Source organism: Sorex fumeus, unplaced genomic scaffold, assembly GCF_029834395.1.
Source record: "Sorex fumeus unplaced genomic scaffold, SorFum_2.1 ptg000236l, whole genome shotgun sequence".
NCBI classification, from domain to species: domain Eukaryota; kingdom Metazoa; phylum Chordata; class Mammalia; order Eulipotyphla; family Soricidae; genus Sorex; species Sorex fumeus.
The window spans coordinates 598,848-656,684 of NW_026606293.1; the positions used below are offsets into that span (position 1 = coordinate 598,848).

Here is a 57,837-nt window from a genome sequence, read left to right on the forward strand (position 1 = left end):
GCTACCTGCTTTAAATTTAGAAGGTTGCAGTAGCCGATCTGTTTGATCCCCAGCATCCCAGTACTCTGTCTCAGCATTTGATGTTTGGTATTTTCCTGATAGATACCAAGTGATATGTGTTTGTTACTGGGTCACTTGCAGGCAGATACCAGGTGATAAGCCTCTTGAAGTTTTGACTTGCATTGCCCTGATCTTTCACTTGCCTGGAATATACTATTTTCCCAATATATGTGTCTGCCATATTCTAGCAAGAGAACAACTCGGAAGTTAAGATGTTAGCTTCTTCTGGAGAGGCTTGATGTGATTGGGCAAGCCCACCAGAATTTTGAGGTTACTCACTTATACAAGGGTAATTCTAGGGCTGGAGCAAATGTGCATGAGGTATGATGCTTCCCCTGTCTATGGTCAACCGGTTTTGGTCCGTGACATCCGTATAGTTGCCTGAGTGCAGAGTCAAGAGTAAGCCCCGAGCAGATGGTGCACTCGACCCGGCTGGGATTGTTCCGAAATCCAGAAGAGGAAATTCATGGGGTTTCTTACGTCTACCCATTTAGTGTTGATGACTTACACGTGACTTTCGTGAGAAAGATTTCTCACCTGTCCAAATTTGATATTATTGAGTTACATATTATTTCAGTGGGAAAGACTACATGCTTTAGACCCCTCCTATTTCTTACTGTATGAATTTGATATTGTTGAATTCTTCATGACTTTCGTGAGAAAGTTTTAGTACCTGCATTACATTGATAAGGTTTTTCGTCAGAGTGACTTCCATATTGTTGAATTAGATATTCTAGTGGGAGGCTTTTCCTACGTGATTTACACCCAGAGAATATTGTACTACATGAATTTGATATTGCTGAATTCTGCATGACTTTCCTGGGAATGTTTTGCTACCTGTTTCACATTTTAAATGTTTATCTTCTGAGTGTCTTCGATATTGTTGAATTAGATGCGATTTCATTGGGAAGATTTCCTACATGCTTGCTTGCTTTGCATGCAACCCATCAGTTTGATCCCTGGCATCCTTGTACTCTGTCTCAGCATTTGATGTTTGGTATTTTGCTGAGAGTTACCAGGTGATTAGTGTTTGATATTTTCTTAATATCTTGCAGACAGATACCAACTGATAATCCTTTTGCGATTTTGACTTGAATTTTCCTGATCTTTCACTTGCCTGGAATACACTATTTTCCCGATATATGTGTCTGTCAGATTCTAGCAAGAGAACAACTCGGAAGTTAAGATGTGAGATTCTTCTGGAGAGGCTTGATCTGATTGGGTAAAAGCCACTAGAATTTTGAGGATACTCACTTATGCATGAGTATTTCTAGGGCTAGAGCGATTATGCATCCGGTAAGATTCTTCCCCTGTATGTGATCAACCGGGTTTGGTCCAAGACATCCGTATAGTTGCCTGAGTGCATAGCCAAGAGTAAGCCCTGAGCTCTGTGTGGGCTGGACTGGGGTGGGATTGGTCCAAATGCAGAGAGAAAATGCTGTACCTTCCATGTGATTGGATGGAGTTCTGCTAAGTGAAGAGAATCATAGAAAAAGGGGTTCATCAGGGACTCTAACCTATTTGAGGTGTAAGGAAACAAGGTACCACCCAAGGACAGTGGGAAGAAGACCAGCAGGATTGGTCCATGTTTGGAAGCCTGCCAATTGTACTGGAGGATTCCATAATTTCCCACTTTTTTTTTTAATTGAAATATATAGGATTTTTTGGGTACATTTTCCTGCCTACTCCTTTAAAATTCATGGAGTTTCTTACCTGTAACAATTTAATATTGTTGACTTAGTTGTGACTTTCGTGAGGTTCCTCACCTGTTTAAATTTGATATTGTTGAGTTAGATATAATTTTACTGGGAAAGATTTCCTACATACTTTACACCCCTCAGATTTCTTACTGTATGAATTTGATATTGTTGAATTCTACATAACTCTAGTAAGAAATTTTTAGTACTTACTTTACATTGATAAGGTTTTTCGTCAGAGTGACTTCCATATTGTTGAATTAGGTAAGATTACAGTGGGAATGATTTCCTACATGCTTTACACCCCTAGAATTTCATACTGTATGAATTTGATATTGCTGAATTCTGCATGACTTTCGTGGGAAAGTTTTGCTACCTGCTTTGCATTTGAAAGGTTTGTCTTCAGAGTGACTTCGATCTTGTTGAAATAGATGCGATTTCAGTGGGAAAGATTTCCTACATGCTTGCTTGCCTTGCATGCAGCCCATCAGTTTGATCCCTGGCATCCCAGGACTCTGTCTCAGCATTTGATGTCTGGTATTTTGCTGACAGATACCAAGTGATGAAGTGTTTGATATTTTCTAGATACCTCCCTGGCAGATACCAAGTGATAGTTCTCTTGTGGGTTTGACTTGCAGTTTCCTGATCTTTTCCTTGCCTGGGACATACTATTTTCCCGATATGTTTTTCTGCCAGATTCTAGCAAGAAAACACCACAGAAGACAAGAAATTAGCTTCATCTGGTGAGCTTGATCTGATTGGGTAAGATCCACCAGACTTTAGTGAGTAGTCACTTATACTTAAAAATTTATATGGCTGGAGCAATAGTACAGCAGATTAGATGCTTTCCTTCCTTGGGGCCCACGTGATTTGATCCCCTGCACAGCAGATCATTTCCTGAGTACAGAGCAGTTGGGATCAGAATAGGGACCATATTGACAATGATGGTTGGAAGGGATTTCTCTGGATGGAGATGTGTTTTGAAATTGGGTAACTGACCAAACATGATGGCCTCTCCGTATCGGTATTGGAAGCCATAAGCCCAAAAGGAGACAGAGAGACAAGATGAAATATGCCTGTCTACAGGCACACTTGGTGGCTCAGAGTGTGTGGAGCTGGTAGAAGGGAAACTCAGGACATTGGTGGTGGAAGTGTATTTGGTGAAATGATGGATGTTGGAACATCGTATGTCAAAAACCTGATCACGAAAAGTTTATAACTATCTCAAATATTCAGGTAAATTAAAATGAATTAAATAATATTGGTCACTGTCACTGTCCTCCATTGTTCATCGATTTGCTCGAGCGGCCCCAGTAACGTCTCCATTATGAGACTTTGTTGTTACTGTTTTGGCATATCGAATACCTCACAGGTAGCTTGCCAGGCTTTGCCCTGCAGGGAGATACTCTCTGCAGCTTGCCGGGCTCTCTGAGAAGGGCAGAGGTATCGAACTCGGGTTAGCCATGTTGGCTGCATGCAAGGCAAATGCCCTACCCGCACAGCTATCGCTGTAGCCCCATAATATTGGTACTATCATAAAATATACATACATATTTTATACAAAAATTCAGTGGTGGAGGGTCTTTGGTACTTTGGTGCTTTCCAATGTACAATAACGTTGTACTTGAAAACCATAAATGTTAATACTTTCATAATGTATTACTTTCAGTGCAATAAAAATGAAAGAAAAATGTAAAACCTCCACTGGTGGAGGTGGGCACTTTTCATTGGGGTGTTTTAATATCAGTCAAGAGAAATGGAGACTATGGTATGGATTGTGGTGTTTAAAGTTTGTTTTCTGAAATCTTATCATTGACAATATTGTAAAATTATAAATCCCACTGAAATTTAAGAAAAGCATTTTGTAGAAACTGTGCTCTCCCTGATTACTTGATGGCAATAAACAGTCTGCTGTTCTGTGTATACAAAATACAAACCAAAAATCTTGAACACTGTACAGGTCAATACTTTTGTAAGCACGTTTCCTACACTATAATAAAAATTAAATTTGGTTTGTTTTGTTGCTTTTGGGGTCACACCCAGCAATGCTCAGGGGTTACTCTGAGTATAGAAAACTGTTTAAGTTTGAACATAGAAAGGACAAGAAAACCAGTAATGTGAGGAATATTGTCTTTAATGGAGGCAGGGGGCAGGTGGGAAAGGGGAATATGCCAGGGATATTGGTGGTTGGTAATGTGCAGTGGTGAAGGGATGGGTGTTTGATCATTGTGTGATTGTAACCCAAACATGAAAGCTTGTAACTTTCTCATGGTGATTCAATAAAATCAAAATACAACAACAACAAAAGAAAACCAGTAATGGACCAAACTAATCTATCCTCAAACCCCCATTTTTTTATGTTTTGAAATTTTTTGTTTCAATTATGTAGCGAGATCTAGCTATGCGAAAGGATCACTCCTAGAGGTACTCAGGGGACCATAAATGGCAGGTGGTAAAGTGGTATGCAACTAAGGTTAGCCAAGTTCAAGGCCTTAACCGAATACTGTTTGGCCTTCAGAACCAAAACTTTGTAAGCAAAGAAGTTAGTTTCCAACACGACAAATATATCTTAAAATATATTATCAGCAGTTAGAGAGTATAGCAGATGTTCCCCTTATGTGTAGCCACCCCAACCTTGATCCACAGCACCCAATATGATTCCCCCAAGCCCAGAGTGATCTCTGAATGTAAAGCCAGGAGTAACTCTTGAGCACAGCAGGTGTGGCCCCAAAACCAAAATATATGTGTGTATAGATATGATTGTATATGCATATATATGTGTGTATACATATGTGTGTACACATACATATGTATGTATGTGTTTATATAGAAATAAAGTGGACCAGAGTCATGCTAGAGCAGGTGGAGCATTTGTATTCTATGCAGCTCGCTCAGGTTCAATTCTTTGGACCACAGATGGTCCCCAAGCCGCACGAGAAGGAACCCCTGAGCTCAGAACCAGGAGTAAGCCTGAGCACCACTGTGGCCCAAAAATACAAAAAAAAAATTGTTGAAGTCATCCGTTCCTTATCCCCCATAGCTATCTTTAAAATTAAGTGTTTCTAACGGGGCCTTACAAACAGAACTCAGGGACCATCCCGTGGATATTGGGTCAGACAACTCACTGGAAGGGCCCAAGCATGTGGTGCTGCACTGACTCTGCAGATTGGGGAACCTCCAGTGCCACCTGGCAGTCTCTGGGGCCATCTTTTGATGCTGTGAACAGGGCTTTTAGTGCTGCGGGAATCAGACGTAGTTTAATAATCTACGCTCCTAAACCGCTATCCTCTTGCCCCCCAAAATCAGTTGAAATGTGCAAAGATTAACCCTACCTCACACAGACTAAGGATTATAAAGAAAACTTTTAGGTATTTAAGAAAAGTAAATCCTCGTTCAAACATATCCTACCTCTATAAATGCGTTTATTAGTATGACTCATGAGACTGTTCAAAGCAGCAAGGAATGTGTCCCAGGCAAAACAAGAAGAGGAGGGGGAAAGTGAAGAGGGGCAGGGAGGAGAAGAGAGGAGTGAGGGATAGGGGAGGAGAAAGGAAAGAGGGGGAAGAGGTGAAAGAGAGAAGGGCAAAGCAGGGAAGGGAAATCTGGAAGAGGAAGGGAAGGAAAAAGAAAAGAGGGTGGGCATGGGGAAGAGGAAACGGGGAGAGCTGGGAGGGTGGAGGAAGGCAAAAAAAGCGGAAGGGGAGGGATAAGGGGAGAGGGAAGAAGTGGGGGGAAGAGAGGCATGGGAAAGGCAGGGGGGAGAGAGAAAATCGGGAAAGGAGGGGAAGAGGAGGAGGGGAGGGAAGGGGAAGAGGAGAGGGAAAGAGGATGATGGGGCGAAGGGGAAGGGAAGAAGGAACAAGGGAGAGGATTATAAGAGGATGAGAAGGGTAAAGGGAGAACAGGAACTGGAGCATAGCACAGGGGGTAGGGCGTTGGCCTTGCTCATGGCCAACCAGCTTCGATTCCCAGCATCCTATATGGGCTCAGGAGTAATTCCCGAGTGCATAAGCCAGGAATAACCCCTGTGCAAGGCCTGTTGTGACCCAAAAAGTAAAAAAAATTAAAAATAAAAGAAAATGCACGACATTAAAAAATAGAGGACAGGGGATGGGGAGAGCACGGAGAGGGGGAAGAGGAAGGAGAGTGGGAGAGAAAGGCAGGAGGAGGGCGAGAGCAGAGCAAGGAGAGGCGGAGAGGAGGACCCAGAAAGCCAAGTGGACATAAAGGGGAAGGGAGAAGAGGGGAGAGGGGAATGAGAAAGGAAATGGGGAGGGGGAAACGGAGGGGTGAAAAAGCTAAACTGTCCCCGTGAGACACGTGCCGGTTCTAGTGCGCATGCGTTCCTCGCATTACGTCCCGACGTGCCTAATCTCTTCCGGATTAAATGGTCTCTTTCGGGGCAGCTCTAGTCCAATGGGATTACGCGCTGAAGCCGGGCGACCGGCCGTTGAACGGCTTTTTCCAGAGGTCGTTACATCGTCATCTTGGAGCAGAAACCTGTGGAAGATGAAGTAAGGCTCCGGTTGTCCTACGTGGAGTGTGGGAGGTCGGGGCTGGGGGATTGGGATGCGGGGCGGGAGGAGCTGAGGGAAGAGGCGGGGGCCGAAGCGTCCGAGGGGGCGGGGGTCGCGAATTCTGGACAGGGCCGTGACTCTTCCAGTGGAGACCTAGTTCGGCGTCTGGGTCGCTGGGACATTTCTTTACTCTGCGGCAACTTCCGCAGCCCATTGACGAAATTGAAGTTAATCAAGGAACTCAAGGAGCGAGGGGTCCAGCTGGGGGTGGCGGAGAAGGTGTCCTGGCACCCCGAGTACAAGGACAGCGCCTGGATCTTCTTGGGTGAGTTTTGCCGCGGTGCGCTTCGGGTTCCCCGCCTCCTGGCTTTCCAGGGAGGGTTTCAGCTTTCCGCCTCTCTTCTCCCGTTATTCCTCTCCTCTCCCTGGCTCTCGCGCCCCCCCCCCCTCCTCGTTTAGGTGACACCCAGAGGTGGTCAGGCGTCACTCCGGGCTCTCCATTCAGCAGTTCCTTCTGGCGGTGCTCACAGAACCTATGGGATGGTCCAGGGATGATGCCAGGGATCGAACCTCATGCAAGACGATTGCCCTACCCGCTACACGAGCGCTCCAGCCCTGCCGGCATGTATTTCTGCTTCTTATTTTGGGGCCCACACCTGGTGGTGCTCCTGCGTTTCTCCTGGCTCAGTGCACCGGGATCACGACTGGCAGTGTCTGGAATTATATGGTATGCCAGAGATGGGACCCACGATTTTGGCCACGGGCACGGCAAGCGCCTTACCCATTGTACCATTTTTCCAGCACCCTTATTTCTGTTCTTTTTCCAGGCTTTCATTTTTCCCCTCCGTTTCTCACCCTCCCATCCCATCTTTATTTTTTTTTTCATTAGTGAAACACCATGAAGTACAGTTGAAGACTTACAAGTTGTTGTGCTTGGGTTTCGGTTATAGAATTGATTGAGTACCAATCCCACCACCTGTGCCCATTCTCCACCCCCACCAATACCGGTATCCCACTCCAACCCCCATCCCCCATCTCACCCTGCCTCTGTGGTAGGGCAGTCCCTTTTGTTCTGTCTCTCCTTTTGGGTGCTGTGGTCTGCAGAAGAGACATTGGGTGGCAGTCATGTTCGGTCTATAGACTACTTTCAGCATGCATCTCCCATCCTGGGCAGATCTTCCCAGAACCCTTTATTTGGTGCTCCCTTCTCTATCTGAGCTGCCTTTACCCCTAGAGTCTGCCTCTGAGCCATGGAGTGAACAACCTGGTATTTATCACAGCTGTTCTTCGGTGTTAGTCTCTTATTTTGTTACTCTATGTTACCCAGATGAATGCGATCTTTCTATGTCTGTCCCTCTCTTTCTGACTCATTTCACTTAGCATGATATTTTCCATGTAGTACCACTTGTATATAAATTTCATGACTTCCTTTTTTCTAACTGCTACATAGTACTCCATTGTGTAGATGTACTAAAGTTTCTTTAACCAGTCATCTGTTCTCGGGCACTAAGATTTTTTCCATATTCTAACTACTGTCAACAGTGCTGCAATGAACAAACAAGTGCAGATGTGACTTCGACTATACTTTTTTGCCTCTCTGGGGTATATTCCCAGGAGTGGTATTGCTGGGTCAAATGGGAGCTCAATTTCTAATTTTTTGAGAATCGTCCATACTGTTTTCAAGAAGGGATGAACCGGTCAGCATTCCCACCAGCAGTGAAGGAGGGTCCCTTTCTCGCCACATCCGTGCCAACACAGGTTGCTTTTGTTCTTTTGAATGTGGGCCAGTCTCTGTGGTGTGAAATGATATCTCATTGTGGTTTTGATCTGCATCTCCCTGATGCTTAATCATGTAGAGCATTTCTCGTGTGCCTTTTAGCCATTCGGATTTCTTCTTCGAGAAAGTCTCTGCTCATTTCATTGCCCCACTTTTTAATGGGGTTGGGTGTTTTTTCTTGTGGAGTTCAACCAGTATTTTGTATATCCTTGATATCAACCCCTTGTCGGATGTGTATTTGGAGAATATCCTTTCCCATTCTGTAGACTGTCTTTGTATTTTGGTCAGTGTTTCTTTGGAGGTGCAGAAGCTTCTTGGTTTAAGATAGTCCCATTTGTCTATCTCTTTTCACTTGGTTGGCCAGTGGCGTGGCATCTTTGAAGATACCATTAGCTTGAATATCATGGAGGGTTTTGCCAACTTTGTTTTCAATGTACCTTATGGATTCCGGTCTGATGTTGAGGTCTTTGATCTATTTTGATCTTACATTTTTTCATGGTGTTAGGCAGAGGTCTAAGCTCAGTTTTTTGCATGTAGTCATCCAGTTTTGCCAGCACCATTTGTTAAAAAGGCTTTTCTTACTCCACTTCGCATTTCTTGTTCCTTTATCAAAGATTAGATGAGCATTTGTTTGACGGGAGATGCCAGTATATTCAACCCTGTTCCATAGGTCTGCAGCTCTGCCTTTGTTTCAGTACCATGCTGTTTTAATTATTACTGCTTTGTAGTAGAATTTGAGGTTCGGGAGGTTAATTCCTCCCATTTTCTTTTTCCCAAGTGTTGCTTTAGCTATTTGTGGGGGCTTATTGTTCCATATAAATTTCAGGAATGTTTGCTCCATTTCTTTGAAGAATGTCATGGGTATCCTAATAGAGATCGCATTGAATTTGTACAGTGCTTTGGGAAGTATTGCCATTTTGACAATATTAATTCTCTCGATCATGAACAGGGGATATTTTTCCATTTCCTCGCGTCCTCTTTTTATTTCCAGAAGCAGCGTTTTGTAGTTTTCTTTGTACACGTCCTTTACTTCCTTCACTTCCCTTAACTTAATCACTTAACTTCCCGTTAGTCGTCGATTTGCTCGAGCGGGCGCCAGTAACATCTCCATTTGTCCCTGTCGCGTGCTAGTGTAGCCCAATGGCATCTGTTCGCTCCGGGAACATGAAGGGCCTCAAACCGATCGTTCATGATCTTGACGAAGAAGTCTTGACCATCTGGTAGGTGGGCGGCCACGCGGTCTTTTGACATCCCGTGGAATCCAGTCGGTAACAGCTCTAGTCCAGCGGTCGTCTTTAAATCTCATTATGTGACCAGCCCATCTGATTTTTGACACGTTGGCAAATGAGACAGCGTCCCTGATTCTTGATCGTCGACGGATGTCAGAACTCCGGATTCTTTCTCTCATTTGAGTGAAACGTGATATTACAAGCATAGCTCTTTCTATTCTTCTTTGGGAAACCTGAATAGCGTTCTCATCTTGTTTGCGTAGGGCCCAGGTCTCTGAGGCATATGTTAATGTAGGAAGAACAGTGGAATCAAAGAGATGTGCCCGGAGCTGGAGGTTCTTCGTCCTCTTAGCTATTTCTTCGGCGTTCTTGAAGGCATTCCAAGCCACTCTCTTCCTCCTGCGCAGCTCGGGTGCCAGGTCATTTGTCATGTTGACCTCTCGACCTAGGTACACATAGCTGTTGCATTCGGAGATGGTCGTTCCATTGAGAGTGAATGGGGAGTCAGGAACGAGGCTGTTTCTCATAAACATTGTCTTCGTAAGATTCAGCTGTAGTCCTACCTTTCCACACTCACGGTCAAAGTCGGCCAGCATTTGTGCCGCTTGGCTGATGTTTGGTGTTATTAGAACAATGCCATCAGCAAAGCGGAGGTGGTGTAATTGCCGACCATCTATCTTCACTCCCATTCCTTCCCATTCCAGTCGTCGCATGATGTTCTCGAGGGTGGCACTGAAGAGTTTCGGTGAAATGGTATCACCCTGCTGCACCCCTCTCTTGACATCAACGATCACTTCTTTGTAGAAGTACTTCCTTAGTTAAACTAATTCCTAGGTAGTTGATTTTGTGGCATACAATTGTGAACGGGATTGTTTTCTTCATGTCATTTTCTTCTCTCTCACTATTTGCATATAGGAAAGCCATGGACTTTTGGGTATTGATTTTGTAGCCTGCCACTTTATGATACAAGTCAATCGTTTTTAGGAGTTTCTTTTTTTTTTTTTGATTTTTGTGTCATACCCAGCAATGCACAGGTGTTGCTCCTGGCTCTGCCCTCAGGAATTACCCCTGTCAGTGCTCAGGGTACCATGTCGGATGCGGGGACATTGAACCTGGGTCGGCCGCATGCAAGGCAAACTCCCTACCCGTTGTGCTATTGGTCCAGCCCCTCTAGGAGTTTCTTGGTAGTGGTTTTAGGGTTCTCTAAGTATAGTATCATATCATCTGTGAATACTGAGAGCTTGATTTTTTCCTTTCCTATTTGGATGCCCTTAATCTCTTTTCCTTGCCGAATCGCTAATGCTAGTAATTCCAGTACTATGTTGAACGGTAGTGGAGACAGTGGACATCCTTGTCTCATCCCTGATCTTAGGGGAAAGGCTCTCAGTTATTCCCCATTGAGGATGATGCTTGCTGTAGGCTTGTGGTTGATGGCTTTAACTATATTGAGGAAAGTCCCCTCTCTCCCCAATTTGGCGTGAGTTTTCATCATAAACGGGTGCTAGATCTTGTCAAATGCTTTCTCTGCATCTATTGATATGATCATATGCTTTTTATCTTTTCTTTTTTTATATGATGGATTATGTAGATTGATTCCCGAATGTTAAACCATCCTTGCATCCACGGGATGATCCCACTTGCTCATGGTGTATGATCTTTTTGATGAGTTGTTGAAATCTATTTGCTAGTATTTTGTTGAGAATCTTTGCATCCGTGTTCATCAGGGATATTGGCCTGTAGTTTCCTTTTTTTGTGGTGTCTTTGTTTCCTTTTGGTATTAGAGAGATATGGGCTTCATAGAAACTGTTTGGGAGAGTTTCTGTGTTTTCAATTTCCTGGAAATTGCTTGTTGTTCCCTATGAGATTTCTGTTGCTCATCTTCAAGCTCGCTGATCCTCTCTTGAGCTGCACTTATCCTATTGCTAAGGGTACTTACTTGCTTTTTAATTTCACCTACTGAATCCTTTATTTGTGACGCTTCTTTGTGTAGCTATTTTATTTCTGCTCTCATTTCTTCCTGTATTTTCTCGACTATCTGTTCTATTGTTTCTTTCATTTCTCCTTTTAGTATTCTGGACATCTCTTCCATTGACTCTTTGAGTAGATCCTTGAAGACCCTCTGCATTTTGTCCCGGAACTCTTATTCAAAGAGAGCATGCATAATTGTGGACAATCTCGGTTGAGGATTCGCGATTCTTTTCTTCGTATTCTCCTTGTAGTGGAGATTTGCGTTGTTTCTTCATGTTGCTTTGGTTGCTAGAGGTAGAATGCTGAAATCACAGGCACTGTTCCGTCTTATCGTGGGAAAGGATTTTGGTTAAGATTGGTCGATGGTAGCCACCCTTCTCCCAGTCTAGAGTCCGACTTTCTATCGGTAGCTTGCCGGGCTCTCCGAGAGGGGCGGAGGAATCGAACTTGTGTCGGCCATGTTGGCTGTGTACAAGGCAAACGCCCTACCGCTGTGCTGTCGCTCCAGCCCTGACATTGAGTGAAGCTTTGGAGGAGGTGCTTTTTAGGATTGAGATTGTATAGCTTATTTCATACTGGCCTTTTGTTAGAAGTAGAGTAGGCCAGTGGGATGTTGTTATATTGTAGTAGAGGTGGTCAGAAATTTTTGGTCGGTATTAGGAGACAAAGTATGGGATGAAAGTCCTGAGTGCTCAGATTGGGAAATATAACTGTGGCCAGGAGAAGGACACACCCACTTCTGGGAGGCCACGCAGCCTATGTAGTGGCCACGCCCCTGGCCTGCCCCCCTCCCGTTGCCCTCTCCTTCACCCTCCCCGTGCTCTCCCCCTCTTATTCCCATTCTCCCTGCTCTCCTCATCCCCTGTCCTCCTCTATTATTTAATGCTGTACAGTTTCCTGTATTCTTCATTTTTAATTTTTTACTTTTTGGGTCACACCCGGCCTTGCACAGGGGTTACTCCTAGCTTACTCACTCGGGAATTACTCCTGGGGCCATATAGGATGCTGGGAATCGAAACCGGCTTGGTCACGTGCACGGCAAACGCCCTACCCACTGTGCTATCGCTCCAGTCCCTGTCCTTTCACCCTTCTCATCCTCTTATAATCCTCTCCCTTTTTCCTTCTTCCCTTCTCCCCTTCATACTCTTTCCCTCTCCTCTTCCCCTTTTCTCCCCTCCTCCTCTTTCCCTCCCCTTCCTCAGTTTTCTCTCTCTCCCCCTGGACTTTCCCATGCCTCTCTTCCCCCCACTTCTTCCCACTCCCCTTATCCCTCCTCCTTCCTCTTTATTTTGCCTTCCTCTACCCCTCCCACCTCTCCCGCTTTCCACTTCCCCATGCCCTCCCTCTTTTCTTTTTCCTTACCTTCCTCTTCCCATTTCCCTTCCCCCCTTTGCCCTACTCTCTTCTACCTCTTCCCCCTCTTTCCTTTTTCCTCCTCTACCCCACACTCCTCTCTTCTCCTTCCCCCTGCTCCTCTTCACTTTCCCCTTCCTCTCCTTGGTTTCTCTGGGGCACATTCCTGGCTGCTTTGAACAATCTCATGAGTCATACTAATAAACCCATTCGGTGAGGTAGGTTATATTTTAATAAGGCATTACTTTTGTGAAATGCCTAAAAGTTTCCTTCTTAATCTTTAGTCTTTGAGAGGTAGGGTTGATATTTGCATATTTAAACTGATTTTTGGGGGGGCAAGGAGATAGTGGGTTAGGGGCACAGTTTTTGTTTTGTTTTGTTTTTTATTTTTTTGCTTTTTGGGTCACACCCGGGGATGCACGTGGTTATTCCTGGCTCTGCACTCGGGAATTACCCTTTGCAGTGCTCAGGGGACTATAAGGGATACTGGGAATTGAACCTGGATCGGCCGCGTGCAAGGCAAACGCCGTATTCGCTATGCTATTGCTCCAGCCCCAGGGTTGCAGATTATTAAAGTAGGTCTAGTGTCCCCCAGCACTAAAATCCTGCTCACAGCATCAACCCATGCAGCCTTGGTGGCCCCAGCGCACTTCCAGGTGGCACTGGAGGTTCCCCAAGCTGTAGTGTCAGTGTATCACCACATCCTTGGGGCCATAGAGTGAGTTGTCTGACCCAGTATCCAGGGAATGGTCCTTGGGCTCTGCTTGGAAGACCCCTTTGAAAACATTTTTTGAAGGTACCTATGGTGTATAAAGAGCGTATGACTTTAAATTCTTTTTGTATTTTTGAGCCACAGGCAGTATTGCTCAGGATTACTGCTGTTTCTGAGCTCAGGGCTTCCTTCTGTTGGGGCTTGGGGACCATATCTGGTGCACAGGATTGAACCTAGGCCAGCTGCATATAAGACAAGCTCTCTACCTGCTGTAGTATGACTCTGGTCAACTTTATATATATATTTATATATATATATATGTGTGTGTGTATGTATATACATACACATATACACAGATACATACATGCATATGTATTTATATGTATACACACATATATGTATATATAATCATATATCCATACACATATTTCGGTTAGGGGGCCACACCTGCTGTGCTATGGGTTTACTACTGCCTCTACATACAGAGATCATTTCTGGGCATGGGGGAATGATATTGGGTGCTGGGGTCAAAGTTGGGTTGGTACATGTAAGATGAGCATCTGCTATACTATCTCTTTAACTGCTGATAATGTATTTTAAGATACATTTGTGTTGTTGGAAACTTAACTCCTTTGTCTACAATTTTTTTGTTTTGAGGGACACCAATAGTACGTAGGTAAGGCCTTGAAATTGGCTTTCCTTAGTTGCTCACCACTTACCACATAGGGTCCCCTGGATATCTCTAGGAGTGATCTTTGAGCATAGTTGAATGTGGCAAGATCATTGAAACAAAACATTTTCAAAACAAAAACAAATTGGGGGTTTTGAGGAAAATTTATTTGGGTCCATTGGTGGTTTTCTTGACCTTTCCATGTTCAAACTTAAAAACTATTCTATACTACTGGTGTGGGCTGGAGCAGTAGCACAGCAGTAGGGCCTGTGCCTTGTGTGCAGCCGGCCCGGCCAAGCCGGTTTTGATTCCTCCGCCCCTCTCGGAAAGCCTGGCAAGCTACTGAGAGTATCTTGCCCACAAGGCAAAGCCTGGAAAGCTACCCGTGACGTATTCGATATGCCAAACACAGTGACAACAAGTCTCACGATGGAGACGTTACTGGGCCCGCTCAAGCAATCGAAGAACAACAGGAGGACAGTGCTACTACTGGTGTAATGTATTCTATTAGATTGTGAGTTCAGATCCTCTTTTTTGATAACCTCAAGGCTAGGCCTAGGGCCTTGTAGATAGTACATGCTTGGTAAATGTTTGAACTGAAATGTGATTTTTCTCTTCTAGGTGGACTTCCTTATGAACTGACTGAAGGTGCTGTTTATCTGTGTTTTTGCCCAGTAAGTTCGCTTTAATTTTCTCCTTTCTAGATTATCTGTGTCATTTTCTTCCGTGATGAAATTTGTTTCCATACAAATTGTAAGCTGGCTGGCATTTCTGCATAGGGAGAGCTCAATTCAAGATTTTGCTTTAGTTCTACCCAGGACGTAGATCTAGAGCTCTCCCAGTCTGGAAAATCCAACAATTTGTCTCTAGGCTTCGGCTCTGTTTCTATTGCTTTTGTTCTTCTTCTTTTTTTTTATTTTTCGTTGCAGAGTCCTTCAAGCAGTTACTCCCGACTGTGCTTAGGAATCACTCTTCATTTTTCTTTTTGGGTCACACCTGGCAATGTGCAAGGGTTACTCGTGGCTCAGGATTTACTTCTGGCATTGCTCAGGGGACGAATGGCCTGCTGGGAATTGAATCAGGAATCGGCCACATGCAAGGCAGGCACCCTACCAGCTGTGCTATCGCTCCAGCCCCAGAACCGCCCATGGTGTGTGGTGCTGGGGATTGAACTCCTGTCAGCTGCATGCAAGTAAGGGCTGTACCCCCTGTATTTTCTCTATGGATATTTCCTTGATCTTTCATTGAGACTTTTTAAACTTGGATCTATAGTAGAGCAGATGAAAGGACTTTTAGATAGCTACAGTTCCCCTACAAGGTTTCTTTTTGACCCCCTACAGACTAGGGATAACAGCCCTTCTCTGCCCACACCTGTGTGACACTATCCATTTAGGCAAAGTATACAGGATGTAGGGGAAAAGAACTAATGGTTTTGGTTGTAGTTTGCTTTCTTTGTTTTCAGATAAGTGTGAGGTTAGTGAGCCGACCAGATCTCCTGTGGCTGGAGAGCTTAGGGGACAGTAGTTTCTGGTCAGGGGATGCGTACAACAGAGGTTAGAAGGCCGTGGGAAAGAAACTTGGCAATGCTTTTTATGAGAAGTGAGCCATAGGTATAGGTTTTGGCCATCCCACTCAAGCTGAGAGTTCTGGCAGGGGTTGAGGTGTCTTCCTCCTAGCTTCTGGGTGTTGGGGAGGTTCACAGTAGGTACAGCACATGATTTCCATTTCTTCATGGTATCTGTTCCTGTCTAGTCTCTCATCTAGGGCTGCATCCTTCAATATCACTGGCCTGCATACTGGTCCATGGACTTGTGTTTGAAGACCTATTGATCTAGATGTTTTTGTCTTGTTTCTATTGAGTGATGGTCAGCTAGTATGTGTATTCTAGTTTTCGCTCCACAGTGCTCTTCATAAAGACCTTTTGGCATTGTCAATAATGACTTTGAAAACCATTTTTGATTTAGATCATTTGTCTAGGATTGGGTTCGAGCAGAGTGGTTTACTCTATGGGGGTAATATGAGAGATTTTGTAGGGTTATGGAACTGTCTTTGGAATTTTGGAAAAGTGTGTTTTCTGGAGACAAACCTAAGGACAACAAACAACCATTGGCAAATGCACTGCATAGTTTTTTTTTTAAATTCTTAATTGTCTTTTATTTGTGAGCAGTGTTTCCAGTAGTTTACTACTATAAATTAAACCATAATATATATTTTAGCATGCTGCTCTTCTTTGTGAAATTATTGGATTAATGTGGCTAGTTTTCTCTTTACTGGTTTTTAATTTTTTTTTCGTTTTGAGGCCATACTAGTCTCTGTTTAAGTATCATTTCTGAGGAGCTCTAGGGACCATATGTGGTTATCTAATATGGTTTGGTTTTGTGCAAGTCAAGCACCCTGCCTGCTGTACTGTCTCTCCAGTCCCTCTTTGCTAACTATTAAATGTTACTTTAAGATGTTTTTATATTATTTTCAGATTGCTCTCTATAAAGGTTTTCCGGCTTTCCGCTCAATAGTATGCCCCCTTTTTCTGAATTCTAATCAACAGTGATTTGTTATTTTAAAATTATTTGCCATTGACTTTCTTTCTGAAATTTATCTTATTAAAGAATTGTGGTTTCCAGAGTCATTGAAAGTTGAGTTTTAGACATTTATTTCATCATCAGCCCTACCACCAGTGTTCCCTTATTCCCTCCCACCTCAACCCGCACATCATCCTCCACCTGAAAACTTGGCAGGAGCATGACAAGTTTCCGTGTTTGCAGCATAGATCCCATGTTTTCAGTTTTTGTATTTCCTTGCTTTCTCTTTTATTTTTAAAAATTTTTAAAAATATGGAATGCTTCACAAATTTGCATGTCATCCTTGTGCACGGGCCATGCTAATCATCTCTGTATTTTTCCAATTTTAATATATGTGCGGCCAAAGCGAGCACTTGCTTTATCTTTTCGTTTGCTTTTAAATTCATCATCACTGTATCATTGTAGCACTGTCATCCCATTGTTCATCGATTTCTTTGAGCAGGCACCAGTAAGGTCTCCTTTCGTCCTCAACTGAGATTTTCACAAGTTCCACATTGGAGACTTTCTCAGGGTCAGAGGAATGAGAGCCATCATTGTTACTGGGTTTTGGCATATCGAATACGCCATGGGGAGCTTGCCAGACTCTGCCATGCTGTTGGGATACTGTTGGTAACCTGCTGGGCTCTCTGAGAGCGAGAACTAGACACCGAGAGGTCATGCGGCCGGAAATGTGGCTGCATGCTTTCAGGAGCTTGGTTCATCAGCAGTGACATTAAACATCTTTTTCATAGATCAACAGGTCATTATTCTTTTTAGTATGCTATGTACTTTGCCTATTTTTTTCTAGTGTTGTGTTCCTCATTAGTGATTTTACAAGCCTCCTTGATAGAATATGGATATAGTTTTGTTATATCATTTTATCATGTTTTAATGGGCTGGAGCGTTAGCACAGCGGGTAGGGCATTTTCCTTGCATGCGGCCAACATGGCCGACCCGAGTTTGATTCCTCTGCTTCTCTCGGAGAGCCCGGCAAGCTACCGAGAGTATCTCACCTGCACGGCAAAGCCTGGCAAGCTACTCATGACGTATTCAATATGCCAAACACAGAAACAACAAAGTCTCAATATGGACACGTTACTGGGCCCGCTGGAGAAAATTGATGAACAATGAGAGGACAGTGACAGTGACATGTATTAATTGATTTTTAAAAATGTGATATACTAGGATGGAGAGAATACATAGATTAAGGTCCTTGCCTTGCATACCATTTTTGGCTACAGTAGTGGTTCATTTTTGAGCACTTTATATGATTTCTTGAACACAGAGCCAGAAGTTGCCACAGAACTCTCCTGGGTGTCCTTCCCCCACCCCAATTTGATGTGTGATAGTACTGTGCCTTTATTCTTTCATGTTGAAAAGTTTTCAATTTGAGGTCTAAAGAGGCCTTTTTAACCGATTCCTCTACTGTTTCTTTGCTTTTTATTTTGAAATACTACTTATATTTCATGTTAATGTATTTTATATGTTTATTTCAGACGTAATACTGAAAAACTATAAAATGCAAGGAATGCCACAGTATTCCCTTAGCCAAGTCCCTGAATATTAGCATTGGACCTATTTGCTACTACTATTTTTTATTAGAGAAAAACCATGAGGTACAGTTACAGACTTACAAATTTTTGTGCTTGGGTTTCAGTTATACAGTGATCAAGTACCCATCCCTCCACCAGCACCCATCCTCCACCACCACGGGTCCCAGCATCCCTCCAACTCCCCATCCCCCCATCGCACCCTTTAATACATGCCTCTGTGGTAGGGCATTCCCTTTTGTTCTCTCTCTCTCTCCTTTTGGGTCCTATGGATTGCAAGAGATGCATTGAGTGGCAATCATGTTTGGTCTATAGTCTACTTTCAGCATGCTTCTCCCACCCTGGGAGGATCCTCCCAACACCCTTTATTTGGTGCTCTCTTCTCTATCTGAGCTTCCTTTTCCCCTAGCGCGTGTGGCTGGCCTCCAAGTCATGGAGCAAAACTCCTGGTACTAATCTCGGCCACTCCTGGGTGTTAGTCTCCGATTTTGTTGCTTTATGTTCCCTGGATGAATGCAAACTTTCTGTGTCTATCCCGCTTTTTCTGACTCATTTCGCTTAACATGATAGTTCCACTTGTATTACCACTTGTATGTGAATGTCATGACTTCATCTTTTCTAACAGCTACATAGTACTCCATTGTGTAAATATACCAAAGATTCTTTAACCAGTCATCTGTTCTCGGGCACTCAGGTTTTTTCCAGATTGTGGCTATTGGAAAGAGTGCTGATCCCTATAAGGATACCCATGATATTCTTCAAAGAAATGGAGCAAACACTCCTGAAACTTATATGGAACAATAAGCCCCCACAAAGAGCTAAAGCAATTCTAGGGACAAAGATAATGGGTGGAATCAACCTCCCCAACTTGAAGCTCTACTACAAAGCAGTAATAGTTAAAACAGCATGGTACTGGAACAAAGGCAGAGCTGCAGACGAATTGAACCGATTTGAATATACTGACATCTCCTCCCAAGCATATGCTCATCTAATCTTCTGTAAGGGGGCAAGAAAAGTGAAATGGAGCAGCGAAACCCTCTTTAATAAATTGTGCTGGCAAAAGTGGATGGCTACATGCAAAAAAGTGGGCTCAGATCTCTGCCTAACGCCATGCACAAAAGTATGATCAAAATGGATTTATGACCGCAACATCAGACCGGAATCCATAAAGTTCATTGAACACAAAGTTGGCAAAACCCTCCATGATATTGAAGCTAATGGTATCTTCAAAGATGTCACGCCACTGGCCGAGCAAGTGAAAACAGAGATAGACAAATGGGACTATCTTAAACCAAGAAGCTTCTGCACCTCCAAAGAAATACTGACCAAAGTACAAAGACAGTCTACAGAATGGGAAAGGATATTTTCCAAATACACATCCGACAAGGGGTTGATATCAAGGATATACAACGTACTGGCGGAACTCCACAAGAAGAAAACACCCAACCCCATCAAAAATTGGGCGAGGAAATGAACAGAAACTTTCGCACAGAAGAAATCCGAATGGCTAAAAGGCACATGAGAAAATGCTCTACATCACTAATCATCAGGGACATGCAGATCAAAACAAGGAGATATCATTTCACACCACAGAGACTGGCCCACATCCAAAAGAACAAAAGCGACCGATGCTGGTGTGGATGTGGCGAGAAAGGGACCCTCCTTCACCGCTGGTGGGAATGCCGACTGGTCCAACCCTTTTGGAAAACAGTATGGACGATTCTCCAAAAATTAGAAATAGAGCTCCCATTTTTCCCAGCAATACCATCCTGGGAATATATCCCAGAGAGGCAAAAAACGTATAGTCAGAGTGACATCTGCACTTGTTATTGCTATTTTTACCTGTTTCACAGTTTCTGATTTTACTAAGTTATCAGAGAGTCCATTGCAAGACATGATTTGTGGGTTTGGACCATGCCTGGCGATGATCAGGGATTACTCCTGGCTGTGCACTCAGGAATTACTCGTGGTGGTGCTTGGGGTAGCACATGGGATGCTGGGGATTGAACCCCAGTCACAAGGCAAGTGCCTTTGTGCTGCCCTCCAGGTCAGTACCAAGATCTTTCAGTTTGTGTTTCCAAAAACTAAGGCCATCAGGAAATCAACACTGATACAGAACTATGATGAACCTTTTGGTTTTCTTCCGTTTCACCCTCTGTCTCATAAAACCCTTTTTTGTCTCTGGCCCATACCCAGTGGTTCTTAGGGGCTACTCCCAGTCCATTGCTCAGGGTCGTTCTCACTGGTGCTCAGGGGACCATGTGGTGCTGGTGATCAAATCTGGATCTCCAGCATGCAATGCAGTTGTACCAGCCCTTTGAGCCATCTCCCCAACTTGCTGATAATCTCTTTATTGTAGGAGAAAAATTGCTTTGTGGTCCTTGATCTGTCATGTAAATTATAAAAATTTTAGTCTTTTTTATTTTGCCAGAGAGAAAGTACCAGGATAAAGGTGCTTGTCTTGCATGTGGGTAACCCTGGTTTTTATTTTTTTGGGGGGGGTAATATAATTTTTCTTTTATTTATGGGATTGCTATTATTTTTTTTTACATTTAAATTTTTTTTTTACATTTTTATTAGTGAAACACCATGAGGTACAATTGTGTATTTACAAATTTTTTTGCTTGGGATTCATTTATACAATGATTGAATACCCATCTCTCCACCAGTGGCCATTCTCCACCACCACTGATCCCAGTATCCCTCACACCCCCCGTCTCCCCCCATCACAGCCTGCTTTTGTAAATTTTATTGAATCGCCGTGAGAAAGTTATAAGCTTTTATGTTTGGGTTACAGTCACACAATGATCAAACACCCATCCCTCCACCAGTGCACATTCCCCACTACCAATATTCCCGGTATACTCCCCCTTTTCCCACCCTCCCCCTGCCTCCATGGCAGACATGATTCCCCATACTCTCTCTACTTTTGGGCATTATGGTTTGCAATACAGACCCTGAGAGGTTACCATGTTTGATCCTTTATCCACTTTCTGCACACATCTCCCATCCCAACCGATTCCTCCAGCCACCTTTTTCTTAGCGATCCCTTCTATATTCCAGCTGCCTTCTCACCTTTGCTCATGAGGCAGGCTTCCAGCTATGGAGTAATCTATCTGTCCTGTGTATCTACTATCTTTAGGTGTCAGCCTCGTGTTATGTTGTTTTATACTCCACAAGGGCTGGAGTGATAGCACAGCAGTAGGGCGCTTGCCTTGCACGCAGCCAACATGGCCGACCCGAGTTCGATTCCTCAGCCCATCTCAGAGAGCCTGGCAAGCTCCCCGTGATGGATTCGATATGCCAAACATAGTAACAACAAAGTCTCCAATGGAGACGTTACTGGGCCCGCTCGAGCAAATCGATGATCAACGGGAGGGCCTTTACCTTTTACCTTTTATTTATTTTATACTCCACAAATGAGTGGAGTCCTTCTGTGTCTGTCCCTTTCTTTCTGACTCATTTCACTTAGCATGATACTTTCCATGTTTATCCATTTATAAGGAAAGTTTATGACTTCATCTCTCCTGAGAGCTGCATAGTATTCCATTGTATAGATGCCCCAAAGTTTCTAGGGCACTTGGGCACTTGGCCCAGATTTTGGCTATTGTGAACAGTGCTGCAATGAACATAGAGGTACAGATGTCATTACTACTGTGCTTTTTTGCATCCTTGGGATATAGTCCCAGAATTGCTATTGTGGGGTCATATGGAAGCTCACTTTCTAGTTTTCGAAGAATTGTCCATATTGTTTTCCAGAAAGACTGGACTAGTGGGCATTCCCACCAACAGTGAAAGAGTGTCCCTTTACCCCCACATCCATGCCAGCACTGGTTGCTTTTGTTCTTTTGAATGTGTGCCAGTCTCTGTGGTGTGAGATGATATCTCATTGTTGTCTTGATTTGCATCTCCCTGATGGCTAGCAATGTGGAGAATTTTTTCATGTGCCTTTTGGCCATTTGTATTTCTTTTTTGAGGAAACTTCTGTTCATTTCTTCCCCCCATTTTTTTCATGGGGTTGGAGGTTTTTTTCTTGTACAATTCTACTTGTGTCTTGTATATCCTGCATATTAATCCCGTATCAGATGGGTATTTATTAGGTAAATATTCGTTCACATTCTGTGGGCTCTTTTTGTATTTTTGCCACTGTTTCTTTTGAAGTGCAGAAGCTTCTTAGTTTGATGTAGTCCCATTTGTGTATGTTTGCTTCCACTTGCATGGGGCTGACCCTGTGTTAATGTCCAGCATTGGTCCCCTGAGTGCCTAGAATGACCCCTGAGTATAGAGCTAGGATTAACCCCCGAGCACCTCTGGGTATTTATTATAGGATAAAACTCATTTTTAGGGTGTTCATTTTTTAAAAGTTTTTGTTGAGTATTGATAACAGTGTCTCACATGTGCTGTAATGCTGAGCCACCTTCCTAGCCCCTGTAAGTTTTAGTGCAATTATTTTGTAATCATCGCCTGAATCAGAATGAAGCTCAGTTTCATTACCCTCAAACTTTCTTCACGTGGTACCTTTTATAGTCTTCTCTTTGATTTTATTTCTGTATGTTTTTCCTTTGAGGTTGGGCACTCCCAGCTGTGCTCAGGGTTTACTCCTGGCTCTGTACTCCATGATTCTTATTCCTGGTAGGCTCGAGCGACCATATGTGGTTTTTGTTTTCTGGTTTTGCTTTTTTTTTTTTGTTTTTTTGGCCACAGCCTGTGGTGCTTTGATATTCCTGGCTCAGTACTCTGAAATCATTTCTGGTGGCCTCTGAACCAACTCCCCCTCCCCCGCCGCCGTTTGATTATTTTATGTGGCAAAGTGTATCATTCTTTCATGTTTCTGGATTTGTAATCAATTATAGGTGTTTCTACTCACCCACTGCTCTTTTTTTTCTCATGTGTAAGATTTTAGTGCCATAAATTGAAATCCCTGATCCATTTATAGTTATTTTTATGAATATTTGTGGGACATGGATTCGGTTTGTCTTTTCAAATGGCTAATTTTTGTAAATTGAAACATTAACCGTACCATATTTGTATACTAATTCATATACGCTTGACTTTCTTGGTGTTTTTCTTCCTTTTTATTGGTTTATTTATTCATGACACATACCAAGTAGCTAATCTTATGAGCTATTCAGAGTTTTTCTAGTTCTTATTTTTTTTCCCTTTTTGGGTCACACCCGGCAATGCACAGGGGTTACTCCTGGCTTTGCATTCAGGAATTACTCCTGGCTGTGCTCGGGGCACCATGTAGAATGCTGGGAATCAGACCCGCGTCAGCCACGTGCAAGGCAAACTCCCTACCTGCTGTGCTATCATTCCAGCCCCATTCCTAGTTATTCTTATGTTCATTTTTCCAAAAGAATGTTGGAAAGAATTTACTCTGCTCCAGGGGAAAAATGTGTGCACTTTAAAAGTGGAATTGCGTGAAATTTATATATTAGTTTTTGAAGGACTTTTATTTTTGCTTTTTTAAAAATTTTTTATTAGTGAATCACCATGAGGTACAATTACAGACTTGCAAACTTTCATGCTTGCATTTCAGTCATACAATGATCGAGTACCCATCCCTCCACCAGTGCCCATTTTCCACCACCAATGGTCCCAGCATCCCTCCCACCACCCCGCCCCGTCCCTTCCACCCCACCCCGCCTCTGTGGCAGGGCATTCCCTTTTGGCTCTCTCTCTCTTCTTTTGGGTGTTGTGGTTTGCAGTAGAGCTATTACGTGGCCATTATGTTCAGTCTATACTCTACATTCACCCTGCATCTCCCCTCCCAATTGGGCCCTCCTAGCACCCTTCTCTATCTGAGCTGCCTTTTCCCCCAGCATGTGAGGCCGGCTTCCTAGCTGTGGAGTAATCCTCCTGGTACTTATTTCTACTAATCTTGGGTGTTGGTCTCCCATTCTGTTACTTTATATTCTAGAAATAAGTGCAACCTGAGAAGGATTTTTAGTGCCTTTGTTATGTTGGGTTATCCTAACCAACAACAAACGATATTTTCCCCTCAATTTTATTTTTATAATGTTGTTCACAAGAATTTATTACATTCAGTATCCCAACACCAATTCTACCTTCATTACACCTTCTCACCCCCATTGTTTCAGGTTGTCCGTCCACCAGTTAAGCCTGCCCCCAAAGAAAGCCATAGGTAATTTATTTTGTATTGTTTGCTATGAATAATATGTTACAAATGATTCAGAAATGTTTTCTTTGAGAAAATTGTGTGAAGATTTTTGTATCTCACCCTAGAGCCATTAAACCCAACAAGGGATATTTTTATATTTATTTAATTCTATGTTTCTTTGAGGAGTTTTAAAAGTTTTACTTAAGATACAATTTGTAGTTTATTTTTCTTTTGGGGTCATACCTGATGGTGCTCATGGCTTATTCCTGGCTCTGTTGTCAGTGACCCCTTGTTTCAGGGCTCAGGGCCCATTTGTCATACCAAAGATTAAGCCAGGTCTGCCACATTTAAGGCAAGCACTTTGACCCCTGTACTGTCTGTCCAGCCCTGTTCAAGTCTTTTCATTATTTATATGTTTACTTATTATTTTGGCCAGACTCTGCAGGGCTCAGGGTTGATTCCTGGCTCTGCATTCAGGAATTAGACCTGGTGGTGCTAGGTGGATCTTTTACTGGGAATAGAACCCAGGTTGGATATGTGTAAGGCATGTGCCCTACCCAATGTACTCTTCATCGGGTCCCTCAAGTTTATGTATTTATTTATATTTGTTTTTGGACCATACACGGCAATACTCAGGGGTTACTCCTGGCTCTGTACTCAGAAAGATTCCCTGGTGCTTCTTAGGGGATCATTTGGGATACCGTGGATCAAATCCGGGTCTGACACTTGCAAGGCAACTGCCCACACTACTGTACTTTTACTCTGACCCCTCAAGTTTATTTATTTATTTATTTATTTATTTATTTATTTTGGTTTTTGGGTCTCACCCAGCGATTCTCAGAGGTTATTCCTGGTTCTGCACTCAGGAATAACTCCTGGCGGTGCTTGGGGAACATATGGGATGCCGGGTATTGAACCCAGGTCACCCACGTGCAAGGCAAATGCCCTACCCAATGTGCTATTGCTCCAGCCATTAAATAGGTAAATAGTTCATGAAATCACTTTAGCAGTTTTTAGTCGTTTCTGTTATAAGATGCTAGATTTTGGCAGAAATTTTGTGTCTATGATTATGTTTATAATGTATTCATCAATTTTTTTTTTGTTCTTTTTGTTATTTGTCCCACTCCAGTGATGCCTGGGAACTTTCCCTAGCTCGGTGCTGGGGGATTACTTCTGGTGGTGCCTGGGGGACCATTTGATACCAGGGATTGAGCCTAGGTGGCCTACCTACAAAGCATATGCTGAAACGCACTAAGATTTCTGTTTGATATTTTCTTTTTGTGACTCTAGTAAAAATATTATTTTGTTTTTGTTTTTGTTCCTCACTTGGCAATAGTCATGGCTTTGCGCTCAGGAATCGTTCCTGGTGGTGCTCGGGAGAATGTATGGGATGCCCGGGATTGAACGTCATTCGGCCGTGTGCAGGGCAAGCACTTTACCAGATTTACTGTTGTCCTGGTGACACCATGCTCTACTCAGGAAGTACTCCTGGCTCTGTGCTCTGGGATCTCTCCTGGGAATGATTGGATATATTAATTGGTGGGGGGAATTTTGAGTCTTAATTTTTATCACTATTTTTAAACTTTTTATTTCTACTTTTAATTGAGTCACTGTAAGCTAGACCCTTACAAAGCTGTTCAAGATTAGGTTTCAGTCAGTGTTCCAACACCCATCTCTCCCAAGTTTACATTTCCCAGCACCAGTGTCCCCAGTTTCCCCTCCCATCACCTTCCCCCCACCCCCCAGCCTGCCTCTATGGCAGGCACTACTCATCTCTTCATTCACTTTTTAAATGGGACATTTCCTATTATATCCTTGAGTAACTTTTTTTGTCTTGTTTAGGGGTGCCACACCAGTGGTGCTCAGGGATCACTCCTGGTCGGGCTCAAGAGACCATATGGGGTGCTAGGGATTGAACCGGGTTGACTGCATGCAAGGCAAGAGCTCTACCCACTGTCCTGCTCTAGTTCCCTCCGTATACCTTTTTATAGTTAATCTTCATTCGTCATCTGGTTCTAGCTTCGTCTTTTATACTCAGTATTTAAGTTTTGTTTGTCAAGCATTCTGAACATTTTATTTCTAATAGTGTGTCTTTTTTGTAAATAAATAGATACGGTGAGATTGTTACCATAAATCTGGTACAGGATAAGAAGCCTGGGAAATCCAAGTGATTTCTGCTTCCTTTGCTATGAAGTCCAGCAGAGCACAATACTGGAGGTTGACAATTTTAATGGCATCAAGGTGGGTATAAGTAATAAACAGGATTTCGCTGAAGGTTTCTGATGTAGTAGTTTAGTTTTATTTTTCCCCTGGTTCAGAAAGTCCCAGGGGCCACCAGGATGAGACATAAAGAGTTTCAGGGGTGTGGAAAAATGGTTCTAGGAAGCAATTACATGGGCCTCTGCCCCAGTCAGTACTTTTTTCTTCCTCAGTATTAGCTATTTCTCCACCCACCAAGGGAGGCCTTTGTTTCTTACCTTTCCCTCCTCAACACTGTAGTTCTCCAGCCCAGGAGAGTGACTCGTGGAGAATGTATCAATGATTGCACCAATAATCAGTAGTTTCAAGGATAGCATGGAATGGGGATATAGGTTTCCATTTTATGGAGCCTATATTCAAATTGACTCAAAGAAGGAATGGTTTCAAAACATTTTTTTCTTTTCGGGTTGTATGCAGCAATGCTCAGGGGTTACTCCTCGCTCTGCACTCAGGAATTACTTCTGGCCTTGCTGGGGATGGAATGCTGGGGATCAAACCTGGATCCGTCAGCTACAAGGCAAATGCCCTACAATCTGTGCTATCGCTCCGGCCCCTCAAAAATATTTATTTATTTATCTATTTATTGCTTTTTGGGTCACACCTGGCAATGCACAGGGGTTACTCCCGGCTCATGCACTCAGGAATTACTGCTGGCGGTGCTCAGGGGACCATATGGGATGCTGGGAATCGAACCCGGGTCAGCCGCGTGCAAGGCAAATGCCCTACCCGCTGTGCTATCGCATCAACCCCTCAAAAGTGTTTTAAATGGGAAATAGGATAGATGAAAAGAGGTAGATTAGACTTAAAGATAAGACTAAAATCAGACCTTGTATTGGAACAATAAAAGCTAGACTTTGGGAATGTAGAGTGCCTGATGCCTATAGAATTAAGTATGTATCGGGGACTGAAGTGATCCTACAGTGGGTAAGGCTCATACCTTACCTGTGGCTGACCAGGGTTATGATCTGGACACCCTATATGACCTTCTGAGCACATTCAGTAGTGGCTCAACTCCCCCCACCATCAAAAAAGAATTTTTAAGTCTATGCTTGAAAAATGAAATGGTTTTGTTTGATGTGAGTAATTACTATTTTGTTCCTTGCACAGAGTTTGTGTTTCACAGCAAAGTATAAGTGTGAACTAGTCACAAAATTTCCCAGAGTTTTTTTTTATGTCATGACATAAATAGAGCACAAAAATATTTGTATGGCACACAGGGGTAAACTGACCGATGATGCTAGTGCACTTGCCTCAGGGGCTCAGTAGCCCTCAGGCCCCATGTGGTTTCCCTGAGAGCAGAGAAAATTGCTAGCTGGGAAAAAGTGCTCAAACACACCAGTTGGGCAAACAGTGTTGGAGATTTTCCCAGAGATTGAATTATCAGGAAGTTGGTGTGGATCACTTAGTTTGGAAGGAGGGCTGTCTTTGATGATGTGTTGGCTTTTTGTCTTAGATCAAAGGACAAACTATTCGAGTGGATCATGTGTCTAACTATAGGGCTCCTAAGGACTCAGATGAACTGGATGATGTGACCAGACTGCTTCAGGAGAAGGGCTGTTGGGCTCATATGCCTTCAAACAGTTCAGCTGAGGACTCTGAAGATGACAAACCCACCAAAAAAAAAACACACACACACAAAAGAAGGTAAAATGTTATGACCAAAAAAGATTCTAGGTGGTCTTAATTGTTTTTTTTTCTTATGAATAAAGCTGTTTATGTAACCATAGAAAGGTATGTTTACTTTCTAATAGGAAATGTTCATATACAAAGCTCTCTAGAAATCATGACTTAGTAAACTTGTTTATGTCAAGATACAAATGTAGATACTCAATTTTTTTCTTTTTGGGTCGTACCCGGCAATACACAGGGGTTACTCCTAGCTTTGCACTCAGGAATTACTCCTGGTGTTGCTCGGGGGACTATATGGGATTCTGGGAATCGAACTTGGGTTGGCAGTGTGCAAGGCAAACACCCTACCTGCGGTGTTATTGCTCCAGCCCTGATACTCATTTTATTTTATCTCGACTTCCCTAGAGAAAAGTAAATTTAAAGAATATACTGATGTGCATACACACTTTCTAGAAAATCATTGAAGACATTTTCACCGCTCATCATTTTTAAATTGGAGTATGATAATTTGAATCTTTTGACTCTGCATCTTATAGACTTTGCTCTTTTTTGCTGTCTTGCCATGAATATACTATTAAAATTCAAGTTATTAGACTGGATGATAATAGTACAGCGAGTGGGTAGGGCGTTTGATTTATACACAGAACCAGAGTTTGATCTCTTGCATACCATGTGGTCCTCCAAGCACCACCACCCCAACTTCAAGTTAATTTTTGGGGTGTGGGAGGTCACACCCGTTGGTGCTTTGGCTTACTCCTGGTTCTGCATTTGATGCAGTGTATTTAGAAAATAAGTACGTTGGGGGAGAGCTTTTTATTTTTTCATTTCCTTTTTGTGGCTCCCTTCCATTTTTTTTAATCTCCAGACAAAAAGGGGAAAAAAGAAAATGAAGACAGAAAAGTGGGAGGTACAGCCAGAACCAGAGGTCTCCTGTTCATCACCCAGAAGCAAGATGCTAAAGGAAAACGATTCCCCCGAATATAAAAAGTTCATCAGCAAGAACTCTGAAAAGGTTCTGAAGTCAGAGTCCGGAGAGGGGATGAAGCAGTACCACAGCTCCCCTGAGGTCAGGACTGTTGGAGTACACGGAGCTTAGGTTTATCAGATTGTACCCATCACAGTGCTCCCGAGTCACTCCCATTACTTTGTCTGTCTGTAACCTCTTCTATGCTCTCTTCCCCAACCAATTTGTAAGGTCTCATCCTGCTTAGACACTGAAGCTGTACTGTAAGTTAATATTGTCTTTCTCCTCTCCTTATGTCTTTTGAGCAGTTTACCTTAATGCAATGTCCTTTTGTATAGATACAGGAAGACAATTAATTACTATGTTCCGTAACTTAGGAATTGATTGGCTTTGAATGTTATTCACTCCTGGGCATCTGCCTTCTCAACTTAAGCCTCAGTTGCCCTACTTCCTAGCACCCCAAGGGCAGGGTCCCGACGTGGGACTGGATGGAACCAGGGCAAGCCGGTAAGTTATGTGCTACCCTGGCATCGTGATGGGCCAGGCCAAGGTGCCACGATTCTTAACTATAAGTTAAGAGTTTGATCATAGGCAAATGATGTCATGATCCAAAAGTAACGACGAGACTAGGGCCCTGCTGCTAGGAATAGGAAAGATATCAGGCCTGAGCACTGCAGTCTGAGATCGAGATGGTCCTAGGAGAGCAATTCTATAAGCTCAAAGTATTTCTTACTGTGTCCATACGAAATGATTAATATTATGTATGCTTATATGTTGGTTGGACAAGGAGAGGAGAAACACGTCCTAGAAGCAGTTTCCTGTGTGTCCTGACTAGCTTGGATGAGACTGCTTTTTTGGAGATGTAGATTCCAAGCTCTAGCAGACTGGTCTTTGTTGTGCTAATCTAAGTGCTTGTAGCTTGTGAAAAGGTGAGGCCAGGATTACTGGCCTGCGGATGTAAGGAAACAATGTATGTTTGCTGCCTCAATGTTCTTTCTGTAACTCCTTTTGATGACATCATTATATTGCGCCCTTCAGAGGTACTGTGATCTATATAAGGGAGATTTCAGGGCTCTCTGGGGGACAGGTGCATCAGAGAACCTGGGAAGATGGGGCTGAGGACAGAAGCGGAGAGAACAAAGGCGCACGTGCTCGAGGATTCCTGAGGCCTCCATGACATACATCTCTTCCATGTAATAAATGGCTACTAAGACCAACTAGCTTGGCCTCGTTTCCTTCCTTTGCCTGACCATCGCCATCGACCTCCCTGGAGTGGGGAAACGGCCAGACTGCCGGCCTTTTTATTTTTTGTGTGTTTACACAACTGGCGTCCCTGGGCCGGCACGAGCCTCCAACCGGTGCACAACTAAAGGTAAGAACAGCGTTTCGGTAGACCCCCACTCTAGAAAAAAATTTTTAGTGGGAGAACTTAGATTTTGTGGTGCGGTGAATTAAACTGCTAGCTGTACTCCTCCATTAAGATGGGACATAAACAGAGTCGCGTGAATTCCTCTAAAAATTCTTCACGCCAAACTGATCTTGGCCATTTTTTTATTGAATTGATTAAGCATTTTGCAAAGAGAACTGGACATAGTGTTTCTCGGGACCAACTCCGGTCCTGCCTAAAAACTGTTTAAAAATTTCATCCCTGGTTTCCAGATAAGGGAACTTTGGCGCCTGAGGTTTGGGAAAAGGTTAAAGGTAATGTCTTCAGGGAATTTAAGGGAGGGGCTCAAATCCCTAAACAATTCTGGGTAACTTGGGAAATTGTCTATTCCGTTCTTAAGGCTTTGGAAGATAGCTCCGAGGAAGAGGATGTTAGATATACTATGGAAGGCTTTCCTCAGGAGCTAAACAGAGAGGATTTTAAGATTAAGGATGAAATTAAGAAAGTTCCCACTACTGAGAGAGCCTCGGCTCCTCCCATACCCAAGCCTAGAAAGAAGCCTGATGCTCAATGCTTGACTGCTCCTGTACCCAAGCCCCGAAAGCAGCTCAAGGCGTTTCCAGTACAAACACGTTCTCAGAGCAAAAATCTCTCTGCCACCGATGAATTAACGTTCCCTACTGATATCAAGCCAGAGAGACCCCCAACTCCTCTGTACGACTCCACTTCTAGTGCGTCAGAGGAAAGTGATGCATATGATGAGCCAACTACCACTTCCTCAGATTCTGAGTCTGAGAGCGGCTTGGTACAGAGATTTCTCATAGGAGTGGCCGCTCCTCAGCCAAGAGGCCTCCAGGCCGCTCAGGACGCGCTCTCGATAGAAGCTTACAGCTGAAAGCTCTCGACCGTAAGTGGTCAATCCCACCCAGACCCCATGAGCTCCGTCTCTTTTTTCCCATCCAGCTGGAGGAGAATCAGTCTCCGTCTTATGAAGGGTTAAGAATGGATTCACTCAGTAATTTCAAAAAGGCCTGTGCCCTGTACGGACCTACATCTCCGTACTGTAAGGAGTATCTTACAGGCTGGAGTAAAAAGGCTCACTGGGTACCTCAAGATTTTCACGTGGTTGCTAAGACGTGCTTAAGCCCTTCTCAGTACATCCAGTGGAGGATGTGGTTCAGTGATGAGGCCAAGGCAAAACTTCAGAGCCTAGGCCATGCTGGACGGAAATTTTCAGGAATTAAATTGACTTATGAGATTTTAATAGGGAAATGGCACGACCCTAAGAAGCAAGTCACCTTACCTCGTGCTGTTTTTGCTCATGTCCGTGACGCTGCCCTGTGGGCCTGGGAGAGGATTGATGCAGATGCTGAATTCAAGGGAAGCTATATTAAGATTATTCAGGGGCCCACAGAGCCTTATGCAGACTTCATAGGAAGGTTGATGGAAGCCATTGAAAGGCAGGTTAAGGGTAAGGAAACGCAGGAAATTTTGTCCAAACAATTGGCTTTTGAAAATGCTAACGAGGATTGCCAGGCCATTCTGCGCCCCATTAAGGAGAAGGAGGACATAATGGGGTACTTGAAGGCATGTCGGAATGTTGGTTCTATCAAACATCAGGTACATATTAATGCTGTTGAAGCCTATGCCATACAGAAACAAAATCAGGTCAAATGTTTTAATTGTGGGAAGTCAGGCCACCTCCGTAAGGACTGCAGGGCACCTCCCAAATGTGCAACTGTGAGACGACCACCTGGACCTTGTCCACGATGCCATAATGGAAACCACTGGGCCAGAGATTGCCCCTTCAATCTTGGTGTAGCTGGTGACCCTAATTCGGGAAACTTGCAGTGCGGCCAGCCCCAGGCCCCGTAAAATCAGGGGACATTCCCAGCTGCAGCCCATCTCCCCAGTGTGGAGCTTCAGAGCTCCAGTCAGTAGATTCACTACAGCCAGCCACGGCAAGGAGCGCTGCTTTGGATATTTCTTTCTCTGATACAGTTAGCATTTCTCCCACCCAGAGTCCCTGCAGATTAAATTCTGATGCAAAGGGACGAGATTTGAACCCCCAGGTAGAAAGGGAGTTTGCTCAAGCAAACGTCACAAGCAGCGCATCAGGTTTTCATGGTTGTCTGGAAGGGAAGGAAAAGGCATCTCCGATCCCTGACTCTGTTCCTCATGGAGCACATCTAGAGGCTCACCAACAAGCAGTTGAGTTCAGGGAACAAACTATCCCATGTATGGGACATGCGGAGCTGAGTTCTGCACCTAACGTGCATCAGGTTTTGAGCCAGGAAAAAAGTGAGAAACTTTGGAATCAAAGTGTTGTGTCTGTTGGTGAATTTGCGCTGGCAAACCGAGCAGAACTTTGTGTAAAAGGGCTCAGCTACCCTGAGAAACCTCAGTCAGGTCAGAGGTGGAGAAAGCCTTCTCTAGTTTCTAGTCTTGATTCCCAAGAATATCTGCGAGGAACTCAGTCTGGACAACCGACTCTCAGGTTTTTTAACAGAACCAATGGTGAAGTGCTAGTTCCAAGGAAGGTTATTCAAAGATTCAGGCTGGTGCAGTTTTACTTTTGGGGAAGTGAACTTCTACTTCTAGTTCATGAGATGCCACCTCTGGGAAAACAGCTTCAGGGCCAGTGGGTACGAGGTTATTCTCCCACTAGGCCATTGCTTATTGACCCAGGAGGCACAGAGACGCCTCATTCCTGGGTGCTCACCCACTCAGCCATTACAGACGCTGAGTCTGGTGAGGGACAGAAGGCATTGTCACTAGGATACTTCTGCATGTATGTGTGTATGGTTATAAATCAGGTTATTTTGGATATCAGGAAAGAGCTTCCAATGAAGGCTATAACTCGCCACATTAGTTTTTTCACTTGCCCATGTGCCAGGGCCTACTAATATCATCTCAGATTCAGTTTATGTTGGTCTCTTCCCTGGTATTGTAACTGAGTTTCTAAGTACATCATCAAATGCTATATAGCTCAACAATTGCTTCAGCAGCAACAGGCTCTTTTACAAAAGTGCTCTGAACTTGTTTTAATTACTGTTATCAGATCTCATTCTGGTCTTCCTGGACCTATGAATCGGGCATAGTTAATAATAAATAAATAAATAAATAAATAAATAAGGAGGAATGCCCCGTTTGACTCCTATTCTTTGACATTGTTTTCTTTAAATTTTTTTGAATTTACCTCAAGGGGAGTCATACAGCAGCTGAAAAGCATTTTCAGGAAGATGCACAAACTCAGAAAATTATTAACTTTCTCCTAATTTGATTAAAAATTGACAAAGACTGGGTAGCAGGGAGACACCTCATTCGAGGAAAAGGCTATATTTTTCTTTCAACAGATAACTCCACTAAGAAACTTTGGGTCCCATTGCATTTCATCAGGAGCCGAATTCATCTACCTGCATTAACTTTCAGACCTTTGCAGTCTTACAACTCTCTAAATTCCAGCTCCAAGCCATCACCAAGCTGATTTCACCTGGAATTCACAAGGAAATCAGAGGAACCAGCATCAGAAAGCCGGCAGCAAAGGACTTTAACATATCATGAGATCAAATTAAGAATATTCCTTATAGCCTTCTCTTATAGGTTGTGGATTGGACAACGCCTGGACCCCATATTTTGGATTAACAATTATTTACTTTTACCCTCTCCTTGGAATTCACAGGTGCCTCATCTCCCGAAGGAGGAAGGAATAACTTTTAATAGGAAAACCTTTTAATTTCTCTCTAGGGTAACTGTTTCTCTCGGAGTTTCCCCCTGCCTCTTTCTCTACCCCCAGACATGGAGATGAACCAAACCCCAACGCTCAAAGCCTCTGATAACTTTTAAAAAGTGTTTTTTCCAGACATAAGCTAGGTTGCACATCTATGACTGCCGTTAACCTGAACAGAGAATGGCTGCTTTCCCCTGCTGAAGAGCTCCTGACAGAAGCAGAAGTTGTGATGCTCCTGTTCCAGTGCTCCCTGCCTGATCCAGTGCTTCCTGAAGTTTATAGGACTCTTTGACAGTTGTTTCTCTGGGACTCATTGCTGTGACCACTACTGCTGATGTTGCAAAAACAACTCTTCAAATTGTGATCTGGACACCTCATTTCTTCAAAAGGCGACTAAATGACTATGATTATCCTTGAACAGTGCAGGACTATTGGACACTTTACGACAAGCACTGCTCTGGGTTCAGGGGCGGACTGAAGTTTTACTACTACTACATATGAGACTGTTTTGTGATTGGAATTGTTCCTTTGTCTATTTCAAATTTTTGTGTTTTTGTAAACAGAAAAGGGTGAGATGTTGGAGTACAAGGAGCTTAGGTTTATCAGATTGTACCCATCACAGTGCTCCCGAGTCACTCCCATTACTTTGTCTGTCTGTAACCTCTTCTATGCTCTCTTCCCCAACCAATTTGTAAGGTCTCATCCTGCTTAGACACTGAAGCTGTACTGTAAGTTAATATTGTCTTTCTCCTCTCCTTATGTCTTTTGAGCAGTTTACCTTAATGCAATGTCCTTTTGTATAGATACAGGAAGACAATTAATTACTATGCTCCGTAACTTAGGAATTGATTGGCTTTGAATGTTATTCACTCCTGGGCATCTGCCTTCTCAACTTAAGCCTCAGTTGCCCTACTTCCTAGCACCCCAAGGGCAGGGTCCCGACGTGGGACTGGATGGAACCAGGGCAAGCCGGTAAGTTATGTGCTACCCTGGCATCGTGATGGGCCAGGCCAAGGTGCCACGATTCTTAACTATAAGTTAAGAGTTTGATCATAGGCAAATGATGTCATGATCCAAAAGTAACGACGAGACTAGGGCCCTGCTGCTAGGAATAGGAAAGATATCTGGCCTGAGCACTGCAGTCTGAGATCGAGATGGTCCTAGGAGAGCAATTCTATAAGCTCAAAGTATTTCTTACTGTGTCCATACGAAATGATTAATATTATGTATGCTTATATGTTGGTTGGACAAGGAGAGGAGAAACACGTCCTAGAAGCAGTTTCCTGTGTGTCCTGACTAGCTTGGATGAGACTGCTTTTTTGGAGATGTAGATTCCAAGCTCTAGCAGACTGGTCTTTGTTGTGCTAATCTAAGTGCTTGTAGCTTGTGAAAAGGTGAGGCCAGGATTACTGGCCTGCGGATGTAAGGAAACAATGTATGTTTGCTGCCTCAATGTTCTTTCTGTAACTCCTTTTGATGACATCATTATATTGCGCCCTTCAGAGGTACTATGATCTATATAAGGGAGATTTCAGGGCTCTCTGGGGGACAGGTGCATCAGAGAACCTGGGAAGATGGGGCTGAGGACAGAAGCGGAGAGAACAAAGGCGCACATGCTCGAGGATTCCTGAGGCCTCCATGACATACATCTCTTCCATGTAATAAACGGCTACTAAGACCAACTAGCTTGGCCTCATTCCTTCCTTCACCTGACCATCGCCATCGACCTCCCTGGAGTGGGGAAGCGGCCAGACCGCCGGCCGTTTTATTTTTTGTGTGTTTACACAAGGACAGGCTCCCACTCCAGAGCAGAGGCCATAGACAGGGAGCCAAAGAAGGAGAAGCCCAAACAGGAACACAGGTCTTTAAGTAGGAGGGAGGAAAGGGAAGAAAAGAACAGGGATAGGAACAGAAATCAAAGATCAGATATGCAAGTTCGCTGGCAGGCACAAGGAGCGTTCTGAATGGCATGGTCGAAGGAGTAGGAGTAGGAGCAGTGATAAATCCCACAGGTATCAAAGATCCTGGCACTCCCGGGATTGGTGATCCCCCACTTCCAGAGACTACAGGCATCACTGAGACTGCAGCCAATTGAGTTGCTTCATAGAATAGGACATGGAATGGTGTGTTCTTGTGTGCGTGTGTGTGTGTGTGTGTGTGTGTGTGTGTATGTGTGTTGGGTCCCACTAGGAGCTACTCATGACTTACTCCTAGCTCTGTGCTCAGGGGTCAATCCTGGCAGGGTTCAAGACCATATGAGGTTCTGGGGACTCAACTTAGGGCAGCTGCATGGAAGAGGAACACCCTGTCCACCGAACTGTCTCTCTGGCCCCAGATTTGAACTGTTCTAAGAAGCAGTTTTTAGAAAGCAAAACCAATTATTTCTCTCTTTTGATATGTAAAATCTTTTGAAGCTCAATTATTTTATTCACTTGTGTATCAATCCTTGAGAGAGATATACTTCCTAAAGTCTGATATCCTTACTTTTTTTGGGCGGGGAAGGCAGGTAACACCTGGCGATGCTTAGTGATTCCTTCTGGCTCTGCACTCAGATATTACTCTTGGCAGTGCTTGGGAGACCATATTGGATGCCATGGAGACTGAACGCAGGTTAGCTATGTGCAGTTCCTATGCCTAACCTGCTTTTTTATCTCTCCATTTCCTGATATTCTTAATTTTTATGCACAGTTTGTTGTCCTTGGGAATATATTTGCCATTAATCAGATTACATGTGCTAAAAATGGTTCATATATAGATCCAAGAACCTATACCCCCCCAAGTAGGGTGAAAAATATTTAAGAAATGGGAAAATAGGTGTTCTTGATTTTTCATCTGTGTTTGATGACTTTCCATCTGGCAGATAAAACCATAGAGATGTGTGACTTAATTCGGGTTAAGTAGCATGACATAGATACAATAATGAAGCTGTTAGTCTCTTCTGTGCATATTGAGATGTGCCTTTTCCTGAATCATTTTGTTGTTGATACATTCCCACATATTTTCCTTGCAGTTTATTTTTATTGAGAAATTGACACAACAAAATTCACCTCATACAAAAATGTAGTTTTTCAAAATTGCCTTAAAATTGGTTTGAAATACTGTGAAGGTTCTCCTGTTAGCTTCAGACCTTTGTATGTATATAATTGTCACAACATCCACCACCAAGTTTTGGGTGCTATCCCACCACCAAAAAGACCCCAGCTGGTTCCTTCCACTACCTACTCCTTCTCTCAGAGAGTCACCATTGTATTCCTTCAGTCTAGCAAGTTTGTTATTTTCTTTCCTTTTTACTTTTTTGGTGAAGCAAGAGAGTTTTATTATTTTTTAAAACTTAAAATAATTGTTTTTTTTTTTTTTTGGTAAGACCCGGTGAAGCTCAAGGGTTGCTGCTAGCTCTACCCTCAGTAATTATTCCTTGCTGTACTCGGGAACCACATGGGATTCTGGGGGTAGAATGCAGGTTGGTCCTGTGCAAGGCAAATGCTTCACTCACCGTTCTGCTGTCCCGGCCCTGAAGCAATTTAGTTTTGTTGTTTTTGTTGTTCCTGCAAGCCTTTATTGAAGAGCCGTGATCCATAATGGATTTAGATCTCATTGAAAGCAGCCACATCCATGGACTGCACCTAGTACTCAAAAGCAGTGATCTGCTCCTCCAGCATATCTGTTCCAACTTTATCATCTTCAACCACACACTGTATTTGAAGTTTGCTAATTACGTATCCTACTGGTACTAGTTTGGTAGAGCCCCAAACCAAGCCATCTGCTTGAATGCTTCTGATGCACTCCTCTAATTTTGCCATCTCCGTTTCATCTTCCCAAGGCTTCACATCTAGTAAGATGGAAGACTTGGCAACAAGTTCAGTTTTTTTGGCTTTCTTTGATTCATACTGTGCAAGGCGTTCTTCTCTTAGATTCTTTGCTTCTTCGCTCCCCTCATCCTCATCAGATCCAAAGAGATTAATGTCGTCATCATCTTTACTGTCCCCAGCTCCACTTCCCGTGGTGTCTTCCACATTAGCAGGGCCACATTTGCCCAGAGCTTTCTTCACCCCTAGCAGACTGGCCTTCTCCTTCTCGAAGGACTTGATGTGGTTGTACCAGCGAAGGGCATGATACAAGGGGGTGGGCCTGTGACCTCCTCAAACACCGCCACGTTGGCCTGTGACGACACGTACCCCTCGATGTAGCTTTTGTCCGCCAGGTAATCTTTGAGCACCTGGAGGCCTGCGGGAGTCTTCTGAACTCCAAATCCCATGGCGCTTGGCTGCTGCTGCTGGGGCGAGTCTGCCGAGGGAAAGGGTGACGCGGAGCGAGGAGGCAAGAAACGCTCGCCTCTAAGAGGCAGGAAAAAAAGGGCAAAGGAATTTAGTTTTAATTAAAACTTGAAAATCTGTGAGGACAGAGAAAGGAAGAAATGTGTGTTCGGGAGAGAACACAGGATTCTCCAGAGTAGAAAAAGGCAAGTAAAGAACACAGAAGCAAGTGGTATGCATGTTTAAGTGAGTACACGGGCTTAAAGAGCAAGCCAATTTTGTTATTTCTTCGGGGTGTACTTTCTTTAGTAATGCATACTCCAAATGAGTAAATAGTGATGATTGTCTTTAACTTCCAGACTTGGTCTATTCCATTTTGTCCAGAATGACATTTTATCTTTTAAAATGACAGAATAGTATTCCAGTGTCAGTATGCTCTTGCTTCTTTGGCTAGTCATATGTGGATGGGCATTTAGGTGAATTCCTATCTTTTCCCTATTTTGAATATGATATAATCAAAAAGGGGTGTAAATGTCTCTAGATAAGTGTTTTTTATGTCAGATGACTGCCCAGGAGTTTTTTTTTTTTCCAGAAGTGATTTTGTTGTGTCAAAGAATTTCTTTTCTTGTTTTGTATTTTAGGCCATATCTAGCTCTGTTCAGGGCTTACTTTTGGCTTTCTACTCAGGAATCACTCCTGGCAGGTTTGGGGTAACATATGCTTTTCAGGGGACCAAACCCGGTTCGGCTGCATGCAAGGCACAGCAGCTACTTGAATACTCTTTCCAATCATTGAGTGTTAACCATTATTTTGCGTCACACCTGCGGATCAAAGGGGTTACTCCTGGATTTGCACTAGGGAATTCCACCTGGCGGTGCACAGGGGATTATATGGGATGCTGGGAATCTTACCCGGGTTGACTGATTGCAAGGAGAATGCCCTCCCCGCTGTGCTATAATGCTCCAGCACCGAGAATTAACCATTTTATTGGTAACATTAGTGGCATTTAGTCAATTCATAGTGTTGTGAAAGCACCACTTCTGTCTAGTTCAAAGTATTTTAATCTGCCCTTAATAAAACCCTGTACCCATTAAGCTATGTCTCCTCATGCCTTCCTTGCTCTTCCAAATTCACCCATCTGTTTTCCATTTCTATGAGTTTGTCCATTCTAAGTGACATCCTATAACCATTAACCTTTTGTGTCATTTTTTATTTCAGTTAGGATAATGTTTTTGAGGTATATGGTATGAAAGAAGGATGTGGTGTCATTTTGGGTTAAGTGGAGCATAGTTATCTTAGCGGCATTTGCTGAGGAGCCTTTCTTTGGCCTAACTTCATGAATTCCTCTCCTTTGTAATAGACTCAGACAGAGCCTCTGACTCTGAGGGTTGATATCTGGGCTCTGAATTCAGAATTCCATGGGTCTGAAAGTTCCATCATTTATTTAAGTTTGGAATTGTATTTAAACACTGATTTATAACGTAGCCCGTCCCAACACTGAGAAAGCCTGTTGATTTTGGTCACAAAGACCTGCACACCTGAACTTTCAGCAGGTTTATTTCTGGGTAAGTCTCGGTTCTGAGATAGTGGAGTCTGACCAGATGCATGACTGCGACTTTGCAGTTGGGGAGTGAGCAGCAGCCAGGGCTCAGTTTGGGCGGGCCCTGGGCTGGCCCCTGAGGCCTCAGCTATGCATGGATGATAGAAGGAGTTTGGGCAGCTGCTTGGTCTCTTTCAAGATTTTGAGTCTCTGGAGCAAGAACAATAGATGAGCCTACATGGTACGGTGCGTGGTTCCTGGGTGTGACTGCCAGAGCTTCCAGAAGTACAGGGAGGTAAGGGAGGTAGCCCATTCCGAGTCAAGATTTCAGTCACAAAAACTTGCATACTTGAATTTTCAGCAAGTTGGTTTCTGACTAAGTCTCAATCCTGAAACAGTGGGGTCCACCCAGAGAGAAAGCAGTGTGGGAGTAAGAACCTTCTGGGACTCTGTTTGGGCCTTTCCTGGCCTGGCTTGCCGACCTTGGAGAAAGTTCTCTTGCATTCATAGGGTTTCTCTCCTTTGTGAATCTTCTCAAGTTCAGTGAGGTTTGATTTCATGAATCAGCTTTTCCTACATTTCATACTCTAAGGGTTTGTTCTCTTTGTGCAATATGTTGTGTATAGGGAGACCTGATTTGTTGTAAAAAGGTTTTATCCATTCTTGATATTCATAGGCTTTCTCCCCTGCATGAATTATGTCGAGTGAGGAACAATTTTATCAAAAAATTTTCTTACTTTCTTTACAATTCATAGGGTTTCTCACGTGTGTGAATTCCATATTGTTTAATGAGATATGATTATAATGAGAAAGTTTTCCCGTTTCCTTTCCATTCACAGGTTTTCTCTGTGAATTTCGTTCCTATTCAGTTAGGTATGATTTGAAAGGAAAGTTTTCCTACATTCATAGGGTCTCCTGTGTAAATCCTCTCATGGTTAGTGAGGTTTGATTTCAATGAGAATTTTTTCCTACATTTACAGGGTTTCTCTCGTGTGAATCCTGTTATGTTCAATCAGTAATGACTTAATGGAGACAGATTTCTTCCTGCATTCACTGCATTCGTAGGGTTTATCTCATGTGAATTCCTTATGTTCAATCAGACATCACTTCTACGAGAAAGATCTTCTACATTCAATACATGAACAAGGTGTCTCTCTTGTTTGAGTCCTCTCATGTTGAATGAGAGATGATTTCACTATGAATGTTTTCCTACATTGTTTATGTACATAGGGTTTCTCTCCTGTGTGCGTTCTTTCATGTTGAATTAGGTCTGGCTTCCTTGAGAAATTTTTTCTACATTGTTTTTATTTGTAGTGTTTCTTTCCAGAGAGTCTCTGTTTTGAGTTATCTATCATCCATGGCTCTACTCCTTATTTCATTTTTACTTTTTCATGGCTCTACTCTTTGCTTCAACTTGTTGATTGCTTCAGGTGTGATGACAGAAAGTCCCAATGACTCCAGGTCCTGTAGTTTTCCAGCATCACGTCACCGAACAGGGTCCTCTGCTCATCAGCCAGGCAGGAACTGCCAGTCTTTGCACGTGACGTTCACAGGCTCCTCCACAAAGAGCACCGTCCCCAAAGGTGTTTTCATAGGTATCTCTTAGAAATTCCGTGAGCTCTTTTTTTTTTTTCCCCCTTTATTGTATTTTATTTTTTTTAAACAAGCTCCCGGGAGAGCACAAGGCAGAGTCTCCTACCCTGTGTCTGACTATCCTCGCCAGGGCCCAACAGCTGAAGACTTCCAGGCCCCAACCAAGGCCTTACTGGAGCCACTCTCCACACACTTGGATAAGCCTCAGACATAACCGAACTGGCAGAGGAACCCAGGTGTGTGGGACCCGGGACTGAGATCTCTAAGCCTGCACGGTTTGGGACTGGACCTGTCAGTAACTAGACAGTTACACCCTCCAACTGCCGTGTAACCCCAACAAAGGCCAGGATCCAAAGATTATCACAACAAGCTCCCGGGAGAGCACAAGGCAGAGTCTCCTACCCTGTGTCTGACTATCCTCGCCAGGGCCCAACAGCTGAAGACTTCCAGGCCCCAACCAAGGCCTTACTGGAGCCACTCTCCACACACTTGGATAAGCCTCAGACATAACCGAACTGGCAGAGGAACCCAGGTGTGTGGGACCCGGGACTGAGATCTCTAAGCCTGCACGGTTTGGGACTGGACCTGTCAGTAACTAGACAGTTACACCCTCCAACTGCCGTGTAACCCCAACAAAGGCCAGGATCCAAAGATTATCACAACAAGCTCCCGGGAGAGCACAAGGCAGAGTCTCCTACCCTGTGTCTGACTATCCTCGCCAGGGCCCAACAGCTGAAGACTTCCAGGCCCCAACCAAGGCCTTACTGGAGCCACTCTCCACACACTTGGATAAGCCTCAGACATAACCGAACTGGCAGAGGAACCCAGGTGTGTGGGACCCGGGACTGAGATCTCTAAGCCTGCACGGTTTGGGACTGGACCTGTCAGTAACTAGACAGTTACACCCTCCAACTGCCGTGTAACCCCAACAAAGGCCAGGATCCAAAGATTATCACAACAAGCTCCCGGGAGAGCACAAGGCAGAGTCTCCTACCCTGTGTCTGACTATCCTCGCCAGGGCCCAACAGCTGAAGACTTCCAGGCCCCAACCAAGGCCTTACTGGAGCCACTCTCCACACACTTGGATAAGCCTCAGACATAACCGAACTGGCAGAGGAACCCAGGTGTGTGGGACCCGGGACTGAGATCTCTAAGCCTGCACGGTTTGGGACTGGACCTGTCAGTAACTAGACAGTTACACCCTCCAACTGCCGTGTAACCCCAACAAAGGCCAGGATCCAAAGATTATCACAACAAGCTCCCGGGAGAGCACAAGGCAGAGTCTCCTACCCTGTGTCTGACTATCCTCGCCAGGGCCCAACAGCTGAAGACTTCCAGGCCCCAACCAAGGCCTTACTGGAGCCACTCTCCACACACTTGGATAAGCCTCAGACATAACCGAACTGGCAGAGGAACCCAGGTGTGTGGGACCCGGGACTGAGATCTCTAAGCCTGCACGGTTTGGGACTGGACCTGTCAGTAACTAGACAGTTACACCCTCCAACTGCCGTGTAACCCCAACAAAGGCCAGGATCCAAAGATTATCACAACAAGCTCCCGGGAGAGCACAAGGCAGAGTCTCCTACCCTGTGTCTGACTATCCTCGCCAGGGCCCAACAGCTGAAGACTTCCAGGCCCCAACCAAGGCCTTACTGGAGCCACTCTCCACACACTTGGATAAGCCTCAGACATAACCGAACTGGCAGAGGAACCCAGGTGTGTGGGACCCGGGACTGAGATCTCTAAGCCTGCACGGTTTGGGACTGGACCTGTCAGTAACTAGACAGTTACACCCTCCAACTGCCGTGTAACCCCAACAAAGGCCAGGATCCAAAGATTATCACAACAAGCTCCCGGGAGAGCACAAGGCAGAGTCTCCTACCCTGTGTCTGACTATCCTCGCCAGGGCCCAACAGCTGAAGACTTCCAGGCCCCAACCAAGGCCTTACTGGAGCCACTCTCCACACACTTGGATAAGCCTCAGACATAACCGAACTGGCAGAGGAACCCAGGTGTGTGGGACCCGGGACTGAGATCTCTAAGCCTGCACGGTTTGGGACTGGACCTGTCAGTAACTAGACAGTTACACCCTCCAACTGCCGTGTAACCCCAACAAAGGCCAGGATCCAAAGATTATCACAACAAGCTCCCGGGAGAGCACAAGGCAGAGTCTCCTACCCTGTGTCTGACTATCCTCGCCAGGGCCCAACAGCTGAAGACTTCCAGGCCCCAACCAAGGCCTTACTGGAGCCACTCTCCACACACTTGGATAAGCCTCAGACATAACCGAACTGGCAGAGGAACCCAGGTGTGTGGGACCCGGGACTGAGATCTCTAAGCCTGCACGGTTTGGGACTGGACCTGTCAGTAACTAGACAGTTACACCCTCCAACTGCCGTGTAACCCCAACAAAGGCCAGGATCCAAAGATTATCACAACAAGCTCCCGGGAGAGCACAAGGCAGAGTCTCCTACCCTGTGTCTGACTATCCTCGCCAGGGCCCAACAGCTGAAGACTTCCAGGCCCCAACCAAGGCCTTACTGGAGCCACTCTCCACACACTTGGATAAGCCTCAGACATAACCGAACTGGCAGAGGAACCCAGGTGTGTGGGACCCGGGACTGAGATCTCTAAGCCTGCACGGTTTGGGACTGGACCTGTCAGTAACTAGACAGTTACACCCTCCAACTGCCGTGTAACCCCAACAAAGGCCAGGATCCAAAGATTATCACAACAAGCTCCCGGGAGAGCACAAGGCAGAGTCTCCTACCCTGTGTCTGACTATCCTCGCCAGGGCCCAACAGCTGAAGACTTCCAGGCCCCAACCAAGGCCTTACTGGAGCCACTCTCCACACACTTGGATAAGCCTCAGACATAACCGAACTGGCAGAGGAACCCAGGTGTGTGGGACCCGGGACTGAGATCTCTAAGCCTGCACGGTTTGGGACTGGACCTGTCAGTAACTAGACAGTTACACCCTCCAACTGCCGTGTAACCCCAACAAAGGCCAGGATCCAAAGATTATCACAACAAGCTCCCGGGAGCTTGTGACTATTTATTTAATAATTTTCAGGATACCTTAAATATCCTTAAATATCCAACCCACACGGCAGAGCCTGGCAAGCTATCCGTGATCTATGCCAAATAGACCAAATTGATATGCCAAATCCAGTAATAAATGGATCTCACTCCCCTAACCCTGATTATGCAGAGTCGAGAAGGATATGGAAGGAGAAGCTGATAAAACACCAAGGCAGACATGGGCTACCAAAACGCAGAAAAACAAAAATGATTGTCTGTACTTTTAATGCTCGTACCCTGGCATCTGCTGCATCCATTGAAGACCTTATGGTACAAGCACGAAAGATCAAGTACGACATCATTGGTCTGACCGAAACGAGAAGACATCAATCCCATCATGCTGTTTTCGACACTGGAGAAGAACTGTTCCTTGGAACATGTGATAAAAGAGGCGTCGGTGGTGTCGGTATCCTTGTCAACACAAAATTAGTCACAAGCATTGATTCATTTGAATGCCTAACAACCCGAATCGGACGATTACACTTGAATAAATGTGGCTCACTACCGGCAGTTTCTATCTTTGTTGTCTACGCACCAACATCCAGTTATGGTGAAAAAGAAACTGAGAAATTCTACATGGAGCTGGAGAAATTCTATAAAGAAGATCACACCTTCTACAAGATCATTGTCGGTGATTTTAATGCCAAGATAGGACCAAGAAGATCAGTTGATGAACTCCACATCGGAACCCATGGCCTGGAATGGAACGAACAAGGTGACAGACTGTCTGAGTTCATCATGTCAACCAAAACCTTCCATGGTAACTCACAATTCCAAAAGGCTGAATCTAAACGTTGGACATGGGAGTCCCCAATGGACGGTTCCACAATGAAATAGACCACATCATATTCAATCGGCGGTTTTGCCTAACCGATGTTGCTGTTGTCCCAAAATTCCAAACGGGATCAGACCACCGTCTTCTTCGTGCAAAATTCTACCTCACAGAACGAGGAGAAAAGAATGCAAGGTTTAAGAAGAAGACTCCCAGAACAACCACCAACTGGGAACTCTTTGGCTCTGTTGCAGCAACATGGGAAGATGCCGTCATTGACAACATTGATGAGGAATACGATCGAATGATTCAGCACCTCCATGATTGTGCAAGGAATGCCAAGAGAGAGATAACCACAAAAAACCGTCTTTCTTCGAACACTCTTGAACTTATTCGCCAACGTGGCGTGGCACGTGCCTCAGGCAACCACAAGCAAACGTCCGAACTGGCAAAACAGTGCAGAAAAGCCATCAAGGATGACCTCAAAAACAGGAGAGCAGCAGTACTGGTAGATGCAGCAGAAGCTGGGAAAAACATTCGTAATGCCCGCCTGTCCTTCACCAACTACAAAACCAAGATGACTGCCCTCCGACATCATGATGGATCTATCACATCTTCCAGAAGGGCAATGGAGAAGATTATTCATGACTTCTACTCAGATCTCTTTAATAGCCACATCCACTTGCCCACATACCACATACCACATGATGGATATGTCGTTCCCAATGTTCTCCCTTCCGAAATCCAACATGCCATCTCGTCGGTAAAGAAACAAAAAGCACCTGGCCCAGACAAGATCAGACCTGAACACCTGAAGAACTTACCATCAGTACTCATCAATACATTAGCTCGACTCTTCACACGCTACCTGTCTGAATGCAAGGTTCCATCCCAATGGAAAACCAGCAAGACTGTACTACTATACAAGAAAGGAGACATCCACGACATTGGCAACTATCGCCCAATCTGCCTATTGTCTGTCATCTACAAACTATTCACTCGAGTCATCCTGAATAGGATTAGCAGAACACTAGATGAAGGACAACCATGTGAACAAGCTGGATTCCGAAAAGGATTCAGTACCATCGACCATATCCACACAATAACCAAGCTCATTGAGGTATCTCGGGAGTTCAAGATGCCGCTCTGTCTAACGTTCATTGATTTAAAGAAGGCCTTTGATTCTGTTGAGACGGAAGCGGTCATGAAAGCCCTAGCCAATCAGGGCGTACAAACTCAATACATCAGGATCCTTCGTGAGCTCTATTGCGGATTCACTACCAAGATCTCACCATTCTACAAAGAAGTAATCATCCATATCAAGAGAGGGGTTCGGCAGGGTGATACCATTTCACCAAAACTCTTCAGTGCCACCCTCGAGAACATCATGCGACGACTAGAATGGGAAAACATGGGAGTGAAGATAGATGGTCGGCAACTACACCACCTCCGCTTTGCTGATGACATCGTTCTAATAACACCAAACATCAGCCAAGCGGCACAAATGCTTGCGGACTTTGACCGTGAGTGTGGAAAGGTCGGACTACAGCTGAATCTTACGAAGACAATGTTTATGAGAAACAGCCTTGTTCCTGACGCTCCATTCGCTCTCAACGGAACCACCATCTCCGAATGCAACAGTTATATATACTTAGGTCGAGAAATCAACATGATGAATGACCTGGCACCTGAGTTACGCAGGAGGAAGAGAGCGGCTTGGAATGCCTTCAAGAGCATTGAAGAAATAACTAAAAGGACAAAGAACCTCCAGCTACGAGCACATCTCTTTGATTCCACTATTCTTCCTGCATTAACATATGCCTCAGAGACCTGGACCCTACGAAAACAGGATGAGAACACTATTCGGGTCTCTCAAAGAGGAATCGAAAGAACTATGCTTGGAATATCACGATTCACTCAAATGAGAGATAGAATCCGGAGTTCTGATCTTCGTCAACGCTCAAGAATCAGAGACGCTGTCTCATTTGCCAAGACATCAAAAATCAGATGGGCTGGACATGTAATGAGGTTTACAGACAACCGCTGGACTAGAGCCATTACTGATTGGATTCCACGAGACATCAAAAGATCACGTGGACGCCCACCTATAAGATGGTCAGACTTCTTCGTCAAGACCCTAAATGATCGGTTTGAGGCTCTACATGTTCCTAAAACGAACAGATACCATTGGGCTACGCTAGCACGCAACCGGGATGAATGGAGACGTTACTGGCACCCGCTCGAATAAATCGATGAATAACGGGGATTAAGTGATTAAGTGATTAAGTGATTTTTTTTAAAGTTGTAGATTTACAATTTTTTGTGCTTTGGTTTCAATTATACAATGATCAGATACCCATCCCTCCACCAGTGCCCATTTTCCACCACCATGGATAATATCCCTCCCACCCCCATCCCCCCATCCCCCCTTTCTCTGTGGCAGGGCAATCCCCTGTGTTCTCTCTCTCCTTTTGGGTGTTGTGGTCTGCAAAAGAGGCATTGGTCTGCAAAAGAGGCATTGGTCTGCAAAAGAGGCATCGAAAGTAGACTATGGACAGAACATGTTTGCCACTCCTTGAGCTCTTGAAGTAGAGTTGAGGAAGATTGGGAAAACTGGTATGGCTGGCTCCTGTATCTTAAGTCTTATGTTTATGGTTTGGACAGAAGTCTGCATAATTTCATGAGCATTCCAAGTTAGAATCTTTCCTTCCTGTACCTGCTGTCTGTGCTCTTCTGCTGCTTTACAACCTGTGTTTGATACTAAGATCCTCCTTCACGTCACAATGAATTTAAGTGAAGCAGCGATTTTGGCCCAGGATGATCCTGGAAGCAGCAAGTTCTGGTGGATAGCGTCATTTGGAATTTTGAAGGGCTCTGCAGGAAATCTTTTGAATGCTTTGGACAGACTAGAAGAATTGTGCCACTCTTGAACACCAGGGTTTTCTTCCCTAGTGATCCTGATAGGGAAAGTGTATCCCTTGAGCTCTGCCCCTCATTTTTGTTTCATTTTAAATCTTAATGATTTTACCCGAGATCTCGTGCTGGGGGTTAGGTCAATTGTCAAAACTCTTGGAAAAACACCACTTTTGACTACATTGGTTGAGGTCACTGCAGTATATCTGGACTTAGTGGTGCCCTGTTCCAGAAAGCAGCTGCAATCTGTAAACAGTGAGATCCGAATTTCAAAAGGAGTGTTAGAGAGATCAGGTCTTTTGGTATATGTATATTCCTAGGTTTGTAGATAAAACTTCTTTAGAGGAGGACCATGGCCTAGGCAATAAAGTAGCAGGGTTCAGGGTATTACATGAATTTAAGGTGAAAACTGGATATTCTGAAAGAGGACATAACATTGAAGAAGCAACAATCTATCATGCAAAAAATGTGTGTCTTGGTTTTAAAGAGTAGTGTTAAATGATGAGAGATGTGGATTATTCATGCCTGTCCCCAACCTCAGTTATTCGCCTATGTAAAAAAGCTGTGGCAGCTACTGCTCTTAAAGCACTTGGCCATCCTGCTGCACCTGGCTCTAGATTCTTGCTTGAATATCCCGTTGGTCTTTTTCTGGGACCTAATGACTGGGTTAAATCTCCAGATGCTATGCCTAACTTTTGGAGCCAAACATTAAAGCGCTTGTGCAGCTGTGGCAAAGGTAACGCTGGGGCTCACGTTTAAGCCCACATTGGGGCCAGAAAGGCAGTTCTCCGTTCTGATCTACAAAAGAAGAGGAATGTCCTTGGCATCCCTCAGACTTTCACGTAGGGCTTTATTGCACTGTAGAATCAATGGTTCAGTCCACACTGTGAGGCTTGAAGGTGCTTCTAGGTTGTAGGCATCGAAGCGTCAATATAGCATGGAAAGTCTGGTTCTAAGGTTCTCGTCGAGGGGACCCGAACAACTCCCAGGCGTTTCACCTGTTACTGGTTGAGCTAGGCCTTGTTTCTTAGGATTTCATATCCCCAAAGCTAAAAAATTAGAGGAGTTTGCACAGTTTTTGTTATCCTTATTGTGTAGGGGAACAGATGAACAGATTATGCACACACTGAACAGGTTTTACCTTTGTAAGAGTACATCCTCTGGATCATGACCCAGAGCACGTGCACATAGAAGAGCATGGTTCCAAAAATCCTGAGGAAATAGACCTAAAAAAATGAGTAGGTTGTTTCCCCACATCCCACTTTAAAGGTAATACGTGTTGCGAGTCTTCTATTCTCTGAATGCGCAAAGAAGGATTTTTTTGATCTACTTCTGTCAACCAGAGTGTGGACGGAGAAATGTTTCCCAATATACAGTAGGGATTTGGGAGTGTAGGGTAAATTGGAATAAGAGGTTCCTAGGGTGCTCTTAAGTTACTTTTGTACCATCCTTCGTTGCGCATCAGATTTGCTTTCTGCCACGTTTGGAGAAGTACATAGGGGCTCAGGTGTTTTAAAAGACCAACCAGCAGCTCAGATTTTGTCTCTGATTGGTTACAATCCTGCCCTCACTTGCAGTTTTAGGAAATAGTGGTGTCAGTCTGAAGGTGATTGAGGTCCTTTAATTGACTACACAGTGTGGAATGTGTCAAGGTTCTCTGTGGGCTACCTGCTGCCTAAAGAGCAGGGTCATCTTGCATCATGTGATCCTTCTGCTGAATGAACACGACTTCTAATAGTACTTGGTACCATTAATAGTGGTAAGCAAGAGGGACTGATGCCTTTAAATCTTAAGGATGTCTCTGCACAAATATTATATGGGAAGACATTCATTACCAAAGAAGGAATGTCTAAAAATGATCACACCACAGAGAGCGTAGAGGGTGGGTATGGTATGTTAGTTACATAACTGACTGTGGCCACAAGAAGTTGACCAATTTTGAGAGATAAGGGTCCCCAAATAGGACTCTAAAATAGAGCAGATCCTTTTTGTACTCAGAAGAAACTTGATAATCTTACCCGCTACTTCCAATATTACCGAAGGTTCTTCTGTAATATATTTTAAAATTTGGGGGAGGTTGGGAGGTAGTCCCAGCGGTGCTCAGGGCTGACTTAAAATTTTTTTTATAAAGTTCACAATTTATTACACTCAATGTTCAAACACCAATCCCACCACTATTACACCTTTCCAGCACCACCCAATCTGGCCCCCAAAGCAGGTCTTATATTATTTTGCATTATTTCTTATGAAAAAGCCTCTAAAATGATCCAAAAAGTTTCCTTAGAGGAAAGTGTGTGAAGCTTGTTGAACCTCACAATAGAGTTGTTAAGCCCTTGTGTAACAACAGGTAATTAACACGTTGTTACAGGCCAAGCCTTGTGTGATTTAATTGGTTGTCTTCTACTTTACACCCCATCTGATGTGGTGTGCTATTCCTGGTACATCAGTGGTGTAGAGTATGGGTTGTTGCTCCAGGAATTTTACAATTTTAAATAGGGTGATACAGCTGGAGTTAAATGTTTAACCTTATGGTGGCTTTGAGGTCTGGAGCATCTCTGCAGCTTGTTGCTCTCTTCTAAGATTTGTGAGTCTCTGGCTCATGGACTTCAGTGAACTTTTATGGCCCCAGAGGCAGTTCATGGGCATGACTGCCAGGGATATGGGGAAGGTCACCCAGTGTCAGTGCTGACTCTTGAGTTTCAGCTCAGGAAGCAAACTTGAGTCAACTGCGTGCAGGCCAAGTGGCTCATTTCGGGGCCCGAAAGGCAGTTTCCTATTCGGAACTCCAAAAGAGGAATGTCTTTTGCATCCCTCAGACTTTCACATGGGGCTCTAGCTAATGAGTTCCAATGTAGAATCCATAGTGAACTCTACACGGCAGGCTTGAAGTTGCTTCTGGTTTGTAGGCATTGCAGTGTCAATATAGCATGGAAACTGTGGCCCTAAGGTTCTAGTCCTGGGAATCAGAATTACAACTAGGTGTTTCACCTGTTATTGGTTGAGCCTGGCCTTCTAATGATTTCCTGGCTCTGCACTCAGGGACCACTCCTGGAAGGGCTCTGGGGATCAGCTATAGCACCAGGACTGAACTTGTGTCAGCCACGTGCAAGGAAAACTCCCTATGCTCTTTATTCTCAACCTAGCCCCTTCTGTAATATTTTGGGCAACTCGCTCATTGTTTTATTTATTTAATCATGAGCAACTGCAGCCTCACTAAAAGTGGAAAGGGAATATATAAAATAATGTGAAACTGAAAGAACTGCAGGGAAAGCCCAAGCATCAGAGGACATGAGTATGTATGGGATGGTGGGCTCCTGAGGTACAGAAGGAATGGTCTTGTGGTTTATTTGTTTTGTTTTGTTTTGTTTTGGGACCACACCTAGTGGTGCTCATTGGTTACTCCTGGCTCTAAACTCAGGATTTCCTCCTGGCAGAACTTGAGGAACCATATTAGGTGCTGGGAATTGAAGCTGGATTCAGGAAGTAAAAGGCAAATGTCCTACTCACTATTTAGTGTTCTTGCCCAAAATAGTTTAGTGTTCTGGGCGTTTTTTGGGTTTTTTTTTTTTTTGCTTTTTGGGTAACACCTGGTGATACACAGGGGTTACTCCTGTCTCTACACTCAGGAGTTACTCCTGTTGCTGCTCAGGGGATCATATGGGATTCTGGGACTTGAACCCGGCTCGGCCACGTGCAAGGCAAACGCCCTACCCGCTGTGCTACCTCTGCAGCCCCTGTGCTGGTAGCTTTAAGAGTAAACATAAGCCATTAGTATTGTGCACAGTCTGAAATCATTTTTTGGGTGGTCTTGCGATTCCTGGATGCAAAATGCTCCCTGGCTTCCATGATATTCATGTCCCTTTCACCATGCCAAGATCTTAGTGCTTGCCATCCAACCAGTCTGTATGATGGTGCAGGGAAAGAACTGCGAGTCTTTTGTGTTGGTTCCTGCTTTTGCCATGGACAAGATGCCAGGATTCGTGTGCTTTAAGATGAAATTCTCATTATTCAGCATCTCCTATTGTGTTTTTAATTTTTAACCCTAGCCTTTGAAGGTCCAGCGGTTTGTAATGTGCCCGCCTAGGGCCTCACTCCAATCCCTGCATTCATAATAGGAGAATGCAGGAGTCTGGCCAGTGAGTCAGAGTTCTTCAGCAACAGACACAGTTGTAGGGGGCAGAGAGTGGCTTGCTCCCCCAGAGGGAGACCAGTGCTCCCCGTCTTTCCGAGGCAGCATTCCCGTCGTTCACTGGCAGTGCTCAGGGAACCAAATGGGGTACTGGGAATCGATCCCAGGTCAGCTGCATGCAGGAAAATGCCCCACCCGCTGTAGTATCGCTCCAGCCCTGAAGGTCTGATTTCTTGTAATAAGTTTTCATCTATTCTTTACATTCATAAGGTTTATTTCCTGTATGAGATTTACAGTGACTCTGGAGAACTGTTAGACAGAAGAATTTTTTTCTTTCAAAAGATTTCTCTCCTGCATGAATTCTTTGTTTTGACTGAGAGAGGATTTGAATGAGAAAGCCCTACTATGTTTTTTACAATTCATAGGTTTTCTCACCTGTATGAATTCAGTATTGCTGAATTCGATATTATTTTAGTGAGAAAGATTTCCTACATTCCTTCATAGGGTTTCTAACCTGTATGAATACGATAGTGTTGTATTAGGCATGATTTTATTGAGACTGGGTGTCATCATACAACTTCATTCAGAATGACTATATGTGGGCAGAAGGAACCTTATATATGCGAGCCAAGTCGATATGGTTTCAGAGATTGACACTGGCCCTTCCTCAAAGTATGCCCTCCTAGAGCATTCTAAGTCATCTTCCAGGAATCGGTCTCTTTCACCATTTGCTGTTATTTGTTAGTAGAGTTGATTACAGATAAGCTCATTGTTGATTTGATTTGCATTTTCCTGGTATAGGAAATTGTCAATTAAATCTTCCTTGGCTGGGATATACAACTTTTCCATATATGTGTCTGTCAGATTCTAGAAAGAAAACAACTCTAAAGACAGGGAGTAAGTTTCATCTGGAAAGGCTTGATGTATTTGGTAAGACCCAACAGATAATGGGGGTAGTAACTTATACGTATTGAGGTAAGTAGTCTCTATTTCAATACTACTGTGTTTGAGGTCATCGTATAGAAGTTTAAGATGTTTGCTTGCCTTGAATGCAGCCCGCCAATTAGATCCCTGGCACTTCAATATTCTTGGTAATAGCCCTGGTAACAGATATCAAGTGATATGCTCCTTGTGGTTTTGCACTCTATTTTCCTGAAAGATTCCTTACCTGGGATATACTATTTTCCCAATATATGTGTCTGTCATATTCTAGACAGAAAACTACTCAGAAGTCAAGAAGTTTGCTTCTTCTGCACAGGCTTGATCTCTTTGGGTAAGACCCACCAGAATTTTGAGGTTATTCACTTATACAAGAATATTTCTAAGGGTAGAGCAATTGTGCTGTTTCTTACTAGGGCACAAAAAATTGAGGCTGGGCAGGGTGCATGCAGAGCAGATATCCTCAGGTCTGGTCTCAGGTGGTCCCCCTCCCACAATGCCGTGTTTCAGGGTCTACCAACCAGATGACCTTGGCTTTGATATAGCAGAACCACAATGTGTTGAATATGTAGCATTTCATCTCAGAGTTCTGTCGCTCTATTTGCACTACTCTGATGGTTTTGTGTCCATTTCTCCACTCTTGGAAATGAGATCCAATTTGTATGCTCTGCAGAAATGCTCTCTTAGTCTTTTTCTACCCCTGAACTGTCATCCATTCTGAACTGTCATCCATTTGCCATCACGCTAATACCGAGCTTTAGTGGAACAATCACTGTCTTTGTAGGCCTTATTGCTCACATAGTTTTTCAAAGTGAAATTAGCTCAACTGTAGGGCCAGCCTCTCTTTTCCCAGGTCATCTCCAAAGAAATACTGAACAAGCTATCTTGGGCCTCTTGATTCCTACCCCAATATGTGCTGTCTTAAAAAAATAGTTTAAGTATGGACGTTTCTCAAAAAATTAGAATTTGATCTCCCATTTGACCCACTAACACCACTCCTGGGAATATATTCCTGAGAGGCAAAAAAGTATAGTCGAAGTGACATCTGCACTTGTTTGTTCATTGCAGCACTCTTTACAATAGCCAGAATCTGGAAAACACTGAGTGACCGAGAACAGATGACTGGTTAAAGAGACTTTGGTACATTTACACAGTGGAGTACTGTGTGGCTGTTAGAAAAGATGAAGTCATGAAATTCACATACAAGTGGTAATACAAGTGGTACTATCATGTTAAGCGAAATGAGTCAGAAAGAGCAGGATAGACACAGAAAGTTTGCATTCATCTGAGGAACAAAAAGCAACAAAATGGGAGACGAGCACCCAGGAGTGGCAAAGATCAGTACCAGGAATTTTGTTCCATGACTTGGAGGCAGACCACACGTACTAGGGGGAAAGAAAGCTCAGATAGAGAAAGGATCACCAAATAAAGGGTGTTGGGAGGATCCTCCCTGGGTGGGAGAAGCATGCTGAAAGTAGACTATAGACCAAACATGATTGCCACTCAATGCTCTCTTGCAAAACACAACACCCAACAGGAGAGAGAGAGAACAAGGGGGAATGCCCTGCCACAGAGGCAGGGTGGGAAGGGGGAGATGGGGGGTGGGAGGGATGCTGGGACCCGTGGTGGTGGAGGATGGGTGCTGGTGGAGGGATCAGTACTTGATCATTGTGTGACTGAAACCCAAGCACAAAAATTTGTAAGTCTATAACTGTACCTCATGATGTTTCACTAATAAAAAAAATAAAAGAAAAACAAGAAATACAAAAAGGCAAAAAATAAATAAATATATTTAAAAAAAGAAAAGAGAAAAAATAAAATACAGGGATGGGGACACCATTCCAATGGCAAAGCTTAAAAAAATGCAGCTCAGATATAGAACGGACCCCCAAGTAAAGGGTGCTTGGAGAGCCTACTGGGGTGGGAGATGTGAGCTGAAAGTAGATTGTAGACCGAACATGATGGCCACAAAATATATGCATTGCAAACCACAACACCCTAAGTGAGAGACAGAGTAAAAGGGAATGTGCCTTCCAGAGGGAGGGGAATGAGAGGAGGGATACTGGGAACATTGGAGGTGCAGAATGTGTACTGGTGGAGGGATGTGTACTCAATCATTGTGTGACTGAAACATAAGCACGAAAGTTTATAAGTCTGTAACTGCTGGTATTTCATTAAAAATTTTTTAAAAAATTTTAAGCCTCTTCACTCCTCACGCTGCGCTCATCTCGTCCCAAACCCAGGTCAGTTCAGCTGCCGCCTCTTGAACCCGGGACTTGCATCTCTCCCTTCAAGACCCCAGGCGACCCCCAGACGCCTGGAGTAAAGCAGTTATGAGCGTCTGCCCTCCCCTCTTCACACCTCACACTGCACCCATCTCGTCCCAAACCCAGGTCAGTTCAGCCGCTGGTTCTTGAACTCGGGACTTGCATCTCTCCCTTCAAGACCCCAGGCGCCCCCCAGACGCCTGGAGAAAAGCAGTTCTGAGTAGCTGCCCTCCCCTTTTAACTCCTCACGCTGCGTCCATCTTGTCCCAAACCCAGGTCAGTTCAGCTGCCGGCTCTTGAACCCGGGACTTGCATCTCTCCCTTCAAGACCCCAGGCGTCCCCCCAGACGCCTGGAGAAAAGCAGTTCTGAGTGTCTGCCCTCCCCTCTTCACTCCTCACTCTGAGCCCATGTCGTCCCAAACCCAGGTTTCTGTAGAGGCTTGGCCTCTACACAAGTGGGCGTGGCTTCTGCAGAAGTGGGCGTGGGCAATTTTTCGGCGGGCCAACGCTGATGCGGCCGCAAAAGGTTACCCATACTAAGGTATGGAGCGATAGCACAGCAGTAGGGCGTTTGCCTTGCACGCAGCCAACATGGCCGACCCGAGTTCGATTCCTCCGCCCTGTGGCGTATGCGATATGCCAAAAGCAGGAACAATAATGGGCCTCATTCCCCATACCCTGAAAGAGCCCCAATATGCCATTGGGCTATGCTAGCACGTGACAGGGATTAATTGGAGCCATTACTGGTGCCCGCTCAAGCCAATCAATGATCAGCAGGATTACGAGACAAATGACTGATATAAAATATGCAATTCAAAGGAGTTTAGCTTGATTCATCTGCGTGTGTTGGTGTCACTGTCTTCACAATAAAAAAGATCTTGTAATTTATAAAGAAACAGGGAACAACAAGTGGCCAAAGTCATTGAAATTGGAGGTTTTGCTTCCCTAAAAATTGTAACCAGTATTCTCATAAATCCTTCTCTCAAAATGGTTTATAAAACAGAGAATCCTGCATGCTGAGAAAGTGCCACAGTCTATGAATTCTTATTTTTCTGTTCCTGAAAGAGGTCTTTTGATTCTGGGGAGAAAAGCACCTCCAGCATCTTCCGCATTGGGGCAAGTGCTGTTTCTTACTAGGACACAACAAATTGAGGCTGGGCAGGGTGCATGCAGAGCAGACATCCTCAGGTCTGGTCTCAGGTGGCCCCCCTCCCACAATGTCGTGTTTCAGGGTTTACCAACCAGATAACCTTGGCTTTGATATAGCAGAACCGCAATGTGTAGAATATGTAGCATTTCACCTCGGAGCTCTGTCGCTCTATTTGCACTACTCTGATGGTTTTGTGTCCATTTCTCCACTCTTGGAAATGAGATCCAATTTGTATGCTCTGCAGAAACGCTCTCTTAGTCTTTTTCTACCCCTGAACTGCCATCCATTTGCCATCACGCTAATAGAGAGCATTAGTGGAACCATCACCACCTTGGTAGGCCTTATTCCTCCCATAGTTTTTCAAAGTGGAAACAGCTCAACTGCAGGGCCAGCCTCTCTTTTCCCAGGTCATCCCCAAAGAAATACTGAACAAGCTATCTTGGGCTTCTTGATTCCCACCCCAAAATGTGCTGTCTTAAAAAAATAGTTTATTTGGTTTGGGGTGGGGTTGGTTTGGGGGTCACACTCCGCTCTGATCTGCTCAGTTCTTAATTTTGGTTCTATGTTTAGGGTGTTCACAGTGCCAAGAAGACCATATGCAGTGCCAGGAATGAATGTAGGGTTTTCGTTGTGCAAGGAAAGTGACTGTTTTTTTTTCATTATATATATTATTTTTACAAACATAGTTCACAATAGTTCATTACAGAAAGAGTTCATTACAGATAATATTCAAACACCAATCCCACCACCGAGCACCTTTCCACCACAGTACAGAGGTAAGTGTGTGAGGGTTGTTGTCTTTTATTCTGAATCATTTAAGCCCAAATATAAGAGAATACACGCAAGTATATTAGAAACCGAACGAATGTGTGATAATTTTGATAAGTAAGTGAGATAGAGTATATGAGGTTGCATGCCGAAAATGCGGCCGCACACTCCAGGAAGGCAACTTTACCCCTATTTTATCTCTATGGCCCCTGAGCATAGTGCCTTTTTTGTCCAATGGACATTGAATGAA

General features: G+C 44.1%; 1 non-coding gene and 2 pseudogenes across 1 annotated transcript; 1 reads left to right on the forward strand and 2 right to left on the reverse strand.

Moving 5' to 3' along the window:
- The first annotated feature begins 1,347 nt into the window (after positions 1-1,347).
- LOC130018093 (RNA-binding motif protein, X-linked 2-like) lies at positions 1,348-36,269 on the forward strand (annotated as a pseudogene).
- Positions 16,809-16,915, reverse strand: LOC130018108 (U6 spliceosomal RNA). Its single transcript, XR_008791475.1, has one exon. It is a non-coding gene; the product is annotated as a U6 spliceosomal RNA (small nuclear RNA).
- Positions 36,270-37,765: 1,496 nt separating the features above from the next.
- Positions 37,766-38,451, reverse strand: LOC130018082 (elongation factor 1-beta-like; annotated as a pseudogene).
- Between the last annotated feature and the right edge of the window lie 19,386 nt (positions 38,452-57,837).